At 46.6% G+C, this 64,410-nt stretch overlaps 1 protein-coding gene and 2 long non-coding RNA genes across 58 annotated transcripts; all 3 read right to left on the bottom strand.

The window, feature by feature from the left end:
* Positions 1-2,013: 2,013 nt before the first annotated feature.
* Positions 2,014-6,344, bottom strand: LOC127926948 (uncharacterized). Of its 45 annotated transcripts, none has more exons than XR_008125643.1 (8): positions 6,121-6,344; positions 5,945-6,005; positions 5,640-5,883; positions 5,221-5,403; positions 4,692-4,968; positions 3,800-4,456; positions 3,691-3,751; positions 2,014-3,639 (listed from the first exon to the last, which is right to left on the bottom strand). It is a non-coding gene; the product is annotated as an uncharacterized LOC127926948 (long non-coding RNA). The 45 variants fall into 45 exon arrangements; XR_008125627.1 differs by lacking the exon at positions 5,945-6,005 and adding an exon at positions 6,006-6,066 and having other exon boundaries at positions 5,640-5,944; XR_008125619.1 differs by having other exon boundaries at positions 2,014-3,294; positions 3,349-3,409; positions 3,525-3,639; positions 5,640-6,344.
* Positions 6,345-8,649: 2,305 nt separating this feature from the next.
* Positions 8,650-54,777, bottom strand: LOC127926950 (protein PALS2-like). Of its 2 annotated transcripts, XM_052512578.1 has the most exons (13): positions 54,434-54,777; positions 48,078-48,177; positions 39,472-39,590; positions 34,660-34,812; positions 26,703-26,849; positions 26,192-26,419; positions 21,350-21,481; positions 15,363-15,459; positions 14,833-14,904; positions 11,899-12,060; positions 10,835-11,037; positions 10,105-10,233; positions 8,650-9,163 (listed from the first exon to the last, which is right to left on the bottom strand). In XM_052512578.1, exons 3-13 carry the CDS (start codon positions 39,586-39,588, stop codon positions 8,987-8,989), a joined length of 1,617 nt encoding a protein of 538 aa, XP_052368538.1. In that variant the 5' UTR covers positions 39,589-39,590; positions 48,078-48,177; positions 54,434-54,777; the 3' UTR covers positions 8,650-8,986. The 2 variants fall into 2 exon arrangements, with proteins under 2 accessions (XP_052368538.1, XP_052368539.1); XM_052512579.1 differs by lacking the exons at positions 39,472-39,590; positions 48,078-48,177; positions 54,434-54,777 and adding an exon at positions 32,744-32,774 and having other exon boundaries at positions 34,660-34,789.
* LOC127926951 (uncharacterized) lies at positions 26,858-29,585 on the bottom strand. 11 transcript variants are annotated; one of them, XR_008125651.1, is made up of 4 exons: positions 29,221-29,585; positions 28,073-28,129; positions 27,566-27,793; positions 26,858-27,049 (listed from the first exon to the last, which is right to left on the bottom strand). It is a non-coding gene; the product is annotated as an uncharacterized LOC127926951 (long non-coding RNA). The 11 variants fall into 11 exon arrangements; XR_008125653.1 differs by having other exon boundaries at positions 27,623-27,850; XR_008125652.1 differs by having other exon boundaries at positions 26,858-26,992; positions 27,566-27,850.
* Positions 54,778-64,410: the final 9,633 nt, after the last annotated feature.

Below are 64,410 nucleotides of genomic sequence, written 5' to 3' on the forward strand. Positions count from 1 at the left end.
GGATCAGTATTAAGACTCTACAGGATCAGTATTAAGACTCTACAGGATCAGTATTAAGACTCTACAGGATCAGTATTAAGACTCTACAGGATCAGTATTAAGACTCTACAGGATCAATATTAAGACTCTACAGGATCAGTATTAAGACTCTACAGGAACAGTGTTAAGACTATAACCTTACAGGATCAGTATTAAGACTCTACAGGATCAGTATTAAGACTCTACAGGATCAGTGTTAAGACTATAACCTTACAGGATCAGTATTAAGACTCTACAGGATCAATATTAAGACTCTACAGGATCAGTATTAAGACCTTACAGGATCAGTATTAAGACGACACAAGAAAGTGTTGGCTTAAATCGAAAATTTCCTTCAATTCTACTGTGCAATCTGTAACTCTTCAGTGATGTAGACTGAATAGAGCTTTAGTCCACCGTTCTTTGTTTACCTTCTTTCATGGATCTTTTCTCCTGCGTGGCAAGTTACAAGGACAGTCATTCAATTCAACTTTACACCATTATTATTATACTGATGTTTCCCATCTACAACAGCTGGAGAACATACAGACATCCTGGTGCTTTCCGCGGGTCCTGGAGTTGTAGGGAAAACTCCTGGAAAACGCTGCTCACCACTGTTCCCAGGGTCACAACGTTATAAATCACCTGGGAGCCTGAGCAGCAGTGGTAGGATTTTCCTTTCTGTTTTACTCGTGTTTACCTCGCCATATATTCAGGTCACTCTAGATAAGTGTTGGCTAAATGACCTACAGTACATTTAAATTTAAAAATGGCAATGATTGGACAGTTGGTCGACTCTACTGGCTTTAGAAAAGTAGAGAATAGTTTGAGGAAAACAGGGGGTCTAGTAACATGGTACTTACTGTATGGACCAAACATCAATTATGCTTTTCAGGGAAAATGGCCTCCAGCAAAGCTACACTTAACAAAAATATAAACAATCATTTCAAAGATTTTACCGAGTTAGTTCATATAAGGAAATCGTTCAATTGAAATAAATTAATTAGGACCTAATCTATAGCTGTGTGACGTTCCTGGATATTGGCGGGAACTGGAACACACCGTCCTACACGTTGATACAGAGCATTCCAAACATGCTCAATGGGTGACATGTCTGGTGAGTATGCAGGCCATGGAAGAACTGGGACATTTTCAGCTTCCAGGAATTGTGTACATGGGGCCGTGCATTATCATGCTGAAACGAGGTGATTGCGGCAGATGAATGGCACAACAATGGGACTCAGGATCTCGTCACATGTATCTCTGTGCATTCAAATTGCCATCGATAAAATGCAATTGTGTTAGTTGTCCGTAACATATGCCTGCCCATAATACCATAACCCCACCGCCACCATGGGGCACTCTGTTCACAACGTTGACATCAGCAAACCGCTCGCCCACACGACGCCACCTGCCATCTGCCCGGTACAGTTGAAACGGGATTCATCCTGAAGAGCACACTTCTCCAGTGTGTCAGTGGCCATAGAAGGTGAGCATTTGCCCACTAAAGTCAGTCACGACACCAAACTGCAATGAGGTTGACTGAGGAGGACGAGCAGGCAGATGAGCTTCCACGAGACGGTTTCTGACAGTTTGTGCAGAAATGATTCAGTTGTGCAAACCTACAGTTTCATCAGCTGTTCGATCCTGCAGGTGAAGAAGCCGGATGTGGAGGTGGCTGGTCTCTGACGATCCCGCAGGTGAAGAAGCCGGATGTGGAGGTCCTGGGACGGTGTGGTTACACGTGGGCCGCGGTTATGAGGCCGGTTCAACGTACTGACAAATTCTCTAAAATGAAAGCAGCTGCATGCCAATTGCACTCTCCCGCAAACCTCAAACACAAGGTGCACCTGTGTAGTGATCATGCTGTTTAATGAGCTTCTTGATATGCCACTCCTGTCAGATGGATGGATTAAATTGGCAAAAGGAGAAATGCTCACTGACAGGGATGTTAACTGATGTGCACATCATTTCAGAAATGTTTTGTGCACATGGAACATTTCTGGGATCTTTTATTTCAGCTCATGAAACCTGGGACCAAAACTTTACATGTTGTTTTATATGATTGTTATAGTGTCTTCAGAAAGTATTTATACCCATGGACTTATTCTACATGTTTTGTTATAGCCTGGATTATATAGATCTGTTTTTCCCCTCACCCATCTAGACACAAATACCCCATAATAAAAGTGAAAACACATTTTCAAATTTACTTAAATGAAATATATATAAATATAATTGACATGAGTTTTCACACCCAAGTCACTATTTTGTAGAAGCACCTTTGACAGTGATTACAGGTGTGAGTGTTTCTGGGTAAGTCATAAGCACTTTCCACACCTGGATAGTGCAACATCTGCACATTATTTTCTAAATTCTTCAAGCTCTGTCAAATTGGTTGTTAATCATTTCTAGACCACCGTTTTCAGGTATTGCCATAGATTTAAGTTAAAATTGTAACTTGGCCACCGTCTTGGTAGGCTTGCCATAAAGGGGTTGAATTAAGATTGACTCTACACATTTCAGCTTTTAATTTTTAGTTCATTTGTAAAAATAAACAATTCAACTTTGACATGGGGTGTTATGTGCTGGCCAGTGATAAAATCAAAAAAAAATGAATGCTGTAACAACAAAATGTGTGAACAGTTGAGGGTTGTGATGCTTCCTGAAGGCACTGTAACTACTGACATTTAATGAACTAAGTCAAATGGTTGTTTCTATTGACTAATATGGGAGGGGAGACATTTACACCTTTGAAATATGATTTGTTTAAATAAACAAATGTACCCTTCTGTGAAATAAATTAAGTCACATTTTTTTTTACACACTCTGGATATGATAAATATGACCTGAGATAAGTACAAGTTGAAAAAAAAAAAAAAAGTTAATTTATTTGACACATCTGAAAATACAATGTTTTGCTCTGTTGAAATTGTAAAATATATAACTTTTAAGTAGATATGGCAGTTGGTTATGTTTCAGTAATATCACAAAGGGAGGGTTCTCAGATGCAGTACGCTGTCAAGGTCCAGTCTCCTGGAAGCATTATTCCAACATAAAACACAGCACCATACAGACATGTACTGACAGAGTACTGACCCAACTGGGAGACCGTCCGCTGACGATACGATGGAATTAAAAGTAGACTCCTCGAGATGACGTTGCAACGAAGATATAGAGATGAGTGAGATACAGTCACACAAAGCATGTGCATGGGTGCGCTTCACGCTGCTACAACGTGGTAGCTACAGGACCAAAACAGAGGAGTAGTTTAACCTCACGCTGCTACAACGTGGTAGCTACAGGACCAAAACAGAGGAGTAGTTTAACCTCGCGCTTCACGCTGCTACAACGTGGTAGCTACAGGACCAAAACAGAGGAGTAGTTTAACCTCGCGCTTCACGCTGCTACAACGTGGTAGCTACAGGACCAAAACAGAGGAGTAGTTTAACCTCACGCTGCTACAACGTGGTAGCTACAGGACCAAAACAGAGGAGTAGTTTAACCTCGCGCTTCACGCTGCTACAACGTGGTAGCTACAGGGCCAAAACAGAGGAGTAGTTTAACCTCACGCTGCTACAACGTGGTAGCTACAGGACCAAAACAGAGGAGTAGTTTAACCTCACGCTGCTACAACGTGGTAGCTACAGGGCCAAAACAGAGTAGTTTAACCTCACGCTTCACGCTGCTACAACGTGGTAGCTACAGGGCCAAAACAGAGGAGTAGTTTAACCTCAAACAACGTGGTAGCTACAGGGCCAAAACAGAGGAGTAGTTTAACCTCGTGCTTCACGCTGCTACAACATGGTAGCTACAGGACCAAAACAGAGGAGTAGTTTAACCTCACGCTTCACGCTGCTACAACGTGGTAGCTACAGGGCCAAAACAGAGGAGTAGTTTAACCTCGTGCTTCACGCTGCTACAACGTGGTAGCTACAGGACCAAAACAGAGGAGTAGTTTAACCCTACGCTTCACGCTGCTACAACGTGGTAGCTACAGGACCAAAACAGAGGAGTAGTTTAACCCTACGCTTCACGCTGCTACAACGTGGTAGCTACAGGGCCAAAACAGAGGAGTAGTTTAACCTCACGCTGCTACAACATGGTAGCTACAGGGCCAAAACAGAGGAGTAGTTTAACCCTGCGCTTCACGCTGCTACAACGTGGTAGCTACAGGACCAAAACAGAGGAGTAGTTTAACCTCACGCTTCACGCTGCTACAACGTGGTAGCTACAGGACCAAAACAGAGGAGTAGTTTAACCTCACGCTTCACGCTGCTACAACGTGGTAGCTACAGGGCCAAAACAGAGGAGTAGTTTAACCTCACGCTTCACGCTGCTACAACGTGGTAGCTACAGGGCCAAAACAGAGGAGTAGTTTAACCTCACGCTGCTACAACGTGGTAGCTACAGGACCAAAACAGAGGAGTAGTTTAACCTCACTGCTACAATGTGGTAGCTACAGGACCAAAACAGAGGAGTAGTTTAACCTCACGCTCACGCTGCTACAACGTGGTAGCTACAGGGCCAAAACAGCGGAGTAGTTTAACCTCGCGCTTCACGCTGCTACAACGTGGTAGCTACAGGACCAAAACAGAGGAGTAGTTTAACCCTCGCGCTTCACGCTGCTACAACGTGGTAGCTACAGGACCAAAACAGAGGAGTAGTTTAACCTCACGCTGCTACAACGTGGTAGCTACAGGGCCAAAACAGAGGAGTAGTTTAACCTCACGCTGCTACAACGTGGTAGCTACAGGACCAAAACAGAGGAGTAGTTTAACCTCACGCTGCTACAACGTGGTAGCTACAGGACCAAAACAGAGGAGTAGTTTAACCTCACGCTGCTACAACGTGGTAGCTACAGGACCAAAACAGAGGAGTAGTTTAACCTCACGCTTCACGCTGCTACAACGTGGTAGCTACAGGACCAAAACAGAGGAGTAGTTTAACCTCACGCTTCACGCTGCTACAACGTGGTAGCTACAGGACCAAAACAGAGGAGTAGTTTAACCCCGCGCTTCACGCTGCTACAACGTGGTAGCTACAGGACCAAAACAGAGGAGTAGTTTAACCGCTTCACGCTGCTACAACGTGGTAGCTACAGGACCAAAACAGAGGAGTAGTTTAACCTCGTGCTTCACGCTGCTACAACGTGGTAGCTACAGGACCAAAACAGAGGAGCTTAGTTTAACCTCGTTTAACCTCACGCTTCACGCTGCTACAACGTGGTAGCTACAGGACCAAAACAGAGGAGTAGTTTAACCTCACGCTTCACGCTGCTACAACGTGGTAGCTACAGGACCAAAACAGAGGAGTAGTTTAACCTCACGCTTCACGCTGCTACAACGTGGTAGCTACAGGACCAAAACAGAGGAGTAGTTTAACCTCACGCTCACGCTGCTACAACGTGGTAGCTACAGGACCAAAACAGAGGAGTAGTTTAACTCACGCTTCACGCTGCTACAACGTGGTAGCTACAGGACCAAAACAGAGGAGTAGTTTAACTCACGCTTCACGCTGCTACAACGTGGTAGCTACAGGACCAAAACAGAGGAGTAGTTTAAACGCTCACGCTGCTACAACGTGGTAGCTACAGGACCAAAACAGAGGAGTAGTTTAACCCTGCGCTTCACGCTGCTACAACGTGGTAGCTACAGGACCAAAACAGAGGAGTAGTTTAACCTCGCGCTTCACGCTGCTACAACGTGGTAGCTACAGGACCAAAACAGAGGAGTAGTTTAACCTCGCGCTTCACGCTGCTACAACGTGGTAGCTACAGGACCAAAACAGAGGAGTAGTTTAACCTCGCGCTTCACGCTGCTACAACGTGGTAGCTACAGGACCAAAACAGAGGAGTAGTTTAACCTCGTGCTTCACGCTGCTACAACGTGGTAGCTACAGGACCAAAACAGAGGAGTAGTTTAACCTCGCGCTTCACGCTGCTACAACGTGGTAGCTACAGGACCAAAACAGAGGAGTAGTTTAACCTCGTGCTTCACGCTGCTACAACGTGGTAGCTACAGGACCAAAACAGAGGAGTAGTTTAACCTCACGCTGCTACAACGTGGTAGCTACAGGACCAAAACAGAGGAGTAGTTTAACCTCGCGCTTCACGCTGCTACAACGTGGTAGCTACAGGACCAAAACAGAGGAGTAGTTTAACCTCACGCTTCACGCTGCTACAACGTGGTAGCTACAGGACCAAAACAGAGGAGTAGTTTAACCTCACGCTGCTACAACGTGGTAGCTACAGGACCAAAACAGAGGAGTAGTTTAACTTCACGCTGCTACAACGTGGTAGCTACAGGACCAAAACAGAGGAGTAGTTTAACCCCGCGCTTCACGCTGCTACAACGTGGTAGCTACAGGACCAAAACAGCGGAGGGTAGTTAGTTTTAAGTTCCTCGGCGTACACATCACAGACAAACTGAATTGGTCCACCCACACAGACAGCATCGTGAAGAAGGCGCAGCAGCGCCTCTTCAACCTCAGGAGGCTGAAGAAATTTGGCTTGTCACCAAAAGCACTCACAAACTTCTACAGATGCACAATCGAGAGCATCCTGGCGGGCTGTATCACTGCCTGGTACGGCAACTGCTCCGCCCACAACCGTAAGGCTCTCCAGAGGGTAGTGAGGTCTGCACAACGCATCACCGGGGGCAAACTACCTGCCCTCCAGGACACCTACACCACCCGATGTTACAGGAAGGCCATAAAGATCATCAAGGACAGCAACCACCCGAGCCACTGCCTGTTCACCCCGCTATCATCCAGAAGGCGAGGTCAGTACAGGTGCATCAAAGCTGGGACCGAGAGACTGAAAAACAGCTTCTATCTCAAGGCCATCAGACTGTTAAACAGCCACCACTAACATTGAGTGGCTGCTGCCAACACACTGTCATTGACACTGACCCAACTCCAGCCACTTTAATAATGGGAATTGATGGGAAATTATGTAAAATATATCACTAGCCACTTTAAACAATGCTACCTAATAATGTTTACATACCCTACATTATTAATCTCATATGTATACGTATATACTGTACTCTATATCATCTACTGCATCTTTATGTAACACATGTACCACTAGCCACTTTATACTATCCACTTTGTTTACATACTCATCTATATGTATATACTGTACTCGATACCATCTACTGTATCCTGCCTATGCTGCTCTGTACCATCACTCATTCATATATCTTTATGTACATATTCTTTATCCTCTTACACTTGTGTCTATAAGGTAGTAGTTTTGGAATTGTTAGTTAGATTACTTGTTACTGCATTGTCGGAACTAGAAGCACAAGCATTTCGCTACACTCACACTAACATCTGCTAACCATGTGTATGTTACAAATACAATGTGATTTGATTTTGATTTGAGTAGTTGAACCTCGCGCTTCAACGCTCCCTAGTTGTGGAGGAAATGGATCCACTACGTGTTAACTTTGTGCAACGACATCTCGCTGAGTCGACCTTTAATGAAACCATTCACAATCTGGTAACACAGAAAGCGGAGTAACAATTAGCCTACATTATGGTCTCATCCAAGAAACAGCAACAAAGACCTTTATATCACAGATGTGATATCACCACCTCTCTCTCAGCCCTTAGTCTGCCTTAAAGAGAGAACATGGCTGTTATTCTACATGGAGGGTTCAGAGATGATGTGAGATCGGTTGTGCGTCCCAAATGGCACCCTATTCTCTATGTTGTGCACTACTTTTGACCAGGGCTGATAAGGCTCCGGTGAAAGTAGTGCACTATATAAGGAATAGGGTGCCATTTGGGACACGAGGCCAGGAGATGAAGTATTGTATGCAATGTAAACAGAGAGTTTTAACACACTGAGGTATCGTCACAAAGCAAGCCCTCTTCACATCTCCTTTCAGAATAAATACACTTGTATTATTGTTCTAAACGTTATGAGAAATATTGTAGTAGTTGTGAGCAACCAACACTGATAAAATAAAACATTAAATATTTTTAAAATATCCTCAAATCCATGATTTTGTTTCTCGTTCCATATCCATATGAACAGAAAGGTAGTCAAGTTAAAGTTAGAAAACTATGTTCAATAAATAAAGTTATTCTTGTGTATTGTGAACATTGGTTCTATTCCGAATGGCTCCCTACTCCCTATGTAGTGCTGGTCAGAAGTAGTGCACTACATAGGGAATAGGGTGCTATTTTGGACATATCCAGAGAGTTGCATAGTGTGCAGATGGGGCCTGTGGTGCAGAGCAGACTGAGCCTGGAGGGGCTTGGCGGGGTGGTGCTAGGCAGGGTGGGGCTAGGCGGGGTGGGGCTAGGCAGGGTGGGGCTAGGCAGGGTGGGGCTAGGCGGGGTGGGGCTAGGCTAGGTGAGGCTAGGTGGGGTGGGGCTAGGCTAGGTGGGGCTAGGCTAGGTGGGGTTAGGCTAGGTGAGGCTGGGCGGTGCTAGACAGGGTGGGGCTAGGTGAGGTGAGGCTAGGCTAGGGTGGTGCTAGGGTGGGGTAGGTGGGGCTAGGCTAGGTGAGGCTAGGTGGGGTGGTGTGACAGGGTGAGGCTAGGTGGGGCTAGGCTAGGTGAGGCTAGGTGGGGTGGTGCTAGAGGCTAGGTGAGGCTAGGCGGAGGGGCTAGACAGGGTGGTGCTAGACAGGGTGAGGCTAGGCTCCACTGGGGCTGCATGGTAAAGTCCCATACAAACATAAGTCTCAATGGGTCCTTAGCTCTCACATCCCTGTAGGGGTCAATTCCACTTCAATTCAGTCTATTCAAGAAGTTCACTGACAGTCCACTTTTCTTCAATGGGAAAAATGTGGAATTGTAGTTCATCTACTTCCTCAAATTCCAGAATTAAAATTGACCCCAACCGTGGTGGTTAGGGACAAACTCTTCCAAGTCTCCATGTGCTCCTGGGCCCAGCATTGGGCGGCGTGTCCTCCAGCCCAGTAGGGAGCAGCCTAACCAGGCTGTGTCTCTCAGTACACCCAGCTGACAGGGACCCACTGGGGCTCAGAACACAGCTGCTCCACGGCCGCCTGCAGCTGCTCAAAGGCCTTGTCCAGGTTGTCGTTAACGATGGTCAGGTCAAAGTAGTGGCTGTAGGCCCGGCGGATCCTGGCGCTCTCATCCACCGTCTTCTTCAGATCTGTCTCCTGGGGGAGGGGGAGAGAGAGAGTGGAGGGGAGAGAGAGAGAGTGGAGGGGGAGCGAGAGAGTGGAGGGGAGCGAGAGAGTGGAGGGGAGAGAGAGAGAGTGGAGGGGGAGAGAGAGAGAGAGAGTGGAGGGGGAGAGAGAGAGAGAGAGTGGGAGGAGGAGAGAGAGAGTGGAGGGAGAGAGAGAGAGTGGAGGGGTAGAGAGAGAGTGGAGGGGTAGAGAGAGAGTGGAGGGGAGAGAGAGAGAGTGGAGGGGGAGAGAGAGAGAGTGGAGGGGGAGAGAGAGAGAGTGGAGGGGAGAGAGAGAGAGTGGAGGGAGGAGAGAGAGAGAGTGGAGGGGGAGAGAGAGAGAGAGAGTGGAGGGGGAGAGAGAGAGAGAGTGGAGTGGGGGAGAGAGAGAGAGAGAGAGAGGGGAGGGGAGAGAGAGAGAGAGTGGAGGGGGAGAGAGAGAGAGAGAGTGGAGTGGGGGAGAGAGAGAGAGTGGAGGGAGAGGAGAGAGGGAGGGAGAGAGAGAGAGGTGGAGGGGAGAGAGAGAGTGGAGGGAGAGAGAGAGAGTGGAGGGGAGAGAGAGAGAGTGGAGGGGAGAGAGAGAGAGAGAGTGGAGGGGAGAGAGAGAGAGTGGAGGGGGAGAGAGAGAGAGAGAGAGGAGGGAGGAGAGAGAGAGAGAGAGAGTGGAGGGGGAGAGAGAGAGAGAGAGTGGAGGGGAGAGAGGAGAGTGGAGGGGGAGAGAGGAGAGGGAGGGAGAGAGAGAGTGGAGGGGAGTGGAGAGTGGAGGGGGAGTGAGAGAGTGGAGGGGTGAGAGAGTGGGAGGTGAGAGAGTGAGTGGAGGGAGAGAGAGAGAGAGAGAGAGAGAGAGAGAGAGAGATTTCCATCAGTGATTATCTTCTGAATAACTACAACACTCAGAATTGTGCACAGATCCACCAACATCCAGAGACTGACCGTGAGCAGTTTGGTGGTGAGTCCAGCGTCCACCACGGCTTTGTGCATCGCTCTTAGTGTGTCCAGTTGTGGAGCAGCAACAAACACCACAAACGGCATGAACTCTGCTGTCTTCAACTGCTTCAGCGCCTGACGACACACACACACACAACCCATCAACACACACACACAACCCATCAACACACACACACACAATCCATCAACACACACAACCCATCAACACACACACACACACGCTTATTCAGGTTTTCTTATGACCCATGCAGCTGTCTTTATCTCAATATCAAATTATTTCTGGGAAAATTAGGTCCCTTACTGTCATTATTTTCAATCAAAATAGTAAAAAAGAAACAAAAATAGCTTCTTAGCAAAAGCAATTTCTCAAAGAACTGTCTGGGAGTGGTCTGAATGGGGAGGGGGAAACTGAGAACTAGCTGTTATTGGCAGAGAGGTTTGGAACTCTCTTTCTTATTTGTCTATTAACTCATTTTCCACATGGTGATGTCACCAGGCAGGCCAAAACTCAATCCCACAAAAACAAGCTGAAATTTCAGGCGGTCTTTTCAATCAGCTCTTACACTAAAAGGCATGATCATAATGTTCACATTACAGTATTATTCCAACCTAAGTGCAGTAATATAAGGACACAGGAAAATCACATTTTTGACGGAACTGGACCTTTAAAATGAATAAATCCTGACTGTGTGAAATGTGTGTGTGTCAGACCTACCTGTGGGTTAACGTCCAGTATGCAGGTACGTCCTGCGTCCACCACCTCGTGGATGGAGTTCATCTTGGTTCCGTAGAGGTTTCCATCGTACTCTCCATGCTCCAGGTAGCGACGGGCCTTAATGTCTGTCTCCATCTGGGACCGAGACACAAAGCAGTACGACCGGCCGTCTCTCTCCTCCTCCCGAGCAGGCCGAGACGTGACTGGAGGGAGGTGAGGAAATGGTGGGAGGTAAGGAGGAGGGCGAGGAGAGAGTGAGAGGTGGGGTAAGGAGATTGAGGGAGGTATTGCAGGAGGGGTGAGGAGAGATCTCATTCATCCATAGGAGACTGAAGTTTGTCTTCTGCTGTACCCCTGATACACACACACACACACACACACACACACACACACACACACACACACACACACACACACACACACACACACACACACACACACACACACACACACACACACACACACACACACACACACACGGGGGACTGGGACTCACAGGGAACAGTGGTTCAATAGAGCAGGGGGTTGATATACACACAGGGGGGACTGGGACTCCATAGAGCAGGGGGTTGATATACACACAGGGGGACTGGGACTCAGCAGGGAACAGTGGTTCCATAGAGCAGGGGTTGATATACATACAGGGGGACTGGGACACACAGGGAGGACTGGGACTCCATAGAGCAGGGGTTGATATACACACAGGGGGGACTGGGACTCCATAGAGCAGGGGGTTGATATACACACAGGGGGACTGGGACTCCATAGAGCAGGGGGTTGATATACACACAGGGGGGACTGGGACACACAGGGGGGGGACTGGGACTCCATAGAGCAGGGGGTTGATATACACACAGGGGGACTGGGACTCCATAGAGCAGGGGGTTGATATACACACAGGGGGGACTGGGACTCCATAGAGCAGGGGGTTGATATACACACAGGGGGGACTGGGACTCACAGGGAACAGTGGTTCCATAGAGCAGGGGTTGATATACACACAGGGGGGACTGGGACTCCATAGAGCAGGGGTTGATATACACACAGGGGGGACTGGGACTCACAGGGGACGGTGGTTCCATAGAGCAGGGGGTTGATGATGATCAGTCTGTTCTTCAGGCTGCGCCGGCCCACTCCCTGAGCACCAATCAGAACCAGGGTCTTCCTCTTGAATGGAGGCATCTTGGCCACCTCTTCGTAGATCTGCAGCTCGTGGCGGTCAAACTCTGGTCGTCACGACAACAGACACACTACCACCATCAGCTTAGTTTGCTCAGTAATAAAACTAACACATAACTACTGAACAAAAATATAAAAATGCAATTTCAACGATTTTACTGAGTTAGTTAACTGTCAATTTAAATAAATTCATTAGACCCTAATTTAAGGATTTCACATGACTACTGTTATCAGTATTACAACACCCACTGGGGAGCCAGGCCTGGTCAACAACATGTTACTGATAGCAACGCCCACTACTGTTATCAGTATAACAACACCCACTACTGTTATCAGTATTACAACACCCACTGGGGAGCCAGGCCTGGTCAACAACATGTTACTGATAGCAACACCCACTACTGTTATCAGTATTACAACACCCACTACTGTTATCACTATAACAACGCCCACTACTGTTATCAGTATAACAACACCCACTACTGTTATCAGTATTACAACACCCACTGGGGAGCCAGGCCTGGTCAACAACATGTTACTGATAGCAACACCCACTACTGTTATCAGTATTACAACACCCACTGGGGAGCCAGGCCGGTCAACAACATGTGATGGCTCTGGTCAACAACATGTTACTGTATAGCAATGCCCACTACTGTTATCAGTATAACAACGCCCACTGGTCATCAGTCAACAACATGTGATGGTCATCAGTATAACAACGCCCACTAGGATCATCAGTATAACAGCACTGTCATCAGTATAACAACGCCCACTACTGTTATCAGTATAACAGCAGGATCAGAGACTACTGTTAGCAGTATAGAGACGCCCACTACTGTTATCAGTAGGTCCAACAAGCCCACTACTGTTATCAGTATAACAGCCCACTACTGTTATCAGTAGAGAACGCCCACTACTGTTATCAGTATAACTAACTACTGTTATCAGTATTACAACACCCACTACTAACAGCAGTATCAAGACGCCCACTACAGTTATCAGTAGGTACTAACGCCCACTACTGTTATCAGAGGTCCACTACTGCAGGATCAGTATAACAACGCCCACTAGCTGTTATCAGTAGAGGTCCCACTACTGTTATCAGTATAACAACGCCCACTACTGTTATCAGTAGAGCCCACTACTGTTATCAGGATCAGAGACGCCTACTACTGTTATGTATCAACACCCAGGTCTACTGTTACAGCTGGATCAGAGAGGTCTAACACTGGATCAGCAACAACGCCCAGCAGTTATCAGTAGGTCAACGCCCACTACTGTTATCAGTATAACTAACGCCCACTACTGTTATCAGTATAAACGCCCACTACAGTTATCAGTATAACAGCGCCCACTACAGTTATCAGTATAACAGCAGGCCCACTACTGTTATCAGTAACAGCAGGATACAGAGATCAGTATAACAAGCACTATCAGTTAGTTAGGTCTACAACGCCCACTAGTTATCAGAGAACAACGCCCACTACTGTTATCAGTATAACAGCAGGACTCTGTTATCAGTATAACAGCAGGATCAGAGAGGTATAACAGCAGGACAGAGAGTTACTCAGTATCAGAGAGGTCTACTGTTAGCAGGATCAGAGAGGTCTAACAGCTGGATCAGTAGAGGTCAACGCCCACTACTGTTATCAGTATTAGACGCCCACTACTGGCAGGATCTAACGCCCACTACTGGATCAGTATCAAACAGCTGGATCAGTATAACAACGCCCACTACTGTTATCAGTATTCTAACAGCAGGATCAGTTATCAGTATAACAACGCCCAGGATCAGACAAGGTCCAACGGCTGGATCAGTATAACAACGCCCACAGGCAGGATCAGAAGCCCTTTAGAGCAGGATCAGAGAGGTCTAACAGCAGGATCAGAGAGGTCTAACAGCAGGATCAGAGAGGTCTAACAGCAGGATCAGAGAGGTCTAACAGCAGGATCAGAGAGGTCTAACAGCAGGATCAGAGAGGTCTAACGGCTGGATCAGAGAGGTCTAACGGCAGGATCAGAGAGGTCTAACGGCTGGATCAGAGGTCTAACAGCAGGATCAGAGAGGTCTAACAGCAGGATCAGAGAGGTCTAACGGCTGGATCAGAGAGGTCTAACAGCAGGATCAGAGAGGTCTAACAGCAGGATCAGAGAGGTCTAACAGCAGGAGCAGAGAGGTCTAACAGCAGGATCAGAGAGGTCTAACAGCAGGATCAGAGAGGTCTAACAGCAGGATCAGAGAGGTCTAACGGCAGGATCAGAGAGGTCTAACGGCAGGATCAGAGAGGTCTAACAGCAGGATCAGAGAGGTCTAACAGCAGGATCAGAGAGGTCTAACAGCAGGATCAGAGAGGTCTAACAGCAGGATCAGAGAGGTCTAACAGCAGGATCAGAGAGGTCTAACAGCAGGATCAGAGAGGTCTAACAGCAGGATCAGAGAGGTCTAACAGCAGGATCAGAGAGGTCTAACAGCAGGATCAGAGAGGTCTAACAGCAGGACAGCAGGATCAGAGAGGTCTAACAGCAGGATCAGAGAGGTCTAACAGCAGGATCAGAGAGGTCTAACAGCAGGATCTCTAACGGCAGGATCAGAGAGGTCTAACAGCAGGATCAGAGAGGTCTAACAGCAGGATCAGAGAGGTCTAACAGCAGGATCAGAGAGGTCTAACAGCTGGATCAGAGAGGTCTAACAGCAGGATCAGAGAGGTCTAACAGCAGGATCAGAGAGGTCTAACAGCAGGATCAGAGAGGTCTAACAGCAGGATCAGAGAGGTCTAACAGCAGGATCAGAGAGGTCTAATGGCTGCTGAACTCACCTGCATTCTTGGACATCAGGTACATCATCTTCTTCTTCTTCTTCTTTCCTGTTAGTGTCCCACAGAGAACACCTGGGAGGAACAACACACATTAAAAGTTCACTGAACCACAAGAGGGCACCAGAGTAAAAATTATTTCCGAAGTATGTCTGAGTTGTGGACACAAGTAGAGGGGAAGTAGAGGGGGGGGGTTATTTATTAGAGTTTTATTAGAGGTTATTTATTAGAGTGTGGATTCAGCCTATACTTTGCTGCCTAATGTGATAATTTGAGAAATAAACTGTCATGGGTACATTAGGCTGTGTGTATATAGCACACTACTTTTCAGGTGGGCAGAAGATATGATTTTGGTGTAGATGTCAGAACATTGAGTATAGAGATGTGTGTTACAATTCCATTTCACCTTAGTTGAACCAGGCAGTGTTCTGAGTTATATAGGCGGGTGTAAAGAAGTCTAACTACGTAATAATAATTACATTTTAAGCACTTTTCAAAACACCCAATGTCACTTTACATAGTCAGAAATGTACCTGATCCATTCCATTCTCTCGTCACAAAGGCCTTCCTCTTCTCCTCTAAGAACTGACTGGGGATCAGTCCTGTGGCTCCTCCCACAATGTTGACTGCCTGAGGGACAGGATGTGAGGTCAGAGACATGCTACTTCCTGTTTCTCATTCTAGTACAGTTAAATAGTTAACACACACACATGGACGCAGCGGTCTATGGTACTGCATCTCAGTGCAAGAAGCATCACTACAGTCCCTGGTTTGAATCCAGGCTGTATCACATCCAGCCGTGATTGGGAGTCCCATAGGGTGGCACACAATTGGCCCAGCGTTGTCCGGGTTTGGCCGTGGTAGGCTGTCATTGTAAATAAGAATTTGTTCTTAACTGATTTGCCCAGTTAAATAAAGGTTACACACACACACACCAAAAAGTTATTTTGTTGGCATTTACGCAAGTCCCCATTACCAGTAAAACATCATCAAAACATATTCATTTCACTTACTTGTTGTGCTGTTTCATTGTTTATTCGTTTCATTCAGGATTTCTATGGAACGCAGTTTGGGTCTTAGCGTGTCAAAGGTTACACGTCAAATAAAAACTTTATTTGATGTGTCATATAAGCTTGTTGACCAATCAGGATATGACTGCATGTCACATAATAATCTAACTCGTTCTTTCATTTTTTAAATGTAATTATTATAATAATCACTCGTATTTCAAATGTCACAACGATTCATCGATACGTATGCTATGATGCTGGTAGAGTTGCTAGCTAGCTCATAGATGACAACAATGTTCTTCCCCAAAAACACACAATCTGTTTCAGTAGCTATAGTTACCTGGCTAACTATATAGCTAGATGTCCTCATCTAAAATAACCCTAATTTATAAGACAGTTCTTATTTGATTAATGGTGGTCAGATCCATCTATGTGAAGCTAGACACAATAAGGATTAGCCACAATAGTGGACCTTGCAGTGAGCCTTCAAAATAAAAGTATGCCATTGACAGTGATGCAAATGAATACAAATAGTATAATTATGGCATAGTTTAATAGATCATGCTAAATGAGGTTGGAATGTTATATAAAATCAACAAAAGACTATTTGTTAATGTGACAAAAGCGTTTGAAACTACACTGGATGTAATAGGGTAGCCTAGTGGTTAGACCGTTGGGACTAGTAACCGAAAGGTTGCAAGTTCGAATCCCTGAGCTGACAAGGTACAAATCTGTCGTTCTGCCCCTGAACAGGCATTTAACCCACTGTTCCTAGGCCGTCATTGAAAATAAGAATTTGTTCTTAACTGACTTGCCTCGTTAAATAAAGGTTAAATAAAAAATAAATAAAATACTTTAGAATTGCATTGTGGGCATCCTTATTTCACTGTACAGCCTTACCAATGGACTGTGGATCAATGACATGGTGCATCAGTCTCCTCAGTGACACCCAGAGAACATTAGTGTTGTAGCTCTCATTGCGGGACTCTGAAACAACTGTGAATTGAGCCACATTTATCGTCAACCTGTGTGGATGTTTTGGAGTCTGATAACTGAGGAGGACACTGGGAAAAAAATATTGGGTATTGAGTAGACCGATACCCCATTTCATTGATCCCCAATCCTTAGGTAAAACTGTACAGTGTAATAGGAATGTCAACACACACAATAGGCTGACTGTGGAGATGATTTCACACAGTCACAGTCCCGCGATAAGAGCTACAACGCTAATATTTGCGTAAACTCTTCACAACTTCACAGTTGTGTTCTGTGGGTGTCACCGAGTAGACTGATACCCCATTTCATTGCTCCACATTATCTAGTCAAAATATGGCATGATTCCACCAATTGTAACCTTCGGCATCACTTTCAAAAGGGGTGCTTATATTTCGAAGGCAAACCGCAAACTCCTCTATTGTGCCTGATCCTTATTGCTGCTAGCTTCACAACAAATAACCCGGTCCCGTTGAGACCCACTAGCCAGATGAAGCTAGCTGGCTGCTTATAATGTAGCTATGGGAAACAAGGTTAAGTAGCTGGCCAGCTATTTATCTTCATGAACTGAAGTTCAATTTCAATAGGGGAACAACAAGAGACGACCTAGCTAATACTTAATCACAAGGATTCCTAAAACATTGCTAAGAATAGTGAAAATGACTGCAGGTTCCACTGGTCATTGTTTTCAGGCTGGTTGTATTGGTGCTAGCTAGGTACCAAGCTAAAGCTAGCTGCCCCAGAAGTTGCGGTTGAACAAATGATGCTTTATTACCAACGGGGTATTGTAAACACATCGGTCGTGGCCGGTGTTTGCAGACTTTTCTTGTACAGCTTTGACAGTGCTACTGATAGTAGTGGTGGTGCTTGGCTTGTAAACTCAGAACCTTGTACAGCTTTGACAGGGCTACTGATAGTAGTGGTGGTGCTTGGCTTGTAAACTCAGAACCCTGTACAGCTTTGACAGTGCTACTGATAGTAGTGGTGGTGCTTGGCTTGTAAACTCAGAACCCTGTACAGCTTTGACAGTGCTACTGGTAGTAGTGGTGGTGCTTGGCTTGTAAACTCAGAACCTTGTACAGCTTTGACAGTGCTACTGATAGTAGTGGTGGTGCTTGGCTTGTAAACTCAGAACCCTGTACAGCTTTGACAGTGCTACTGGTAGTAGTGGTGGTGCTTGGCTTGTAAACTCAGAACCCTGTACAGCTTTGACAGTGCTACTGATAGTAGTGGTGGTGCTTGGCTTGTAAACTCAGAACCCTGTACAGCTTTGACAGTGCTACTGATAGTAGTGGTGGTGCTTGGCTTGTAAACTCAGAACCCTGTACAGCTTTGACAGGGCTGCTGATAGTAGTGGTGGTGCTTGGCTTGTACTGTACAGCTTTGACAGTGCTACTGATAGTAGTGGTGGTGCTTGGCTTGTAAACTCAGAACCTTGTGCAGCTTTGACAGTGCTACTGGTAGTAGTGGTGGTGCTTGGCTTGTAAACTCAGAACCCTGTACAGCTTTGACAGTGCTACTGGTAGTAGTGGTGGTGCTTGGCTTGTAAACGCAGAACCCTGTACAGCTTTGACAGTGCTACTGATAGTAGTGGTGGTGCTTGGCTTGTAAATGCAGAACCTTGTACAGCTTTGACAGTGCTACTGATAGTAGTGGTGGTGCTTGGCTTGTAAACTCAGAACCTTGTACAGCTTTGACAGTGCTACTGATAGTAGTGGTGGTGCTTGGCTTGTAAACTCAGAACCTTGTACAGCTTTGACAGTGCTACTGATAGTAGTGGTGGTGCTTGGCTTGTAAACTCAGAACCTTGTACAGCTTTGACAGTGCTACTGGTAGTAGTGGTGGTGGCTTGTAAACTCAGAACCTTGTACAGCTTTGACAGTGCTACTGGTAGTAGTGGTGGTGCTTGGCTTGTAAACGCAGAACCTTGTACAGCTTTGACAGGGCTACTGATAGTAGTGGTGGTGCTTGGCTTGTAAACTCAGAACCCTGTACAGCTTTGACAGTGCTACTGGTAGTAGTGGTGGTGCTTGGCTTGTAAACGCAGAACCTTGTACAGCTTTGACAGGGCTACTGATAGTAGTGGTGGTGCTTGGCTTGTAAACTCAGAACCCTGTACAGCTTTGACAGTGCTACTGGTAGTAGTGGTGGTGCTTGGCTTGTAAACTCAGAACACACAACATTCTCCAATCGAACGCTGTTATTTTACATGGCAAATTAAAAGCTTATTTAACGCATCAAATAGTGTTATTGTGGAAGTGTTATTTGACAGGCAAAGACCCAAACGGTGTTCCATAGCATGTGGTGAAGCTGTGACTGTGTAGGGAAACATCTGAACAACAGCGCACTTGGTAGTGTGTACCGGTGCTCAACCAGTCGGCGAAAGCCAACATCACCCACACGACAGAGAACGGTTGATTGTCAAGGGCAATGAATTCCATTATCTTGCCACTAATGGATTTCACCTTTGAGTTGTCTCTCTGAAATGTTCTTCCTCTTTCAAATGACTGCTGGACTTGACTGCTCCATCCACACAGCATGCATTGTGGGCTAGGTTAGGAATGCTGTGTTGCACGTGTAGCGCTACATTTTACGTGGCGTCATTACGTCATCTACCTACGTTATATAGGTATGTACATCATCTACCTACGTTATATAGGTATGTACATCAACTACCTACGTTATATAGGTATGTACATCATCTACCTACGTTATATAGGTATGTACATCATCTACCTACGTTATATAGGTATGCATGTCATCTACCTACATTATATACCTGTAGGTATGCACGTCATGTACCTACGATATATAGGTATGCACGTCATGTACCTACCTATGCACGTCATCTACCTACGTTATATAGGTATGCACGTCATCTACCTACGTTATATAGGTATGCACGTCATCTACCTACGTTATATAGGTATGCACGTCATCTATCTACGTTATATAGGTATGCACGTCATCTATCTACGTTATATAGGTATGCACGTCATCTACCTACGTTATATAGGTATGCACGTCATCTACCTACGTTACATAGGTATGCACGTCATCTACCTACGTTATATAGGTATGTACATCATCTACCTACGTTATATACCTGTAGGTATGCACGTCATCTACCTACGTTATATAGGTATGCACGTCATCTACCTACGTTATATAGGTATGCACGTCATCTACCTACGTTATATAGGTATGTACGTCATCTACCTACGTTATATAGGTATGTACATCAACTACCTACGTTATATAGGTATGTACATCAACTACCTACGTTATATAGGTATGTACATCAACTACCTACGTTATATGGGTATGTACATCAACTACCTACGTTATATAGGTATGCGCGTCATGTACCTACATTATATACCTGTAGGTATGCACGTCATGTACCTACGATATATAGGTATGCACGTCATGTACCTACGATATATAGGTATGCACGTCATCTACCTACGTTATATAGGTATGCACGTCATCTACCTACGTTATATAGGTATGCACGTCATCTACCTACGTTATATAGGTATGCACGTCATCTATCTACGTTATATAGGTATGCACGTCATGTACCTACGTTATATAGGTATGCACGTCATCTACCTACGTTATATAGGTATGTACATCATCTACCTGTAGGTATGCACGTCATCTACCTACGTTACATAGGTATGCACGCCATCTACCTACGTATAGGTATGCATGTCATCTACCTACGTTATATAGGTATGCATGTCATCTACCTACGTTATATAGGTATGTACATCATGCTTTTACACCTGCATTGTTTCTGTTTGGGGTTTTACCTACAGCACTTTGAGATATCAGGTATGTAGGGCATCATCTACCTACATTATATACCTGTAGGTATGCACGTCATGTACCTACGTTATATAGGTATGCACGTCATCTACCTACGTTATATAGGTATGCACGTCATCTACCTACGTTATATAGGTATGCACGTCATCTACCTACGTTATATAGGTATGCACGTCATGTACCTACGTTATATAGGTATGCACGTCATCTACCTACGTTATATAGGTATGCACGTCATCTACCTACGTTATATAGGTATGTACATCATCTACCTACATTATATACCTGTAGGTATGCACGTCATGTACCTACGTTATATAGGTATGCACGGCAGCTTTGACATCGGTTTTTAACGTTGGCGTTAAACTAGACATCGGGCCGATACCGATGGTGGCATTTTTTAGCTAATATCGTCCGATTCCGACATATCGTGCATCCCTAATTAAAAGTTCCACCTAGCGAATCAAAAGGCGGCAAGATGGAGCACGGACCTATTACCATATTGCATCTCTCCATCCAGTTGTTTCAGATCAAGTGCCTAAGTCATTCAACCCTGAGTCTAAGAGAACGTTCCTCTGAAAGTAGTAGCAGAGCCATATATTTGAGCAGTAAGGCATGAGGACCTGTGGATTATGGATGAATAACACACAGCTAAGGGCTGTTCTGTGGTCAGCAGTACCTACCTGCCACCAGTTAGGGTCCTCTCTGTTGACGATGTGCAAAACATCTCCTTTAGAGAAGGCCAGGCCAGCCTCCTTACAGGGGATCAGGTTGTCTGTGGCTGGGCTGTAGTTAAAGTGGGGTTTCAGATGCACCTAGAAAACAAGGTCTGTGTTACCATAGTTACAGCTTCAGGTAGAAAAAGGGAAATAGGAGGGGTGTTTAACAACAACATCTTCAGATTGTAAATCAACAACAGCCCAACACTCTACAGTCTGTACTGTGAGAATCTACAGAGAGAAACAAACCATCTACAGGACTGCATCTCTCCAGGAACAGGGTTGGAGAGCCCTGCCCTACAGGACTGCATCTCTACAGGAACAGGGTTGGAGAGCCCTGTCCTACAGGACTGCATCTCTACAGGAACAGGGTTGGAGAGCCCTGTCCTACAGGACTGCATCTCTACAGGAACAGGGTTGGAGAGCCCTGTCCTACAGGACCATATCTCTCCAGGAACAGGGTTGGAGAGCCCTGTCCTACAGGACCATATCTCTCCAGGAACAGGGTTGGAGAGCCCTGTCCTACAGGACCATATCTCTCCAGGAACAGGGTTGGAGAGCCCTGCCCTTCAGGACCATATCTCTCCAGGAACAGGGTTGGAGAGCCCTGCCCTTCAGGACCATATCTCTCCAGGAACAGGGTTGGAGAGCCCTGCCCTACAGGACCATATCTCTCCAGGAACAGGGTTGGAGAGCCCTGCCCTACAGGACCATATCTCTCCAGGAACAGGGTTGGAGAGCCCTGCCCTTCAGGACCATATCTCTCCAGGAACAGGGTTGGAGAGCCCTGCCCTTCAGGACCATATCTCTCCAGGAACAGGGTTGGAGAGCCCTGCCCTACAGGACCATATCTCTCCAGGAACAGGGTTGGAGAGCCCTGCCCTACAGGACCATATCTCTCCAGGAACAGGGTTGGAGAGCCCTGCCCTACAGGACTGCATCTCTCCAGGAACAGGGTTGGAGAGCCCTGCCCTTCAGGATCATATCTCTCCAGGAACAGGGTTGGACAGCCCTGCCCTTCAGGGCCATATCTCTCCAGGAACAGGGTTGGAGAGCCCTGCCCTTCAGGAGCATATCTCTCCAGGAACAGGGTTGGAGAGCCCTGCCCTACAGGACCATATCTCTCCAGGAACAGGGTTGGAGAGCCCTGCCCTACAGGACTGCATCTCTCCAGTAACAGGGTTGGAGAGCCCTGCCCTTCAGGACCATATTTCTCCAGGAACAGGGTTGGAGAGCCCTGCCCTTCAGGACCATATCTCTCCAGGAACAGGGTTGGAGAGCCCTGCCCTTCAGGATCATATCTCTCCAGGAACAGGGTTGGAGAGCCCTGCCCTTCAGGACCATATCTCTCCAGGAACAGGGTTGGAGAGCCCTGCCCTTCAGGATCATATCTCTCCAGGAACAGGGTTGGAGAGCCCTGCCCTACAGGACTGCATCTCTCCAGGAACAGGGTTGGAGAGCCCTGCCCTACAGGACTGCATCTCTCCAGGAACAGGGTTGGAGAGCCCTGCCCTTCAGGACCATATCTCTCCGGGAACAGGGTTGGAGAGCCCTGCCCTTCAGGACCATATCTCTCCAGGAACAGGGTTGGAGAGCCCTGCCCTTCAGGACCATATCTCTCCAGGAACAGGGTTGGAGAGCCCTGCCCTTCAGGACCATATCTCTCCAGGAACAGGGTTGGAGAGCCCTGCCCTTCAGGACCATATCTCTCCAGGAACAGGGTTGGAGAGCCCTGCCCTTCAGGACCATATCTCTCCAGGAACAGGGTTGGAGAGCCCTGCCCTTCAGGACCATATCTCTCTCCAGGAACAGGGTTGGAGAGCCCTGCCCTACAGGACTGCATCTCTCCAGGAACAGGGTTGGAGAGCCCTGCCCTTCAGGACCATATCTCTCCAGGAACAGGGTTGGAGAGCCCTGCCCTTCAGGGCCATATCTCTCCAGGAACAGGGTTGGAGAGCCCTGCCCTTCAGGGCCATATCTCTCCAGGAACAGGGTTGGAGAGCCCTGCCCTTCAGGACCATATCTCTCCAGGAACAGGGTTGGAGAGCCCTGCCCTACAGGACCATATCTCTCCAGGAACAGGGTTGGAGAGCCCTGCCCTACAGGACTGCACCTCTCCAGGAACAGGGTTGGAGAGCCCTGCCTTACAGGACTGCATCTCTCCAGGAACAGGGTTGGAGAGCCCTGCCCTAGAGGACTGCACCTCTCCAGGAACAGGGTCGGAGAGCCCTGCCCTTCAGGACCATATCTCTCCAGGAACAGGGTTGGAGAGCCCTGCCCTACAGGACTGCACCTCTCCAGGAACAGGGTTGGAGAGCCCTGCCTTACAGGACTGCATCTCTCCAGGAACAGGGTTGGAGAGCCCTGCCCTTCAGGACCATATCTCTCCAGGAACAGGGTTGAAGAGCCCTGTCCTACAGGACTGCATTTCTCCAGGAACAGGGTTGGAGAGCCCTGTCCTACAGGACTGCATCTCTCCAGGAACAGGGTTGGAGAGCCCTGTCCTACAGGACTGCATCTCTCCAGGAACAGGGTTGGAGAGCCCTGCCCTTCAGGACCGCATCTCTCCAGGAACAGGGTTGGAGAGCCCTGCCCTTCAGGACCACATCTCTCCAGGAACAGGGTTGGAGAGCCCTGTCCTACAGGACTGCATCTCTCCAGGAACAGGGTTGGAGAGCCCTGCCCTACAGGACCATATCTCTCCAGGAACAGGGTTGGAGAGCCCTGCCCTTCAGGACCATATCTCTCCAGGAACAGGGTTGGAGAGCCCTGCCCTACAGGACTGCATCTCTCCAGGAACAGGGTTGGAGAGCCCTGCCCTTCAGGACCATATCTCTCCAGGAACAGGGTTGGAGAGCCCTGCCCTACAGGACTGCATCTCTCCAGGAACAGGGTTGGAGAGCCCTGCCCTTCAGGACCATATCTCTCCAGGAACAGGGTTGGAGAGCCCTGCCCTTCAGGACCATATCTCTCCAGGAACAGGGTTGGAGAGCCCTGTCCTACAGGACCATATCTCTCCAGGAACAGGGTTGGAGAGCCCTGCCCTTCAGGACCATATCTCTCCAGGAACAGGGTTGGAGAGCCCTGTCCTTCAGGACCATATCTCTCCAGGAACAGGGTTGGAGAGCCCTGTCCTACATAAGGCCCCAGATCACTTTACTCCTCTTCATCCCCCAGATAGGCTTTCTTTCTCTTTCATACTCTCTCCCTCCTCCTCCTCCTTGCTCTTCCTCCCTCTCCTCAGTGCCCCAGTTATCCCATGAAGTGTATTAATAGGACCAGTGTGTCCCAGGCAGGGTAACAGTTCCAGCTCAGTGCCCTGTCATTCTGGGTTAGGACCAGGTCAACCACCCTGACAGGTACAAAAACACAGTGATGGAAAAAGTCAAAGATAACTTCAAAGAAAATGACTCAAGTAAAAGTCACCCAGTAAAATACTACTTGAGTAAAAGTCAGTGTTTGGTTATAAATATGTATCAAAATGAAATGTAATTGCTAAAATATACTTAAGTTTCAAAATGTAAAAGTATAAATCATTTCAAATGATTTTTTACTATAGAAAAGCAGACAACACCATGTTCTTGTTCTGTAAATGTACAGCTAGCCAGGGGCACGCCAACACTCAGACATCCTTTACAAATGAAGCATTTATGATGAGCAAGTCTGCCAGATCAGAGGCAGTTGGGAAGCGTGTGAATTGGACCTTTTTCCTGTCCTGCTAATAAGCATTTGAAATGTAATAAGTACTTTTTGGGTGTCAGAGGAAATGTTTGGAGTAAAAAGTACATATTTTATTTTAAGAATGTAGTGAAGTAAAAGTTGTCAAAAACATCAATAGTAAAGTACAGATTCCCGCCAAAACACGTCATCTACACTGCAAAAGCAAGAATAAAATATGACCAAGAGACAACTGCAGTGTATTTACTGTACACACTTCCTCTGATCTGTACAGCCCAGGTGCAGAAACAGGTTCTCAATAGGAGATAGATATTAGAAGGGCCATGCCCCTAACAGTATCATCATTACAGCCCCTCTGACCGAGTGGGGAACCAGCCCTCCTCCTAATATCTAACAGTATCATTATTACAGCCCCTCTGACCGAGTGGGGAACCAGCCCTCCTCCTAATATCTAACAGTATCATTATTACAGCCCCTCTGACCGAGTGGGGAACCAGCCCTCCTCCTAATATCTAACAGTATCATTATTACAGCCTCTCTGACCGAGTGGGGAACCAGCCCTCCTCCTAATATCTAACAGTTTCATTATTACAGCCTCTCTGACCTAGTGGGGAACCAGCCCTCCTCCTAATATCTAACAGTTTCATTATTACAGCCTCTCTGACCTAGTGGGGAACCAGCCCTCCTCCTAATATCTAACAGTTTCATTATTACAGCCTCTCTGACCTAGTGGGGAACCAGCCCTCCTCCTAATATCTAACAGTTTCATTATTACAGCCTCTCTGACCTAGTGGGGAACCAGCCCTCCTCCTGAAGAGCTACTTGTTGGGGCGGGCTTTTGGTCCTGCCCTGCTTTAACACATCTGACTCTACTAATCGGCTGAATCACCTCAATGAACTGAATCGGGTGTGTTGCTGCAAAAACTCTACATTCCCAATGTCCCTCCAAGAGGAGGATGATTAGCCACCCGTGTTGTTGTCATTAGGATGTGAATGGAAGCTAACTGAAACTGAGGGACCTACCTGAAATCTGGCCAATAACAAACTGAATCTGGACAACAAGAAACATTGTTTTCTGTTGTAAAACATTTAGCTACGGTTCACTAATAAATATGACCCTGTTCTCACCTGTGGTGGTGCTGGAGTGTCACGGTAGCTGGGCAGGATCTTGAGGGTGATGCCCCCCTGGCAGTCCCTCAGCAGCTCCAGCAGCTCCTTGGGATCGCTGCCCACCTCACGCCCGTTCACCTCCCTGATCACGTCGCCCGCGTGCAGCATGCCCTGCCGGTCGATCATACTGCCGTGCAGGACCCTGGCGATCACCAGCTCCCCACGTTCCACCCTGAACGTTACGCCCTGAGGAGGAGAAGAGGAAGAGGATTGAGAGAATGGAGAGAGAGAGAGAGGTTAATGCATGAGAAGGGATTTAAATATTCCATGTACCTAACCTGCTAACTACAAACTATGAACAGTCATCCAGATCTTGCAGATTGAGTGGTAATGTCTGAGACTATGTCCTAAATGGTACCCTGTTCCCTACATAGTGCACCACTATTGACCGGAGCCCAGCTATTGGTCCCTGGTCAAAAGTAGAGCACTATATAAGGAATAAGGTGCCATTTGGGAGTCATTAACTCACCAGTGGTTCGCCAGCCTTCTTCTGAATGCCAATTATCCTGACGGCGTCGGCGGGCATGAGTGGGCCGGTCGCCATGGCATTACTGTTCACCTCCGACGGCATCTCATAACATTTAGCTGCCACCTTGTCATGGGCCTCAATCAGAGACTGGAGAGAGAGAGACAGTTAGCTGCCACCTTGTCATGGGCCTCAATCAGAGACTGGAGAGAGAGAGAGAGACAGTTAGCTGCCACCTTGTCACGGGCCTCAATCAGAGACTGGAGAGAGAGAGAGAGACAGTTAGCTGCCACCTTGTCACGGGCCTCAATCAGAGACTGGAGAGAGAGAGAGAGACAGTTAGCTGCCACCTTGTCATGGGCCTCAATCAGAGACTGAGAGAGAGAGAGACAGTTAGCTGCCACCTTGTCACGGGCCTCAATCAGAGACTGGAGAGAGAGAGAGAGAGAGACAGTTAGCTGCCACCTTGTCATGGGCCTCAATCAGAGACTGGAGAGAGAGAGAGAGAGAGACAGTTAGCTGCCACCTTGTCATGGGCCTCAATCAGAGACTGGAGAGAGAGAGAGAGACAGTTAGCTGCCACCTTGTCATGGGCCTCAATCAGAGACTGGAGAGAGAGAGAGACAGTTAGCTGCCACCTTGTCACGGGCCTCAATCAGAGACTGGAGAGAGAGAGAGACAGTTAGCTGCCACCTTGTCATGGGCCTCAATCAGAGACTGGAGAGAGAGAGAGAGACAGTTAGCTGCCACCTTGTCATGGGCCTCAATCAGAGACTGGAGAGAGAGAGAGAGAGACAGTTAGCTGCCACCTTGTCATGGGCCTCAATCAGAGACTGGAGAGAGAGAGAGAGACAGTTAGCTGCCACCTTGTCATGGGCCTCAATCAGAGACTGGAGAGAGAGAGAGAGACAGTTAGCTGCCACCTTGTCATGGGCCTCAATCAGAGACTGGAGAGAGAGAGAGAGACAGTTAGCTGCCACCTTGTCATGGGCCTCAATCAGAGACTGGAGAGAGAGAGAGAGACAGTTAGCTGCCACCTTGTCATGGGCCTCAATCAGAGACTGGAGAGAGAGAGAGAGACAGTTAGCTGCCACCTTGTCATGGGCCTCAATCAGAGACTGGAGAGAGAGAGAGAGACAGTTAGCTGCCACCTTGTCACGGGCCTCAATCAGAGACTGGAGAGAGAGAGAGACAGTTAGCTGCCACCTTGTCATGGGCCTCAATCAGAGACTGGAGAGAGAGAGAGAGACAGTTAGCTGCCACCTTGTCACGGGCCTCAATCAGAGACTGGAGAGAGAGAGAGACAGTTAGCTGCCACCTTGTCATGGGCCTCAATCAGAGACTGGAGAGAGAGAGAGACAGTTAGCTGCCACCTTGTCACGGGCCTCAATCAGAGACTGGAGAGAGAGAGAGAGACAGTTAGCTGCCACCTTGTCATGGGCCTCAATCAGAGACTGGAGAGAGAGAGAGAGAGACAGTGAGCCGCCACCGTGTCAGGGGCCTCTCTCAGAGAGTGGAGAGAGAGAGAGAGAGACAGTTAGCTGCCACCTTGTCATGGGCCTCAATCAGAGACTGGAGAGAGAGAGAGACAGTTAGCTGCCACCTTGTCATGGGCCTCAATCAGAGACTGGAGAGAGAGAGAGAGACAGTTAGCTGCCACCTTGTCATGGGCCTCAATCAGAGACTGAGAGAGAGAGAGAGACAGTTAGCTGCCACCTTGTCATGGGCCTCAATCAGAGACTGGAGAGAGAGAGAGACAGTTAGCTGCCACCTTGTCATGGGCCTCAATCAGAGACTGAGAGAGAGAGAGAGACAGTTAGCTGCCACCTTGTCATGGGCCTCAATCAGAGACTGGAGAGAGAGAGAGAGAGACAGTTAGCTGCCACCTTGTCATGGGCCTCAATCAGAGACTGAGAGAGAGAGAGAGACAGTTAGCTGCCACCTTGTCATGGGCCTCAATCAGAGACTGGAGAGAGAGAGAGAGAGACAGTTAGCTGCCACCTTGTCATGGGCCTCAATCAGAGACTGGAGAGAGAGAGAGACAGTTAGCTGCCACCTTGTCACGGGCCTCAATCAGAGACTGGAGAGAGAGAGAGAGAGACAGTTAGCTGCCACCTTGTCACGGGCCTCAATCAGAGACTGGAGGAGAGAGAGAGAGAGACAGTTAGCTGCCACCTTGTCATGGGCCTCAATCAGAGACTGGAGAGAGAGAGAGACAGTTAGCTGCCACCTTGTCATGGGCCTCAATCAGAGACTGGAGAGAGAGAGAGAGAGACAGTTAGCTGCCACCTTGTCACGGGCCTCAATCAGAGACTGGAGAGAGAGAGAGAGAGAGAGACAGTTAGCTGCCACCTTGTCACGGGCCTCAATCAGAGACTGGAGAGAGAGAGAGAGAGACAGTTAGCTGCCACCTTGTCACGGGCCTCAATCAGAGACTGAGAGAGAGAGAGAGACAGTTAGCTGCCACCTTGTCATGGGCCTCAATCAGAGACTGAGAGAGAGAGAGACAGTTAGCTGCCACCTTGTCATGGGCCTCAATCAGAGACTGGAGAGAGAGAGAGAGACAGTTAGCTGCCACCTTGTCATGGGCCTCAATCAGAGACTGGAGAGAGAGAGAGAGAGAGACAGTTAGCTGCCACCTTGTCACGGGCCTCAATCAGAGACTGGAGAGAGAGAGAGAGACAGTTAGCTGCCACCTTGTCATGGGCCTTGATCAGAGACTGGAGAGAAGAGAGAGACTGGAAGAGAGAGAGAGAGAGACTGGAAAAGAGAGAGCGTTAGCTGCCTCCTCCTCAACATATCACACAGACCTGTCTCCACACCCTCCTCCTCAACATATCACACAGAGCTGTCTCCACACCCTCCTCCTCAACATATCACACAGACCTGTCTCCACACCCTCCTCCTCAACATATCACACAGACCTGTCTCCACATATCACACAGACCTGTCTCCACACCCTCCTCCTCAACATATCACACAGACATGTCTCCACATATCACACAGACCTGTCTCCACACCCTCCTCCTCAACATATCACACAGAGCTGTCTCCACACCCTCCTCCTCCTCAACATATCACACAGAGCTGTCTCCACACCCTCCTCCTCCTCAACATATCACACAGACCTGTCTCCACACCCTCCTCCTCCTCAACATATCACACAGAGCTGTCTCCACACCCTCCTCCTCCTCAACATATCACACAGAGCTGTCTCCACACCCTCCTCCTCCTCAACATATCACAGACCTGTCTCCACACCCTCCTCCTCAACATATCACACAGACCTGTCTCCACACCCTCCTCCTCAACATATCACACAGACCTGTCTCCACACCCTCCTCCTCCTCAACATATCACACAGACCTGTCTCCACACCCTCCTCCTCCTCAACATATCACACAGACCTGCCTCCACACCCTCCTCCTCCTCAACATATCACACAGACCTGTCTCCACACCCTCATCCTCAACATATCACACAGACCTGTCTCCACACCCTCATCCTCAACATATCACACAGACCTGTCTCCACACCCTCCTCCTCAACATATCACACAGACCTGTCTCCACACCCCCTCCTCAACATATCACACAGACCTGTCTCCACACCCTCATCCTCAACATATCACACAGACCTGTCTCCACACCCCCCTCCTCAACATATCACACAGACCTGTCTCCACACCCTCCTCCTCAACATATCACACAGACCTGCCTCCACACCCTCCTCCTCCTCAACATATCACACAGAGCTGTCTCCACACTCTCCTCAACATATCACACAGAGCTGTCTCCACACTCTCCTCAACATATCACACAGAACTGTCTCCACACTCCCCTCCTCCTCCTCAACATATCACACAGACCTGTCTCCATACCCCTCCTCCTCAACATATCACACAGACCTGTCTCCACACCCTCCTCCTCCTCAACATATCACACAGAGCTGTCTCCACACCCTCCTCCTCCTCAACATATCACAGACCTGTCTCCACACCCTCCTCCTCAACATATCACACAGACCTGTCTCCACACCCTCCTCCTCAACATATCACACAGACCTGTCTCCACACCCTCCTCCTCCTCAACATATCACACAGAGCTGTCTCCACACCCTCCTCCTCAACATATCACACAGACCTGCCTCCACACCCTCCTCCTCCTCAACATATCACACAGACCTGTCTCCACACCCTCATCCTCAACATATCACACAGACCTGTCTCCACACCCCCTCCTCAACATATCACACAGACCTGTCTCCACACCCTCATCCTCAACATATCACACAGACCTGTCTCCACACCCCCTCCTCAACATATCACACAGACCTGTCTCCACACCCTCCTCCTCAACATATCACACAGACCTGCCTCCACACCCTCCTCCTCCTCAACATATCACACAGAGCTGTCTCCACACTCTCCTCAACATATCACACAGAGCTGTCTCCACACTCTCCTCAACATATCACACAGACCTGTCTCCACACCCCCCTCCTCAACATATCACACAGACCTGTCTCCATACCCTCCTCCTCAACATATCACACAGACCTGTCTCCACACCCTCCTCCTCAACATATCACACAGAGCTGTCTCCACACCCCCCCCTCCTCAACATATCACACAGAGCTGTCTCCACACCCTCCTCCTCAACATATCACACAGAGCTGTCTCCACACCCTCCTCCTCAACATATCACACAGAGCTGTCTCCACACCCTCCTCAACATATCACACAGACCTGTCTCCACACCCTCCTCCTCCTCAACATATCACACAGACCTGTCTCCACACCCTCCTCCTCCTCAACATATCACACAGACCTGTCTCCACACCCTCCTCCTCCTCCTCAACATATCACACAGAGCTGTCTCCACACCCTCCTCCTCCTCAAAATATCACACAGACCTGTCTCCACACCCTCCTCCTCCTCAAAATATCACACAGACCTGTCTCCACACCCTCCTCCTCAACATATCACACAGACCTGTCTCCACACCCTCCTCCTCCTCAACATATCACACAGACCTGTCTCCACACCCCCTCCTCCTCAACATATCACAGAGCTGTCTCCACACCCTCCTCCTCAACATATCAACATATCACACAGACCTGTCTCCACACAGACCCTCCACCCTCCTCCTCCTCAACATATCACACAGACCTGTCTCCACACCCTCCTCCTCCTCAACATATCACACAGACCTGTCTCCACACCCTCCTCCTCCTCAACATATCACACAGAGCTGTCTCCACACCCTCCTCCTCCTCAAAATATCACACAGACCTGTCTCCACACCCTCATCCTCAACATATCACACAGACCTGTCTCCACACCCTCCTCCTCAACATATCACACAGACCTGTCTCCACACCCTCCTCCTCCTCAACATATCACACAGACCTGTCTCCACACCCCCCTCCTCAACATATCACACAGACCTGTCTCCACATATCACACAGACCTGTCTCCACACCCTCCTCCTCCTCAACATATCACACAGACCTGTCTCCACACCCTCATCCTCAACATATCACACAGACCTGTCTCCACACCCTCCTCCTCAACATATCACACAGACCTGTCTCCACACCCTCCTCCTCCTCAACATATCACACAGACCTGTCTCCACATATCACACAGACCTGTCTCCACACCCTCCTCCTCCTCAACATATCACACAGACCTGTCTCCACACCCTCATCCTCAACATATCACACAGACCTGTCTCCACACCCTCCTCCTCAACATATCACACAGACCTGTCTCCACACCCTCCTCCTCAACAACACTATTTAATCATGTCGTAGTCAAGCAGCAACACTCATTGATTTACTACCAACTGACGAGAGAAACACACGACCTACTGGGTAACTGCCCCTCCAGTGTATATGAACCAATCACAGCTCTTCTTCACAAGTAGACTACACTTCTTCACAACCAGTGTATGTTTAAGACCAAAAGTAGCATGCAGGAAATACAATCATGAATCAGTCCCACAGGAAGGAAAGGAGGAACAAGACTGTTAAGTTCTCACCTGCAGAGCAGCCATATCACAGGATGAATATCTGACACACACACAGAGAGACACAGAGAAAAACAGTGACAGAGAAAGACACAGAGACAAAGAGAGACAGAACAGAGAGAGACAGAGAAAGAAAGAGAAAAACAGAAACTGAAAGACAGACCGAGAGAGCAGTAACATGCATCAGTACAGATCTGGTTCACACATGATAGAACTCCCTAACCCAGAAATGTGTCTACCTCCCCCACTTGACCCCTCCACTCCCATTGGAACAGGGACATAGCCCCCCTCAGGCCGCAGTTTCTCATTGGTCCAGACAGAATAGGCTATTTTTTTTTTTTATCTCTAGGAGGGGCAAGTAGCAGAGACAGAGAGAGAGTCAAAGACAGATTATTATAACCATTTGATACCAGGGTCTCATTTGAGGACAACAATTTCTTCTTCATAATAATATAAATTAACACAACGGCTCTATCTGCCGTAGAGGCACCAGAGAGTCACAGCTCTAACTGCCGTAGAGGCACCAGAGAGTCACAGCTCTAACTGCCGTAGAGGCACCAGAGAGTCACAGCTCTAACTGCCATAGAGGCACCAGAGAGTCACAGCTCTAACTGCCGTAGAGGCACCAGAGAGTCACAGCTCTAACTGCCGTAGAGACACCAGAGAGTCACAGCTCTAACTGCCATAGAGGCACCAGAGAGTCACAGCTCTAACTGCCGTAGAGGCACCAGAGAGTCACAGCTCTAACTGCCATAGAGGCACCAGAGAGTCACAGCTCTAACTGCCATAGAGGCACCAGAGAGTCACAGCTCTAACTGCCATAGAGGCACCAGAGAGTCACAGCTCTAACTGCCGTAGAGGCACCAGAGAGTCACAGCTCGAACTGCCATAGAGGCACCAGAGAGTCACAGCTCTAACTGCCGTAGAGGCACCAGAGAGTCACAGCTCTAACTGCCGTAGAGGCACCAGAGAGTCACAGCTCTAACTGCCGTAGAGGCACCAGAGAGTCACAGCTCTAACTGCCGTAGAGGCACCAGAGAGTCACAGCTCTAACTGCCGTAGAGGCACCAGAGAGTCACAGCTCTAACTGCCGTAGAGGCACCAGAGAGTCACAGCTCTAACTGCCGTAGAGGCACCAGAGAGTCACAGCTCTAACTGCCGTAGAGGCACCAGAGAGTCACAGCTCTAACTGCCGTAGAGGCACCAGAGAGTCACAGCTCGAACTGCCATAGAAGCACCAGAGTCACAGCTCGAACTGCCATAGAGGCACCAGAGAGTCACAGCTCTAACTGCCGTAGAGGCACCAGAGAGTCACAGCTCTAACTGCCGTAGAGGCACCAGAGTCACAGCTCTAACTGCCGTAGAGGCACCAGAGAGTCACAGCTCTAGCTGCCGTAGAGGCACCAGAGAGTCACAGCTCTCCCTGCCGTAGAGGCACCAGAGTCACAGCTCTCACTGCCGTAGAGGCACCAGAGAGTCAATGAATGAGATGTTCGACGAGCATGTCCACATGCTTGTCCACATACTTTTGACCATGTAGTGTAGTTCCAACCAGAGAGAGAGAGATGATTATTATTCTTATAATAATGTTAATCTCCAAAGAAAACTTTGGCAACATGTACATTGTTACATAATGACAATAAAGCAAATTGAAATGAAGTGAATCTTGAGAGAGAGTGAGGCAGAGACAGCGAGGCAGAGACAGCGAGGCAGAGACAGCGAGGCAGAAACTTCAGGAGTAATATGGTGATTGACAGGACAGTCATTCTCTAGTCTACTTTCAGGCGAGCTCTAACAACTCAACGGTACTGTGTGCGTGTGTGTGTGTGTACGTGTGTGTGTGTGTGTGTGTGTGTGTGTGTGTGTGTGTGTGTGTGTGTGTGTGTGTGTGTGTGTGTGTGTGTATGTACACATAGGTGTGTGAGTACCTTGAAGTGTGGTTCCTGGAGGATGTTGGCTAGTTCCTCAGCGGAGGCGTCTCTACTACTCAGTCCTGTGAGGGAGTCTAGGATCTCTGAGACCAGCTGCTGGTTGTTGTCTCTCACAGCCTCCAGCTTCACATCCGCCAGCCTCTCATGTGCCTGCAGAGACACACATTAATACACACAGTATTTAGTTCAGGTTTTAACTATCCCAACGCCCAGGACCAGTTATTCTGCCCCCGGCCTCTGGAACAGCCTGCCAGAGAACCTGAGGGGGGCTGAAACTGTGGACATATTTAAAAGAGATCTTAAAACATCTTTTAAGTTGAGCTTTTCCTTGGGGTGCTTTTCAGTCGTTCAGTTATTGTTGTTCTTTCATTTGTTGTGTAGTAAATATTAAATATTTCAGGTTTTATTTGTTTTTTTCCTATGAAGCACACGGTGTTGCATTCCATGCTGTAGAAACAAAGCCTGATTTAATGGTCAGCTTTTTTTCCCTGTGAAAAATGAACCTAGTGTAAAATGTCCACCAGATGTCAGCATGTCACAACAAACAAACACACTACTCCTTATGGCCTTTCAAAGATGGTACAAAAAAATACAAAAAATTAAACACTTTTTTTCTTTGTGTTTATTAGTGAGTCGTCCAGATCAGAGGCAGTAGGGATGACCAGGAATGTTCTCTGTTTAGTGAGTCTGCCAGATCAGAGGCAGTAGGGATGACCAGGAATGTTCTCTGTTTAGTGAGTCTGCCAGATCAGAGGCAGTAGGGATGACCAGGAATGTTCTCTGTTTAGTGAGTCTGCCAGATCAGAGGCAGTAGGGATGACCAGGAATGTTCTCTGTTTAGTGAGTCTGCCAGATCAGAGGCAGTAGGGATGACCAGGAATGTTCTCTGTTTAGTGAGTCTGCCAGATCAGAGGCAGTAGGGATGACCAGGAATGTTCTCTGTTTAGTGAGTCGTCCAGATCAGAGGCAGTAGGGATGTTCTCTGTTTAGTGAGTCTGCCAGATCAGAGGCAGTAGGGATGACCAGGAATGTTCTCTGTTTAGTGAGTCCTCCAGATCAGAGGTAGTAGGGATGACCAGGGATGTTCTCTGTTTAGTGAGTCCTCCAGATCAGAGGCAGTAGGAATGTTCTCTGTTTAGTGAGTCTACCAGATCAGAGGCAGTAGGGATGACCAGGAATGTTCTCTGTTTAGTGAGTCTGCCAGATCAGAGGCAGTAGGGATGACCAGGAATGTTCTCTGTTTAGTGAGTCTGCCAGATCAGAGGCAGTAGGGATGACCAGGAATGTTCTCTGTTTAGTGAGTCTGCCAGATCAGAGGCAGTAGGGATGACCAGGAATGTTCTCTGTTTAGTGAGTCTGCCAGATCAGAGGCAGTAGGGATGACCAGGAATGTTCTCTGTTTAGTGAGTCCTCCAGATCAGAGGTAGTAGGGATGACCAGGAATGTTCTCTGTTTAGTGAGTCTGCCAGATCAGAGGCAGTAGGGATGACCAGGAATGTTCTCTGTTTAGTGAGTCCTCCAGATCAGAGGTAGTAGGGATGACCAGGGATGTTCTCTGTTTAGTGAGTCCTCCAGATCAGAGACAGTAGGGATGTTCTCTGTTTAGTGAGTCTGCCAGATCAGAGGCAGTAGGGATGACCAGGGATGTTCTCTGTTTAGTGAGTCTGCCAGATCAGAGGCAGTAGGGATGACCAGGGATGTTCTCTGTTTAGTGAGTCTGCCAGATCAGAGGCAGTAGGGATGACCAGGAATGTTCTCTGTTTAGTGAGTCCTCCAGATCAGAGGCAGTAGGAATGTTCTCTGTTTAGTGAGTCTACCAGATCAGAGGCAGTAGGGATGACCAGGAATGTTCTCTGTTTAGTGAGTCCTCCAGATCAGAGGCAGTAGGGATGTTCTCTGTTTAGTGAGTCTGCCAGATCAGAGGCAGTAGGGATGTTCTCTATTTAGTGAGTCTGCCAGATCAGAGGCAGTAGGGATGACCAGGAATGTTCTCTGTTTAGTGAGTCCTCCAGATCCAGTAGGAATGTTCTCTGTTTAGTGAGTCTACCAGATCAGAGGCAGTAGGGATGACCAGGGATGTTCTCTGTTTAGTGAGTCTGCCAGATCAGAGGCAGTAGGAATGTTCTCTGTTTAGTGAGTCTACCAGATCAGAGGCAGTAGGGATGACCAGGGATGTTCTCTGTTTAGTGAGTCTGCCAGATCAGAGGTAGTAGGGATGACCAGGGATGTTCTCTGTTTAGTGAGTCCGCCAGATCAGAGGTAGTAGGGATGACCAGGGATGTTCTCTGTTTAGTGAGTCTGCCAGATCAGAGGCAGTAGGGATGACCAGGAACGTTCTCTGTTTAGTGAGTCCTCCAGATCAGAGGCAGTAGGGATGACCAGGAATATTCTCTGTTTAGTGAGTCTGCCAGATCAGAGGCAGTAGGGATGACCAGGAATGTTCTCTGTTTAGTGAGTCTGTTTAGTGAGTCTACCAGATCAGAGGCAGTAGGGATGACCAGGGATGTTCTCTGTTTAGTGAGTCCCCCAGATCAAAGGCAGTAGGGATGACCAGGGATGTTCTCTGTTTAGTGAGTCCGCCAGATCAGAGGTAGTAGGGATGACCAGGGATGTTCTCTGTTTAGTGAGTCTGCCAGATCAGAGGTAGTAGGGATGACCAGGGATGTTCTCTGTTTAGTGAGTCTGCCAGATCAGAGGTAGTAGGGATGACCAGGGATGTTCTCTGTTTAGTGAGTCCGCCAGATCAGAGGTAGTAGGGATGACCAGGGATGTTCTCTGTTTAGTGAGTCCGCCAGATCAGAGGTAGTAGGGATGACCAGGGATGTTCTCTGTTTAGTGAGTCTGCCAGATCAGAGGTAGTAGGGATGACCAGGGATGTTCTCTGTTTAGTGAGTCCTCCAGATCAGAGGCAGTAGGGATGACCAGGGATGTTCTCTGTTTAGTGAGTCCTTCAGATCAGAGGTAGTAGGGATGACCAGGGATGTTCTCTGTTTAGTGAGTCCGCCAGATCAGAGGTAGTAGGGATGACCAGGGATGTTCTCTGTTTAGTGAGTCCGCCAGATCAGAGGTAGTAGGGATGACCAGGGATGTTCTCTGTTTAGTGAGTCCGCCAGATCAGAGGTAGTAGGGATGACCAGGGATGTTCTCTGTTTAGTGAGTCTGCCAGATCAGAGGTAGTAGGGATGACCAGGGATGTTCTCTGTTTAGTGAGTCCTCCAGATCAGAGGCAGTAGGGATGACCAGGGATGTTCTCTGTTTAGTGAGTCCTTCAGATCAGAGGCAGTAGGGATGACCAGGAATGTTCTCTTGATAAGTGTGTCAATTAGACAATTTTCCTGTCCTGCTAAGCATTCAAAACATAATGAGTACTTTTGGGTGTCATGGAAAATGTATGGAGTAATAAGTAAAGACATTTTAGGAATGTAATGAAGTAAAATGAGTCCAAAATATGATTACTATAGTACAGATTCACCCCAAAAAATACTTTAAAAGTACTTTACACCACTTCAAAAGGAAAACAAATGGAATCAAATACAACCAAGGGACAACTGTACAGTGTACTGTCCACACTCCCTCTCACCCATACAGCCCAGATGCAGAAACAGGTTTTAAAGTAAAGGACAGATACCCCCCAAAAACTGCAAAGTATTTTTACTTAAGTACTTTAACACCACTGCGGTTTATAAATTAGACAGGCCCCTGGCCTCTACGGACTGTGACATGGTTGACCCTCTGAAACACGTTGTAGATGACATTTCACTGCAGTGTTAAACATAGATGTGCAGCTGTTAACCCCATGCACCCGGCAGTAACCACCGAGACTTAGGCTGGGGTTACTTACACAAAGCCACTTTAACGCAATTCTAGTTGCAGTTGCAAGTGACGTAATCTCAAGCAACTCTGCGGTTAAATGAAGCAACTCAAATGTGATTAAAATTGCACGCAACAGCCAATCAAATTGAAGCGGATGGTTTGAGAATTCTAAACTCAACCCATGTCATCTGCTGCATTACGTTGTGGTTTCACCAATGTGTTCACCCAACGGTTTGGTTATTGTGACAGCAAGGACACCGTAGAAATGCAGCCTGTACAATTTAGCTAGTTAGCCTAAAGGACATTGCAAACACCAACACAGCTAGCTAGCCAAAATTACACGGCAAACACCAACACCTAGCTAGTTAACAACGAGCTAACCAAGCTAGCACAGTTCATGGTGGACAACTTCAGTTGAAACTGGTCAAGGAGAGGTTTGGCTTCTCTTCGAAATTACATTTATTGACTGCTAAACCATGTACAAATAACTTGTATACAATTCCTGTTGTGTTAGTCTCTGTTCTGTCAACCCTGATTGCAGGTTGTTCTGCGCAGCACGAACAGCTGTGGTGACATGACAACTGGGTCAGAATTCCGAACCTTCAAATGGATCATGTGACAAAAGTGTTTGTTTTGATTGGCTGTTGCTTGCAACTAGTTGCACAAAGTTTGAACTGGATTCAACCAAGTTGCAGATGAGATGCTTATTGGTTGCAGGGGGGTGTTTCCCAAGCAACCAACTCGGTTGCAAGCAACTAAAATTGCTGGCCAGTTGTGCCGTGTACTGGCAGACTGACTGGCTAATTGGCCATACCATACATTCAAACACTCGTTGCCAAAACGTTCCAGACTGCTGTTGTTTGAGTCATGGCTGTTATTGGCACAGTCCGTTCTGACAAGATGGAGGAGACATTTATATGGTGGCACTGAGTGCCTCTTCCTCTCCCCTCCTTCTCTTCTCTCTTAACTGATGATATGATGGAGTGTGTATGTTACCTTGGCGAGGGAGCGGACTATGGGGCTCTCTATGATTCCCTTGAGGAAGAGGAGGTCGATGTCTTTGGCCCCCGTGGTGGGCGGCATGTCTCTCAGGTTATCCAGCACCTGCTGCATGGCTGGAGGACAAACACAAAATGTTTTTTAAAAAAAGAAAAAGAAAATACAATTTTTATATCCACAAAATCAATAGTTCTATGCAGACTTGCAATCAGAAGGCCACATAATGTCAGCCTATGTATATGGCAGAGACGTGAAAAGGGTCAAGGGGTCTGAATACTTTCCCAATGCACTGTATGTACAGGTCCTTGTATAAAACGGCCCGTCTCACACCAGGAAGACATCAGGTAGATATCAGGAAGACCAGGCGGTCATGTCTAGTTTTATACAACGAGTCGGTCTAATCCTGAAACACATTCCAGCCGGTGTCTATTCCACAAGTTACCACTGGCTAAATCTATGAAGTTAAAATGCCTATTTACTCTGTTCCATCTGACTGCTGAATCCCCTGTCTCATCTACCCTGACAGGTCATTTATAAAGTTGATCTCCACTATAAAAAGCATCTAGACATCATATACCATTTCTTTTAGACTAACATTTAGTTTTCAACAGCGGAGATTTGTATAAACCTTTCTGTCCGTCTCTCTGACATTTGCTAAATGTTTTCAATATTCAAATTCGATCTCCAGCCGTCCCATAGTAATAAACGAGTCAGGACAAGACAAACAGGGAGGCAGGCAGCATTTCTCAGCCAGTTGAAATCATGAATCAGCTGGGATCATTTTTACATACATATATACACTGCTCAAAATAATTAAGGGAACACTAAAATAACACATCCTAGATCTGAATGAATGAAATATTCTTATTAAATACTTTTTTCTTTACATAGTTGAATGTGCTGACAACAAAATCACACAAAAATGATCAATGGAAATCAAATTTATCAACCCATGGAGGTCTGGATTTGGAGTCACACTCAAAATTAAAGTGGAAAACCACACTACAGGCTGATTCAACTTTGATGTAATGTCCTTAAAACAAGTCAAAATGGGGCTCAGTAGTGTGTGTGTGTGGCCTCCACGTGCCTGTATGACCTCCCTACAACGCCTGGGCATGCTACTGATGAGGTGGCGGATGGTCTCCTGAGGGATCTCCTCCCAGACCTGGACTAAAGCATCCGCCAACTCTTGGACAGACTGTGGTGCAACGTGGCATTGGTGGATGGAGCGAGACATGATGTCCCAGATGTGCTCAATTGGATTCAGGTTTTGGGAACGGGCGGGCCAGTCCATAGCATCAATGCCTTTCTCTGGCAGGAACTGCTGACACACTCCAGCCACATGAGGTCTAGCATCGTCTTGCATTAGGAGGAACCCAGGGCCAACCGCACCAGCATATGGTCTCACAAGGGGTCTGAGGATCTCATCTCGGTACCTAATGGCAGTCAGGCTACCTCTGACGAGCACATGGAGGGCTGTGCGGCCCCCCAAAGAAATGCCATTCCACACCATGACTGACCCACCGCCAAACCGGTCATGCTGGAGGGTGTTGCAGGCAGCAGAATGTTCTCCACGGCGTCTCCAGACTCTGTCACATGTGCTCAGTGTGAACCTGCTTTCATCTGTGAAGAGCACAGGGCGCCAGTGGCGAATTTGCCAATCTTGGTGTTCTCTGGCAAATGAAAAGCGTCCTGCACTGTGTTGGGCTGTAAGCACAACCCCCACCTGTGGACGTCAGGCCCTCATACCACCCTCATGGAGTCTGTTTCTGACCGTTTGAGCAGACACATGCACATTTGTGGCCTGCTGGAGGTCATTATGCAGGGCTCTGGCAGTGCTCCTCCTGCTCCTCCTTGCACAAAGGCGGAGGTAGCGGTCCTGCTGCTGGGTTGTTGCCCTCCTACGGCCTCCTCCACATCTCCTGATGTACTGGCCTGTCTCCTGGTAGCGCCTCCATGCTCTGGACACTACGCTGACAGGCACAGCAAACCTTCTTGCAACAGCTCGCTGATGTGCCATTCTGGATGAGCTGCACTACCTGAACCACTTGTGTGGGTTGTAGACTCCGTCTCATGCTACCACTAGAGTGAAAGCACCGCCAGCATTCAAGTGACCAAAACATCAGCCAGGAAGCATAGGAACTGAGAAGTGGTCTGTGGTCCCCACCTGCAGAACCACTCCTTTATTGGGGGTGTCTTGCTAATTGCCTATAATTTCCACCTGTTGTCTATTCCATTTGCACAACAGCATGTGAAATGTATTGTCAATCAGTGTTGCTTCCTAAGTGGACAGTTTGATTTCACAGAAGTGTGATTGACTTGGAGTTACACTGTGTTGTTTAAGTGTTCCCTTTATTTTTTTGAGCAGTGTATATACACACATACAAAGAAGTGTCAATTGAAAAAATGTCAAACGAAACAAAGCAGCTAGTTTCGTCTTTCCAGCTTCCGTTTGATGTGATTGTGTTAGCTGTGCTGTTGCCTAGCTCCTATGAACAACAGTGTCCTGACAAGAGAACACATTTTCTATGCCAGGTGAAATCACACCTCATTAGCGCATTGGATGTATCCAAATAAATGTCACTAGAAAACAGCTTAAACAAATGCAAATGCAGCTCCTTTGCTGTTTGACCTGATTGTAAGTTATCCGTAGTTGGCTAGCAAGCAAGCAAGGGATAAGAACGTTGCCAGCCAGTATGGCAATAGAACATTTAGAACGAACAAACCATAACAATGATGCCAGCTGATTCGTGATTTCGACTGGCTGAGAAAAGCTGCCTCCTGTCTCGCCCCGACTCCTTCATTACTATGGGACAGCTGGATATTACATTGTTTCAATATTCAAATGTTGCAAATGTCAGAGAGACAGACCGCAAGGTTTATACAAATACCCACTGTTGTAAACTAAATGTTAGCCTAAAAGAAACGCGAGATAATGTCTACATACTTTTTATAGTGGAGGTCAAGTTTATAAATTGACTGGCTGGGCTGATGAAACAGTGGATTGTGTAGTCAGAAAGAACAGATTCAATTTAAAGTCATAGATTTAGCCGGTGGTAACTTATGGAATAGACACCAGGTGGAATGCAGTTTTAACCAATCAGCATTCAGGATGAGACCCAACCTTTGTATAATTCAAGATGGATGTTGATGAAACACCCCTTTAAAATGTCTATTTTAACTTCTATGGTAACGACATTTGATTTGGATATTAATGAGTGCACAGTGACAAATTCCCAAAATCCCAATCAAACACAAATGTAGGGCCTTGATGCAAAATACCTGGCATAACAAGGGTGAAACAACTGGAGCAGTAAGCGACCATCAATGGAGTGATTCAGTACGAAAAGCCTTCATTTCCATAACCCCAACAAGCAACTCGCTAAAACAATGGAGAAGTTCCAAATGGCATCCTATTCCCTTTATAGTGCACTACTTTTGACCAGGGCCCATCATAGTGCATTATATAGGGAATAGGGTGCCATTTGGGACAGACATTGACGGGTCCCACTGGTAGATGTCTCCAACATTCACTATATAAGAGAACAGAACCGTTTCCCAATTCAAGCCTATAAGTGGTTACTGGTGAAACACTCAAACCAAGGCTTGTCACAGCCTATACTTACAGCTTTCTCTGGTCTACGTTCTAATCTTCACAAAAAACATCATGACAAAAATCACAAGGACTTTGACTTGAACACACCAACATAGAGGTAACAGAATAAAGGAAAGCCCAAAACAGGACGTTGGGCACCACGAGCCAACAGAACAGCTTCAATGCACCAAGGCACAGATTCTACAAGTGTCTGGAACTCTATAGGGTGTTGGGCACCACGAGCCAACAGAACAGCTTCAATGCACCAAGGCAAAGATTCTACAAGTGTCTGGAACTCTATAGGGTGTTGGTGCATTGAAGCTGTTCTGTTGGCTCGTGGTGCCCAAGGCAAAGATTCTACAAGTGTCTGGAACTCTATAGGGTGTTGGGCACCACGAGCCAACAGAACAGCTTCAATGCACCAAGGCAAAGATTCTACAAGTGTCTGGAACTCTATAGGACGTTGGGCATTGAGCCAACAGAACAGCTTCAATGCACCAAGGCAAAGATTCTACAAGTGTCTGGAACTCTATAGGGTGTTGGGCACCACGAGCCAACAGAACAGCTTCAATGCACCAAGGCAAAGATTCTACAAGTGTCTGGAACTCTATAGGACGTTGGGCACCACGAGCCAACAGAACAGCTTCAATGCACCAAGGCAAAGATTCTACAAGTGTCTGGAACTCTATAGGGTGTTGGGCACCACGAGCCAACAGAACAGCTTCAATGCACCAAGGCAAAGATTCTACAAGTGTCTGGAACTCTATAGGGTGTTGGGCACCACGAGCCAACAGAACAGCTTCAATGCACCAAGGCAAAGATTCTACAAGTGTCTGGAACTCTATAGGGAGTTGGGCACCACGAGCCAACAGAACAGCTTCAATGCACCAAGGCAAAGATTCTACAAGTGTCTGGAACTCTATAGGGAGTTGGGCACCACGAGCCAACAGAACAGCTTCAATGCACCAAGGCAAAGATTCTACAAGTGTCTGGAACTCTATAGGGTGTTGGGCACCACGAGCCAACAGAACAGCTTCAATGCACCAAGGCAAAGATTCTACAAGTGTCTGGAACTCTACTGGAGGGATGTGACACCATTCTTCCATGAGAAATTCCATAATTTGGTGTATTGATGATGGTGGTGGAAAACAGTCTCAGGCGCCGCTCCTGAATCTCCCATAAGTGTTGAAATTGGGTTGAGATCTGGTGACTGAGACACACCCTTTAAACCCCTATGATCCTTTGAGACCCAATATTAGGTCAGGTGTTCCTAAGGTGTGGTATACTCAGGTGTATTATACAACAATCTGACATGTAAACAAACCCCATGTTGCCACAATGCAAACAACAGCGTCCCATTATAACAGCTTGTAAATAATATGTTTTTGAGAGACATTTGAATGGAACAATAACACTACAGGATGAACTTTCCCCTAGGTACAGATCTATGATAGGCTTCTCTGCCTCCAATCCTAACCTTAACCATTAGTGGGGAAAATGCTAAACTGTCCCAAGATCAGTGTCTAAGGGCAACTTCACCCTACATCAAAACCAGTCTGTCTGCCCTCACCTCAGGCAGACTGACAGACAACACAGCACCTGGAAGGCTGGAGAGGGTAGGGAACCCACATCAAAAGATTTCCACTTCATCAGCTACCAACCAGGATGTTAGTAACAACAACGTTGATCGCTCTTTTTTACATAGTTTCAAAGTCTTGGTGGAGAGGATGTTTTTTCCCCACTCCTCCTGGATAAAGGTTGTGCCCCAAATAGCATCCTATGAGCCCTGGTCAGAAGTAGTTCCCTATAAAGGGAAAAGAGTACAAACTGGCCTAACCAACCCCACTGTCCAGACAGAGGAGAGTACAAACTGGCCTAACCAACCCCACTGTCGGGACAGAGTCCAAACTGGCCTAACCAACCCCACTGTCCAGACAGAGGAGAGTACAAACTGGCCTAACCAACCCCACTGTCCAGACAGAGGAGAGTACATACTGCCCTAACCAACCCCACTGTCCAGACAGAGGAGAGTACAAACTGCCCTAACCAACCCCACTGTCCAGACAGAGGAGAGTACATACTGCCCTAACCAACCCCACTGTCCAGACAGAGGAGAGTACATACTGCCCTAACCAACCCCAGTGTCCAGACAGAGGAGAGTACAAACTGCCCTAACCAACCCCACTGTCCAGACAGAGGAGAGTACATACTGCCCTAACCAACCCCACTGTCCAGACAGAGGAGAGTACATACTGCCCTAACCAACCCCAGTGTCCAGACAGAGGAGAGTACAAACTGGCCTCACCAACCCCACTGTCCAGACAGAGGAGAGTAGATACTGCCCTAACCAACCCCAGTGTCCAGACAGAGGAGAGTACATACTGCCCTAACCAACCCGTGTCCAGACAGAGGAGAGTACAAACTGCCCTAACCAACCCCAGTCCAGACAGAGGAGAGTACATACTGCCCTAACCAACCCTAGTGTCCAGACAGAGGAGAGTAGATACTGCCCTAACCAACCCCACTGTCCAGACAGAGGAGAGTAGATACTGCCCCAACCAACCCCAGTGTCCAGACAGAGGAGAGTACATACTGCCCTAACCAACCCCAGTGTCCAGACAGAGGAGAGTACATACTGCCCTAACCAACCCTAGTGTCCAGACAGAGGAGAGTACATACTGCCCTAACCAACCCCACTGTCCAGAGGAGAGTACATACTGCCCTAACCAACGCCACTGTCCAGACAGAGGAGAGTACAAACTGGCCTAACCAACCCCACTGTCCAGACAGAGGAGAGTACAAACTGCCCTAACCAACCCCACTGTCCAGACAGAGGAGAGTACATACTGCCCTAACCAACCCTAGTGTCCAGACAGAGGAGAGTACATACTGCCCTAACCAACCCCACTGTCCAGACAGAGGAGAGTACATACTGCCCTAACCAACCCCACTGTCCAGACAGAGGAGAGTACAAACTGCCCTAACCAACCCCACTGTCCAGACAGAGGAGAGTACAAACTGCCCTAACCAACCCCACTGTCCAGACAGAGGAGAGTACATACTGCCCCAACCAACCCCACTGTCCAGACAGAGGAGAGTACAAACTGCCCTAACCAACCCCAGTGTCCAGACAGAGGAGAGTACAAACTGCCCTAACCAACCCCAGTGTCCAGACAGAGGAGAGTACATACTGCCCTAACCAACCCCACTGTCCAGACAGAGGAGAGTACAAACTGCCTAACCAACCCCACTGTCCAGACAGAGAGAGTACATACTGCCCTAACCAACCCCACTGTCCAGACAGAGGAGAGTACAAACTGCCTAACCAACCCCAAGACAGAGGAGAGTACATACTGCCCTAACCAACCCTAGTGTCCAGACAGAGGAGAGTACAAACTGCCCTAACCAACCCTAGTGTCCAGACAGATGGAGAGTAGATACTGTTAAAACCAACCCCACTGTCCAGACAGAGGAGAGTACAAACTGCCCTAATCAACCCACTGTCCAGACAGAGGTTGAACATACTGACACCAACCCCAGTGTCCAGACAGAAGAGTACATACTTAACCAACCCCAGTGTCCAGACAGAGGAGAGTACAAACTGCCCTAACCAACCCTAGTACACCAGACATCATCATGATATGCCCTGCAACCCCAGTGTCCAGACAGAGGAGAGTACATGTTAACCAACCCGTGTCCAGACAAGAACCTGCCCTAACCAACCCCAGTCCAGACAGAGGAGAGTACATACTGCCCTAACCAACCCTAGTGTCCAGACAGAGGAGAGTAGATACTGCCCTAACCAACCCCACTGTCCAGACAGAGGAGAGTAGATACTGCCCCAACCAAACCCAGTGTCCAGACAGAGGAGAGTACATACTGCCCTAACCAACCCCAGTGTCCAGACAGAGGAGAGTACATACTGCCTAACCAACCCTAGTGTCCAGACAGAGGAGAGTACATACTGCCCTAAAACCCCACTGTCCAGAGGACACATTGTTACCAACCCAAGTGCCCAATCAGAGGAGAGTACAAACTGGCTAACCTGAAATGTCCAGACTTTCCAACTGCCCTAAATACCCCACTGTCCAGACAGAGAGACTCATCTGAAAACCCTAGTGTTGACAGAGGAGAGACAATAGTCCAACCAACCCCACTGTCCAGACAGAGGAGACAACATACTGTAACCAAATGTCCAGACAGTTACAATTTGTCAGATCAACCCCACTGTCCAGACAGAGGAGCTTACAAACTTCCTAACCAACCCCACTGTCCAGACAGAGGAGAGTACATACTGCCCCAACCAACCCCACTGTCCAGACAGAGGAGAGTACAAACTGCCCTAACCAACCCTAGTGTCCAGACAAGAGTACAAACTGTAGTCAACCCTAGTGTCCAGACAGAGGAGAGTACAAACTGCCCTAACCAACCCTAGTGTCCAGACAGAGGAGAGTACATACTGCCCTAACCAACCCCACTGTCCAGACAGAGGAGAGTTCCACTAACCAACCCCACTGTCCAGACAGAGGAGAGTACATACTGCGGTCCAATTCTCAACCCCACTGTCCAGACAGAGGAGTGTACAAACACCTAACCAACCCTAGTGGGTCTAGACAGAAGAGTACATACTGCCCTAACCAACCCTAGTGTCCAGACTGTAGATACAAACTGCCCTAACCAACCCTAGTGTCCAGACAGAGGAGAGTAGATACTGCCCTAACCAACCCCACTGTCCAGACAGAGGAGAGTACAAACTGGCCTAATCAAACACACTGTGGCTGGGTTGTCCAGAAAGATGGACACACCACACACACACAGCAGAAAAGACATTACCACAACAGACACATTGTTGTCCCTCTTCACACCTTAGTTACTCAGACATCATCATGAATGGAGCATTGTTTCAAACATAGATTCATGTTTAACCAATCAGTGTTAAAAATAAAAAAGGTCACCCCTGACAGAAGAATGGAAGTAGTAAAGTAGGAAGTGAACCTCTGACACTCACCTGTGAATTGTGCTCCAATGCAGCGCAGCGACTGAAAGCCCTACTCCCAGTACACACCAGTCATCTGGTGCCCTGCCTGCCTGTGGCAACACAGAAGAACCTGAAAAGGAACACAGGGAGACAACACCTTGTTATTACCCAATGCCCAATCATACGGGATTGCTAGCTAACCTGAAATGCTTGCTTTCCAACTTAAATACCTTCAGAGTGACTCATCTGAAATAGCAGCGTTGACCTTTAAAGGACAATAGTCCAACCATTTCAGTCTTGCTGTAGACAACATGCTGTAATGTTCAACAGTTTCCATTTGGTCAGATCACTGCCACTCCAGAGGGCTTTCATTCCTCACTCTTAGTGTACATACATTGGACAAAGAACGTCATGTGGTCATACCCTGGGGAGGGGGAAGAGACTGAAAACATTACCCCATTATGTTGATTAGCCTAGAGGTCAAGAGTGCATAGTCAACTCAGCTGAAGTCCCTGGTATCATTGTGTGGCCTATATTTGTCAGGTTGGTTTTCATCACCACCGGGATCAGGAGCATTGAAACCCCGTTCAACATTCAAACATCCACATCTCACCCCGCACTCCCTGACATGTATTAACACACTCCACCTAGTGGGTTCCCACATGAAAGAAATATTCCCCTATAGTGTATACTATGGTAGGAATACTGTAGTATTCACTGTAGTGTTGCAAAAACACTACTAGGCTTGGGCGATATACCGGGCCGAAATATCACAGTATGATTTTCAATACGCCGTTTAAAAAATGACATTTTAGGGTTGGGGGCACCCCGCCCGCCCGCACATACACTCACTCCCCCGCACATACACTCAACCCCGCACATACATACATTCACCCCGCACGCTGGACATACATTCACCCCCACACCCTGGACATACATTCACCCCCGCACGCTGGACATACATTCACCCCCCCACACGCTGGACATACATTCACCCCCGCACGCTGGACATACATTCACCCCCCCACACACTGGACATACATTCACCCCCACACGCTGGACATACATTCACCCCCACACGCTGGACATACATTCACCCCGCACACTGGACATACATTCACCCCGCACGCTGGACATACATTCACCCCCACACCCTGGACATACATTCACCCCCGCACCCTGGACATACATTCACCCCCCCGCACGCTGGACATACATTCACCCCCGCACTGGACATACATTCACCCCCCGCACCCTGGACATACATTCACCCCCGCACCCTGGACATACATTCACCCCGCACGCTGGACATACATTCACCCCCGCACCCTGGACATACATTCACCCCCGCACCCTGGACATACATTCACCCCCACACGCTGGACATACATTCACCCCCACACGCTGGACATACATTCACCCCCGCACGCTGGACATACATTCACCCCCGCACGCTGGACATACATTCACCCCCGCACGCTGGACATACATTCACCCCCGCACGCTGGACATACATTCACCCCCCGCACGCTGGACATACATTCACCCCCGCACGCTGGACATACATTCACCCCCGCACGCTGGACATACATTCACCCCCGCACGCTGGACATACATTCACCCCCGCACGCTGGACATACATTCACCCCGCACACCCTGGACATACATTCACCCCCGCACCATACATACATTCACCCCACACCCTGGACATACATTCACCCCCACACCTGGACATACATTCACCCCGCACCCTGGACATACATTCACCCCCGCACCCTGGACATACATTCACCCCGCACACACTGGACATACATTCACCCCCGCACCCTGGACATACATTCACCCCCACACCCTGGACATACATTCACCCCCACACACTGGACATACATTCACCCCCACACGCTGGACATACATTCACCCCCGCACGCTGGACATACATTCACCCCCACACCCTGGACATACATTCACCCCCACACGCTGGACATACATTCACCCCCACACGCTGGACATACATTCACCCCCGCACGCTGGACATACATTCACCCCCACACGCTGGACATACATTCACCCCCGCACGCTGGACATACATTCACCCCCGCACGCTGGACATACATTCACCCCGCACGCTGGACATACATTCACCCCCGCACGCTGGACATACATTCACCCCCGCACCCTGGACATACATTCACCCCCGCACCCTGGACATACATTCACCCCGCACGCTGGACATACATTCACCCCCGCACCCTGGACATACATTCACCCCCGCACCCTGGACATACATTCACCCCCGCACGCTGGACATACATTCACCCCCGCACCCTGGACATACATTCACCCCCGCACCCTGGACATACATTCACCCCCGCACGCTGGACATACATTCACCCCCGCACGCTGGACATACATTCACCCCCGCACCCTGGACATACATTCACCCCCACACCCTGGACATACATTCACCCCCGCACGCTGGACATACATTCACCCCCGCACACTGGACTGAGGGTGATTGCCTGCACCACTGCTTATAACTATAACTAACTACAAGAAATCTGTGTCAAATAAACCCCTGTTTACTATAGTAAACAGTACAGAATCAATATGACGGTATGAAAAACATTCATATATACTGTAGTGTTTACAGTTTACTATAGTATAAATACCATAGTACATTTTTATATAGAGAAAAAGTAATTACTGTAGTGTTTTTGCAGACTGTAGTGTTTACAGTTTACTGTAGTACAAATACTGTAGTATTTTTTATTATATAGAAACAGTAATTACTGTAGTGTTTTGCAGACTGTTGTATACTGTAGTATTTCCTTAAGTGTTTTGGGGGACATTACTGTATGTAGTATTTACTGAAGTGTTTTTGTTTATCTTTGAGACAGAAGTGGGGAGCTTTCTCCTTGAGGAAAAATACTGGAGAAAGAATAAAGGAGCAGAACCTGTAGATAGGTAGGACTGGGTTCTGAACGGGGACTTCAGAGCTTCTGCTCTTTTCTATAACCATAGGGAACACATTGTATGGTTTGTACTTGTCATGTAGGTTTCTGACTTACGGGTGGCACAAATTGTGATATGGGGGAGGGGGAATAGACAGGGTATATGCAAATTAAAAACTGTAGTATTTACTAGTGGTTTTTTGTGTGGATAATACCTTAATATGTATTATAGCATTGTACACTATACTACAAAATTCTATACTAAGTACTACACATGATCGAGGGAATTGTACTACTACAGTATGTAGTATACTAAGTTTTACTACAGAATTCTATAGTAAGTACTATAGTATTACATAGTAAACTGTAGTATTTTTTTTATGTGGGTTTAAATTAGAGCACTGGATGGGTTTAAGCATGAATTTGAGAGGGGATTATATCCACCATATTCCTTAAAGCTAGAATCCTTAGTTGCTACATTAATTTGTTGACTTCTAAATTAATGCTATATACACATTGATTATTGAAGAATATAGGCTAACTTATGTTTCATGAGCTTAGTTCAACTGTTGTACCCCATCAGAACACAAAATATAAACTCCAATGTTTGTAAACAATGGAAATGGAAACACTGTATAGTCTCAAAACATGGTAATACCTATAATGTTGATATCACGGATGGTCAGTCTTTGCATCCATAGCTCTGTCTATGCATTTGAGAGTGGTCACATTTATCCAGGTACTTCTCTCAGCTTCTGAACAAACCCGAGGCGGGGTGGGCCACTTTGGTATTGTTTCAACTGAGGACTCCAGGTTCACACCAGTCCATTCCTTTTCAAATACTGTATGTGAGGGGGAGTGAATGAGTGCAGTACACACTGACTACACACTTCAGAGGGAATCAGAATTCACACCCTGGTGGTCTCCCAAATAGCACCCTTTGCCATTTGGGAGACAACCAGGGTGTGATACACACACCGCTGCTCTCGCCAGCAGCATTCCCACAGAGGCTGAAATTCTCTGGATTCTCCAACACCTCAATTAAACCCTGAAGCCAGCCAGCGTCCCAGCCAGGGACCAGGGGAAAGGACCAGACCAGCGTCCCAGCCAGGGACCAGGGGGAAAGGACCAGACCAGCGTCCCAGCCAGGGACCAGGGAGAAAGGACCAGACCAGCGTCCCAGCCAGGGACCAGGGGGGGAGAAAGGGACCAGACCAGCGTCCCAGCCAGGGACCAGGGGGAAAGGACCAGACCAGGAGGACCAGGGCATCCCAGCCAGGGGAAAGGACCAGACCAGCGTCCCAGCCAGGGACCAGGGAGAAAGGAGACCAGCGTCCCAGCCAGGGACCCAGACCAGCGTCCCAGCCAGGGACCAGGGAGAAAGGACCAGACCAGCGTCCCAGCCAGGGACCAGGGAGAAAGGACCAGACCAGCGTCCCAGCCAGGGACCAGGGGGAAAGGACCAGACCAGCGTCCCAGCCAGGGAGAAAGGGACCAGCGTCCCAGCCAGGGACCAGGGGGAAAGGACCAGACCAGCGTCCCAGCCAGGGACCAGGGGGAAAGGACCAGACCAGCGTCCCAGCCAGGGACCAGGGGGGACCAGACCAGCGTCCCAGCCAGGGACCAGGAAAGGGAGCGTCCCAGCCAGGGACCAGGTGGAAGGGACCACCCAGCCAGGGACCATGGGGAAGGCAGACCAGCGTCCCAGAGGGACAAACTCAGATTTTCAATGACAGCCAGGGAACAGTGGGTTAACTGCCTGTTCAGGGGACCATGAGGAACGTCAGCCAGACCATTTGTAGGGACCAGGTGGAAGGGACCCAGCCAGGGACCATGGGGAAGGCAGTTAAGAACAAACTCTTATTTTCAATGACGGCCTAGGAACAGTGGGTTAACTGCCTGTTCAGGGGCAGAACGACAGATTTGTAGCTTGTCAGCTCGGGGATATGAACTTCCGGTTACTAGTCCAACGCTCTAACCACAAGGCTACCCTGCCGCCCCATATAATAAGTAGCAGGCTACAGGGATGAATGGGGTTCACTGTCAGACCAGAGGCTTATCCAGGAGAGTGCTTCAGTGTAATGTTACAGACCATTTAAATAGAAAAGTATGCTTTCCTATCTGAAGGATCGTACTACTGTACTCCATTGAATAAGCCACCCGTCTGCCCCCTGGACCCGCCCCCTGGACCCGCCCCCTGGACCGCCCCCTGGACCGCCCCCTCAGCTTTACGGACACCATTTCATAAGGCTTTTTAAAGATGACAGATGTTTATAGCTCAACCTCAGACACAAACAAGGATTTGAACACTACCACAGGAATGAAGAACAAAAAAACACTAATTACAGGAAGAGGTCGAAATTCGGCATGAACATTTCTGGTCTGTGTTTTACTGTTGATCCAAAACAGATCACGTCTCCCAAATAAAGGCATTAAAAAGAAAAAGACATCCGTCCCACCTGGAACCCTTTCCCTGTACAGTGACGCCACGTTTGACCAGGCCACCTAGTGTACTATGTTGTGAATTTGGGTATCATTTGGGACACCGTCGAGGTATCCAAAGTTGTTAGATGGGACAATCTGTTTTATCATTCATTGTGGCAATGGAAACGTACAAGTCATGGTGAAATGATGGGCTCATTGTGTGAGCAAGCCGGCACTGACAGAATAACGTTATAGGGTAACTAACTACACATAGCCAACTAAAAAAGGCCGATCCGTGCAAAGCAAGACATTCGACTACTCTCTCCATTGTTGACACTAAAGTGTTCTTTCTCAATGTGTCTAACATGTCTGACTCTTACAGCTCAACACGTGGAACCTTCCAGAAAGCCAACACATATCTCACAAACACACGAGTTACACTCCAAATAACACATTTGGGGGACACACCTCGTTACAGTAAGGCACACACACACACTATCAGCTAGCTTCCCGTGCGGGGTGCGGAACACGTGCAGACATTTTTGGTTTCGCGTTCGGCGGAGACCGAGCAGATGAGGTCGCATGGGACACATTCCTAGTGGTTTGCTAACTTTATTACTAAACTGTCCCGTTAGATATCAAGCAAATACAACCACTTTTATGGTCAATTAACAGCGGAGAATTTGGCACAATTCCACGCCATAACTTGTGGCAAACCAATCTAACTGGATATCTGGCTCAGCTAGCCAACTAGTTAAAACCTAGTCTAGAAATATGCTCTTTGTTAGGTTAGCAATGGTAGCTAGCGTGTTATTATTAGCTTGCTAGCAATCAACTGAGTCCCAGCCTGACTGGATCCAGCTAGTGTTAGCTAGCTAGCGAGTGTTTCCACACTGGTGAGTGGATTGCTAACCTGACTTGCGTTTCGCTATTTGAACCCTTTTTCGTGGCACTAAGCCCCTCATGCGGTTTCGAAGAAGATTGTCGTAAAAAAAAATGTATGACTTTTACCTGACGTTCTCCGTGTCCTTCAGTCAGACTTTCAAGTCTCCATAGATTCCCTGCACCCCAGACGAGGCTACTTTTCCTTGCGCGCAACAGTCGACTCCTGTCCTGGAGACATGCCGCCGAATGACGCTTGATCTCGAAGTCCACTTTAGAGACGAGGAGCGAGTTAATGTAGTTCCCACCCACTCGTTTAACGTAGTACAGATATCGGCGTGAGAACTTCAGACTTGCTCTTTTCTCTTCATATAGTTTTCAATAGCAGTAATTATAGATTCTGCATTTGACATCGACTATGATCATCTGGGTCTCCTGCGCTCCACAAACCGTTTTAACCCATACATAACATCTCAAATGGCACCCTATATAGTAATGCCCACTATGGGTCCTGGTCAAAAGTAGAGCACTATATAGGGAATAGGTTGCCATTTGGTACGTAAAGGCCCTATGTTAGTTACACAACATGACTAGCCACTGTTACACATTCATACTCCTTGTGAAATAAATAAGCATTAAACACCAGAGACAGCAGTAGCCTATTTATTCAGTACAGCCAAAGACATTACATATGACCTGGCATGATTATCTGGCCGTCAACATAAAGAATCCTACTGTATGTCTACATCTCAAATTGGCACCCTATTCCATACATAGTGCACTACTGAGCCCTGGTCAAAAGTAGTCCACAATATAGAGAACAGGGTGCCAATTTGGGACAGAACTTCGTATTACATTTGAGCATTCTAGAACAATGAACTCATTAGTATGCAAGGACTGTTCTATCTTCTAAAACAGGACATAGTCCCAAGTGGTACCCTACCAGGCGATAAATAGTGCACTACAGAGGGTGCCATTTAGTACAGAGTTAGGTAACTGGGTTCATGCACCAGATCTCATTATCTCATGTCCCTTTGGAGGTAACCAGGCCAGTGTCCCAAATCGTACCCTATTCCATAGTGAACTACTTTCGACCAGGGATCCATAGGGATCCCAGGCCACTTAACAGATTTAAGGTGTAGAATCATTTTCTCGTTAGGCAAGGTGCTGTTATATAGAACGATTGTACACAATACAAATCCACACAGATCAGTGAAAAATTGTTACACATTGAAATAATGGACAGAATTAATCGATTGTTATTCTCACCTCTCACTCCAGACAGCTGTTTTGAAGGCTACAGTCCAAGCTGGAGTATAATGGTGTCAGAGTACTAAGGCCAGTCCAGAGGAGGGCAGTATATCTTAGTAAAAACCTGTGGGAACAAAGAGAACCCTGTGCAGCAGTGGTTCTAGGTGTAGGTCCTGGTCCTGGTTGTGGCAGGAACAACTAGTATCCAATAAGTGTTAAAAAAAACCACTAGAAATGTTTTTCTTTAAGAAAGACCACTTTGCTTACTTTCTGGAGTCCTAGGATTTTCTTGTTTATATACTTAAAACAGAGTCACATTCTAAAACATTGATCCAAGGTACTTTATATGATGTATTTGATCCAACCAGTAAATGTTTATTTTGGTTTACAGTACACAGTGTGATGCACAAAAGGAGAAAGTAACATATGTACAGGACACTTCTACTATGACAGACAGACGGATGTGGTTGCATGCAGGCTGCAGATATCCATTAAAAAGTCCAGGTCGAGTCGGTGACCAACAGGCAGTGTGGTGGTGTTGTGGTGCGGTGACCAACAGGCAGTGTGGTGTTGTTGTGGTGCGGTGACCAACAGGCAGTGTGGTGGTGCGGTGACCAACAGGCAGTGTGGTGGTGTTGAAAGGGACTGGTATGGAAGTCCGTAATACACTGGCTTCACCACCACAACGGTAGATCCTCATATCTGTCAGGAGAAACAAGCAAAGTGTTCATTTATATTGGTCCATTATTATATTGGACCATTATTATTTTGGTCCATTATTATTTTGGTCCATTATTATTTTGGTCCATTATTATATTGGTCCATTATTATATTGGTCCATTATTATATTGGTCCATTATTATATTGGTCCATTATTATATTGGTCCATTATTATATTGGTCCATTATTATATTGGTCCATTATTATATTGGTCCATTATTATATTGGTCCATTATTATATTGGTCCATTATTATATTGGTCCATTATTATATTGGTCCATTATTATATTGGTCCATTATTATATTGGTCCATTATTATATTTATATTGGTCCATTATTATATTGGTCCATTATTATATTGGTCCATTAATTATATTGGGTTATATTGGTCCATTATTATATTGGTCCATTATTATATTGGTCCAATTATGGTCCATTATTATATTACCATTATTATTGGTCCATTATTATATTGGTCCCATTATTATATTGGACCATTATTATATTGGTCCATTATTATTATTATATTGGTCCATATTATATTATATTGGACCATTATTATATTGGTCCATTATTATATTGGTCCATTATTATATTGGTCCATTATTATATTGGACCATTATTATATTTCCATTATTATATTGGTCCATTATTATATTGGACCATTATTATATTGGACCATTATTATATTGGTCCATTATTATATTGGTCCATTATTATATTGGTCCATTATTATATTGGTCCATTATTATATTGGACCATTATTATATTGGTCCATTATTATATTGGTCCATTATTATATTGGTCCATTATTATATTGGTCCATTATTATATTGGACCATTATTATATTGGTCCATTATTATATTGGACCATTATTATATTGGACCATTATTATATTGGTCCATTGACTATTGCTGTGTCTGTTACTCTCAAATGCACTATATACTATAGTCTATAGGTTATACTGGTCCAATAAACAATGAGAGACAGCATCTCTGACAGTATGAAACTACTTGAAACAAGAATGGATTAGATCTAGGCTACTAATCCCCCCCCCCAAAAAGATGTCTAAAGCTGATCATTCTGAGGACAGGTATATCGGTATCCTCGGTATGTTTTCACACCCACCTTCCATAGCTTGCTAGTGGGATGCTCTCTGTGCTCTCCCTCTGTAGCAGGTCAGAGAACACCATATCAGGGCTGGATCTTTTCCCATACCTGAGAGAGAGGCAACGAGTACAAATAAACAGGAAAACATTTAGAAAAGTTAAACCTTGTATGAAATACAGATATTTTGTGAAAGGCAACAAAAACAGAAGCATCAGAACCACTTTGGAAATGTGTTTTTCAAGTGTTTTTCTTCTGGGATCAAATGCTCATCTTGTTTAATGTATGAATGGAATGGTTAACTCCACATAATAACCTTCATCATCGTGTGCTGTTCCTTCCCCTCACCAGATGAACAACTCACCGCTGTCGAGTGATTTGGTTGATGTAGTGTCTGAGTGCAGAGAAGTACTTGGCGAAGTCCTCGACAGGCGCATCTTCTGCGGGAATGACGGGTTTGGATGGATACGCGGCCATCAGATTGGACATGCATATCAGCAAGTACACGGCCAGCATACCCAGAGACATCGCTGCGTTAGGGCGCATCTAAACCACACAAAAGCGCAGAGAAACAAACTAGCAAACAAATGCATTGTGACTACGCTCCTGTCCTTAGTTCATATTGTAGCCAATAAAATGCAATTATTTTTTATTTGCTACTGTGCGTAATAACTTATAAATTAACCATAAAGCCAACGACACCTTGTTATCCAAAATAATATTCCATCATCTTTAATAACCAACTGAAAAAATATTAACCAACTGATATTTTGAATGTGCAGAAAACAAGGTTTTCCATGAGTACAAATATTTTCTTTAGTAATTCAATCAAGAGCAACTTTACAAAAATCCTGGAAGTCTATAAAAAGGCAAATAGTCAGCAATAGAAGTGCTTTTTACTCACTTTATGTTGTGAAGACGAGATGGTTTCGTTGAATGACTGTTCTGTGCTGGCAACTGTGTTTGGCAGCAAGCATCCTGTGAGTTTTATATCTGTGGCAGGGAGCGCATTTGGAGGAGAGGGGAGGGGGGTGCCCAAAAGAACACATAAGTAATGTTCACCTCAGACTGTAAGGAAAGGAGTTCAGGGATGGGTAATATAGCACTTTGACAAACGTTAAACCAGGATATAGATATGTCTACTTAACTAGTCTTCAGTGTTTGGCATGAACAATACTGATTACATGTTGAGATTTAAAGTACGGAAATGTGTCATTGTCATCTACACCTTTTATTTGGGTGTGTAATCAAATGTATGGACGGACACGGAATAAATCATTAATCAACTGTAGGTCGAGTATGATCCTCTTTGAAGAGACAAACTTGTTAAGAGCATTACATCCATAGGAAACTAAATATTTGTAATGAGTCACTAAACTTTGCTCAACCATGCTATCGACCTCTGACAGCTGCAATTTATGTTATGGTAAGCAATGCCAGTGCAAGTCCATGTCTGAATAATGAGCTTCCATTGAAAGGCTCTCTGGAATATGGATGGACCCAGATTCAAGTCTGAATTCAAATAGCATGTACTGAATACTTCAGAAAGGTCTGAATTCAGATAGCATGTACTGAATACTTCAGAAAGGTCTGAATTCAGATAGCATGTACTGAATACTTCAGAAAGGTCTGATTTCAGACAGCATGTGCTGAATACATCAGAAAGGTCTGAATTCAGACAGCATGTACTGAATACTTCAGAAAGGTCTGAATTCAGACAGCATGTACTGAATACTTCAGAAAGGTCTGAATTCAGACAGCATGTACTGAATACTTCAGAAAGGTCTGAATTCAGACAGCATGTACTGAATACTTCAGAAAGGTCTGAATTCAGACAGCATGTACTGAATACTTCAGAAAGGTCTGATTTCAGACAGCATGTACTGAATACTTCAGAAAGGTCTGAATTCAGACAGCATGTACTGAATACTTCAGAAAGTTCTGAATTCAGATAGCATGTACTGACTCAGAAGGTCTGATTTCAGACAGCATGTACTGAATACTTCAGAAAGGTCTGAATTCAGACAGCATGTACTGAATACTTCAGAAATGTACTGATTTCAGAGACAGCATGTACTGAATACTTCAGAAAGGTCTGATTTCAGACAGCATGTACTGAATACTTCAGAAAGGTCTGATTTCAGACAGCATGTGCTGAATACATCAGAAAGGTCTGATTTCAGACAGCATGTGCTGAATACATCAGAAAGGTCTGAATTCAGACAGCATGTACTGAATACTTCAGAAAGTTCTGAATTCAGATAGCATGTACTGAATACTTCAGAAAGTTCTGAATTCAGATAGCATGTACTGAATACTTCAGAAAGGTCTGAATTCAGACAGCATGTGCTGAATACTTCAGAAAGGTCTGAATTCAGACAGCATGTGCTGAATACTTCAGAAAGGTCTGAATTCAGACAGCATGTACTGAATACTTCAGAAAGGTCTGAATTCAGACAGCATGTACTGAATACTTCAGAAAGGTCTGATTTCAGATAGCATGTACTGAATACTTCAGAAAGGTCTGAATTCAGATAGCATGTACTGAATACTTCAGAAAGGTCTGAATTCAGATAGCATGTACTGAATACTTCAGAAAGGTCTGATTTCAGACAGCATGTGCTGAATACATCAGAAAGGTCTGAATTCAGACAGCATGTACTGAATACTTCAGAAAGGTCTGAATTCAGATAGCATGTACTGAATACTTCAGAAAGGTCTGAATTCAGACAGCATGTACTGAATACTTCAGAAAGGTCTGAATTCAGACAGCATGTACTGAATACTTCAGAAAGGTCTGAATTCAGACAGCATGTACTGAATACTTCAGAAAGGTCTGAATTCAGACAGCATGTACTGAATACTTCAGAAAGGTCTGAATTCAGACAGCATGTACTGAATACTTCAGAAAGGTCTGATTTCAGACAGCTGAATATGTACTGAATACTTCAGAAAGGTCTGAATTCAGACAGCATGTACTGAATACTTCAGAAAGGTCTGATTTCAGACAGCATGTACTGAATACTTCAGAAAGGTCTGATTTCAGACAGCATGTACTGAATACTTCAGAAAGGTCTGATTTCAGACAGCATGTGCTGAATACATCAGAAAGGTCTGATTTCAGACAGCATGTGCTGAATACATCAGAAAGGTCTGAATTCAGACAGCATGTGCTGAATACTTCAGAAAGGTCTGAATTCAGACAGCATGTGCTGAATACTTCAGAAAGGTCTGAATTCAGACAGCATGTACTGAATACTTCAGAAAGGTCTGAATTCAGACAGCATGTACTGAATACTTCAGAAAGGTCTGATTTCAGATAGCATGTACTGAATACTTCAGAAAGGTCTGAATTCAGATAGCATGTACTGAATACTTCAGAAAGGTCTGAATTCAGATAGCATGTACTGAATACTTCAGAAAGGTCTGAATTCAGATAGCATGTACTGAATACTTCAGAAAGGTCTGATTTCAGACAGCATGTGCTGAATACATCAGAAAGGTCTGAATTCAGACAGCATGTACTGAATACTTCAGAAAGGTCTGAATTCAGATAGCATGTACTGAATACTTCAGAAAGGTCTGAATTCAGACAGCATGTACTGAATACTTCAGAAAGGTCTGAATTCAGACAGCATGTACTGAATACTTCAGAAAGGTCTGAATTCAGATAGCATGTGCTGAATACATCAGAAAGGTCTGAATTCAGACAGCATGTGCTGAATACTTCAGAAAGGTCTGAATTCAGACAGCATGTACTGAATACTTCAGAAAGGTCTGAATTCAGACAGCATGTACTGAATACTTCAGAAAGGTCTGATTTCAGATAGCATGTACTGAATACTTCAGAAAGGTCTGAATTCAGATAGCATGTACTGAATACTTCAGAAAGTCTGCATTTGACATTTTGTTTATAGCCCAAAATTAAAAATGGATTACATTTAGATTGTGTCGATGATCCACACACACACACACAATAGCCCATGATGTTAAAGTGGAATTATGTTTTTAGAAAAGTTCATTAAAAATGGAAAGCTGAAATGTATGTACATGCCTTTTATAATAATCTAAGTAATACTTGTTGGCTCCAGTCTATTAGGTGAATCAATCCTTTAGAGACTTATCTTATGGTCATCAATATATGGCAAAAAAAAAAAACCCAGAAGAAACCAATTATACATTTCCTGAGCTAGAACATTCTCCCATCTTTTCACTCACATGATTGACTTCCCTGCATCTCGTCAGACAGGAGAGGAGTTTAGCAGCTTTACCCTTGTGGCCTTCAGCAATTAAGAAGAGTTTAGCTGCTTTTCTCTTGTGGTCTTCAGTAATTATAATTCACCGTTAATATTGATGGACGTGTCGGAGGGAGGATCAACTCCAAGGGAGCGTCCCAAATAGCACACTATTCCCATTGTAGTGTACTATGTAGGGAATAGGGTGCCATTGTAGATCTTTGTGGGCTATACTCGGCCTTGTCTCAGGATGGTAAATTGGTGGTTGAAGATATCCCTCTAGTGGTGTGGGGGATGTGCTTTGGGAAAGTGGGTGGGGTTATATCCTTCCTGTTTGGCCTTGTCCGGGGGTATCATCGGATGGGGCCACAGTGTCTCCTGACCCCTCCTGTCTCAGCCTCCAGTATTTATGATGCAGTAGTTTATGTGTCAGGGTCAGTTTGTTATATCTTAAGTATGCTCTCTCTAATTCTCTCTCTCGGAGGACCTGAGCCCTAGGACCATACCTCAGGACTACCTGGCATGATGACTCCTTGCTGTTCCCAGTCCACCTGGCCGTGCTGCTGCTCCAGTTTCAACTGTTCTGCCTGCGGCTATGGAATCCTCACCTGTTCACCTGACGTGCTACCTGTCCCAGAACTGCTGTTTTCAACTCTCTAGAGACAGCAGGAGTGGTAGAGATACTCTTAATGATTGGCTATGAAAAGCCAACTGACATTTACTCCTGAGGTGCTGACTTGCTGCACCCTCGACAACTACTGTGATTATTATTATTTGACCTTGCTGGTCATTTATGAACATTTGAACACCGTGGCCATGTTCTGTAATAATCTCCACCCAGCACAGCCAGAAGAGGACTGGCCACCCCTCATAGCCTGGTTCCTCTCTAGGGAGTTTTTCCTAGACTCCGTGCTTCTACACCTGCATTAATTGCTGTTTGGGGTTTTAGGCTGGGTTTCTGTACAGCACTTTGAGATATCAGCTGATGTACGAAGGGCTATATAAATACATTTGATTGTAGTGCACTATGTAAAGAATAAGGTGCCATTTTGGATGCATGCCAAGCAGCTAGAGAAAGCAGCAAAGCAGGTTCATTACTTCCAGTGATCCCATCAGTTCATACCATAACATTATTTAGAGAATTTGCATAGTAAGAAAATCACATAAGTTTGATGAGGCAAGTCGGTCTACAGCTATACCCCAGACTGTATGTTATTTTACTATCACTGACACCAATCTGGATAGGAGAGTATTACAACCGAGTATTCTTAACCGGAGTGGTAACCTAAAGCATCATGAGTGAGTGAGGTCACAGTGATCACAGATACGATCACAGCATGCTTTTCATCCAGTCCCTTGGTCACCTAAATTGATCTGTCCATAAGAGAGATTGCTGTATAACTGCCAGAGTCCAGGCAGGGACAATGGCTTGAAGAGGATTTATAGTTTTAACGTTTCATTTAAAAAAAAGAGTGCCCACTTTGAGATAACTGCTTGCCTGACAAGCTCTTCAATGGTTTTTCCACTAGAAAACTGCTGATGCTCATCTTGAATCGACTGATGGTTGATTTGTTCATTTTGCATTAAAATGTGTTTATGAAAAATATGTCCCAGTGGTTCTGGTGTATGAGAATTTATTTATGTTAGTTTAAAACACTAAAGGGGAGGAGAAGTGGATTTTAAAACAGGCAGACAAGTCCTAACAGTAAAAAGGGGTGTTTACCTGGACTGTCTGTTCATCTTCCTCCATCAGCCCTTCCTATTACAAAGTGAAGTTTATTAGAACGAGGCATCTTTCAGAGGGATAGTGCCTCTTCCAAACACTGAATCACAACAACATCCTGAGACTCCTACATACACCAACAGGGCAGCAGGTAGCCTAGCGGTTAAGAGCGTTGGGCCAGTAACCCGAAACATCGCTGGATTTCGAATCTCTAAGCAGACTAGGTGAAGAATCTGTCGATGTACCCTTGAGCAAGGAACTTAATCCTAATTGCTCTGGATAAGAGCATCTGCTAAACTGTAACAGCCATTACTTGGGACAAGTTCAAAGTTGACCATATGTAAAATAGCGACTTCTACCACATAAGATTCAAACAGCCACCCATTAGGCAAAAGAGAATCAAATTATAGTTAGGTAAGGTTTTGTAAAGAACTACTCCCAATGGACAGCCATTATTTCTCAGGAATAATTTTATCAATTTCAAGGCAAATCTTCTCAAAGGATAGACCACCACCAGTCCTGAAGGAAAAGAAGACCTCTGGATAAATCTCTCATAAGCCCTAATGCAGACAGGTCATTCTCCAACCAGTGACACCACTCTTACAGATCCTCCCCAAATTGATGAGCTATTAACTGTCATGGAAAACCCTCCCATACAGGCAGAAGATGGGCAGCAGTAGTCCTCTCTCATGGAAGCCTGATGTTCCACATCAGAACAACAAGGATTAAGGAAGTAACCATTCCCAGACAGGCAGAAGATGAGCAGCAGTAGTCCTCTCTCATGGAAGCCTGATGTTCCACATCAGAACAACAAGGAAGTAACCATTCCCAGACAGGCAGAAGATGAGCAGCAGTAGTCCTCTCTCATGGAAGCCTGATGTTCCACATCAGAACAACAAGGAAGTAACCATTCCCAGACAGGCAGAAGATGGGCAGCAGTAGTCCTCTCTCATGGAAGCCTGATGTTCCACATCAGAACAACAAGGATTAAGGAAGTAACCATTCCCAGACAGGCAGAAGATGGGCAGCAGTAGTCCTCTCTCATGGAAGCCTGATGTTCCACATCAGA

Source organism: Oncorhynchus keta, unplaced genomic scaffold (genome assembly GCF_023373465.1).
Source record: "Oncorhynchus keta strain PuntledgeMale-10-30-2019 unplaced genomic scaffold, Oket_V2 Un_contig_8718_pilon_pilon, whole genome shotgun sequence".
Lineage (NCBI taxonomy): Eukaryota > Metazoa > Chordata > Actinopteri > Salmoniformes > Salmonidae > Oncorhynchus > Oncorhynchus keta.

Excerpts from the sequence above, each read along its gene's own strand:
- LOC127926950 (XM_052512578.1), bottom strand. The coding sequence starts at position 39,588 with ATGCAGCAGGTGCTGGATAACCTGAGAGACATGCCGCCCACCACGGGG. Across the intron at positions 21,482-26,191 it reads ACACTCCAGCACCACCACAG|GTGCATCTGAAACCCCACTT; the intron begins GTGAGAACAGGG and ends CTTGTTTTCTAG. Across the intron at positions 10,234-10,834 it reads TACTGGACGTTAACCCACAG|GCGCTGAAGCAGTTGAAGAC; the intron begins GTAGGTCTGACA and ends GTGTGTCGTCAG.